At 33.2% G+C, this 72,089-nt stretch overlaps 2 protein-coding genes across 3 annotated transcripts; both read left to right on the forward strand.

Annotated features, from left to right (window-relative positions):
• Nucleotides 1–10,950: 10,950 nt before the first annotated feature.
• LOC114325390 (protein 60A) lies at nt 10,951–39,074 on the forward strand. Its single transcript, XM_050654401.1, has 6 exons — nt 10,951–11,584; nt 17,173–17,359; nt 24,244–24,398; nt 28,068–28,241; nt 28,420–28,499; nt 38,671–39,074. The coding sequence occupies exons 1-6, from the start codon at nt 11,215–11,217 to the stop codon at nt 38,929–38,931; spliced, it is 1,227 nt and encodes a 408-aa protein (XP_050510358.1). The 5' UTR covers nt 10,951–11,214; the 3' UTR covers nt 38,932–39,074.
• Nucleotides 39,075–51,927: 12,853 nt separating this feature from the next.
• On the forward strand, nt 51,928–62,929 carry LOC114325389 (protein max). Of its 2 annotated transcripts, none has more exons than XM_028273452.2 (6): nt 51,928–52,156; nt 52,239–52,307; nt 54,741–54,851; nt 56,027–56,150; nt 56,260–56,417; nt 62,580–62,929. In XM_028273452.2, exons 1-5 carry the CDS (start codon nt 52,115–52,117, stop codon nt 56,412–56,414), a joined length of 501 nt encoding a protein of 166 aa, XP_028129253.1. In that variant the 5' UTR covers nt 51,928–52,114; the 3' UTR covers nt 56,415–56,417; nt 62,580–62,929. The 2 variants fall into 2 exon arrangements, with proteins under 2 accessions (XP_028129253.1, XP_028129254.1); XM_028273453.2 differs by having other exon boundaries at nt 54,741–54,848.
• Nucleotides 62,930–72,089: the final 9,160 nt, after the last annotated feature.

The following is a 72,089-nucleotide window of genomic DNA, read 5'->3' on the forward strand; positions in this document are numbered from 1 at the left end:
TTTTGGTAATATTTGCTATATAAGGCTAGCATATTTTGTAGCTTACTAAGCAGCTTTTACAAATGTGTTTATGCATTTATCTTGTTAGCACTACAGGAAGTTGAACATGCGATACAAACTCGACCAGAAGGTATACTGAAAGAATTACTATAACACAGCCCACATGTGTTACTGTACTGTAATGTAAAGGACATATTAACAACATTTACAAAACGGGATAGAAAGCATTGTTTAAACTAGGTCTTAAGATAAGTGTCTTAAAATTCACTCTCAAGACAGTCAAAATAATTAAAAATTAAATTGAGAAAGAGATGACAGATATAGAAGAACAAAACGTGCAGACAGATCCTGTAAGGAAAGCTCTAAACCAGGTTATTGAGAAAAGATTATCCCACAACCTTTCAACTCGTACAGTCTTTATAGATCTGAGACAGGCATACAATAGTGTACCACTTTCAATGCTCTGGTAGCAATGGAAAATAAGGAATAAAGAATAAAGGCAGTACAATAGCTTTACGAAAATTTGAGTGATCATTAAAACTGGAAACAAATTACCTAGAGAAATTCCTATTAGTAACGGTTAAACCATAAGGCTGTTACATAGCATCTACACTCTTCAAATTGAAAATATATCTGAATCAGGCGCTCTCATCAGTGTGGAGATGATAGTGATGCAATATGGGCATTCCAAACAAAGACGAGAGATTGTATATGATATACTTGACTGATGAGGAAGTCATTCTAGCTGAAGACGGAGTGATGTGAACTGTACTTACTTATTCCTCTTCACTCCATGCGGAGCATAGGGCGTCAACTGTCTGCTTCCATTCTGTCCTATCCTTTGCACTAATCTTTATTTCTGCCCAGGTTTTCCCAATAGCATTAATTTCTTTGTCCACACTTCTTTTCCACGTTTCTACGGGTCTACCTGGTCTTCTCTTGCCATGTGGTGTGTATTTTAGGGCTTATCTCGCTATGTCTGTATCAGGTCTTCTTAGTGTGATCTTCTTAGTGATGTGAACTGTACGCTTTGAAAATTCCAATGCGTCTCGGAACTTCTGCTATGCAACTGTCACCGTTAAGCCGGCCACTCACGGTACTGCAATGTCGTTCAATTTTGTCGAATTCTACTAATTGACAAAAATTTTTACCGTTTGTGACCGTGCATCCAACAAAATCGCACAATTTGACCACAGAGAAACTGCTACAGTACCTACTGCAGGACGATTTTGTCGAACGACACCGCAGTATCCTGAGTGGCCGGCTTTAGTTTAGTTATACTATAGATCAAGGGCGGATCCAGGACCGATTTTCGGGAGGGGCCATAAACTTATTTTGGGGAGAAGTACCAGATGTACGGGGGGTAATTTTTAAAAATTAGGATTACAATGGTGAGTTTTAAGTCACTTCTCACACACTTTGAGAAGTGCCTTAAAACTCACCATTCCTGCCATAGTACCGATTCCTACACATTTCTTCGGATCCAAGTGCAGTTCTTTCAACAAGTTTAATACTATTTTTTTCAATGCTTCTCCTGCCAGGCCTTGTTATTTCCCTCTTTCTTGATTTTCACTAATTGGATATTGGATGAAGATGCTGTGGATAGGTGCTATTTAAGAGTCTTATCTCCTGATGCGATTTTAAACCTGAACACTGTGGTGCTAAGGCAAAACTCGATATGCCAACAAACGTGATTTTGCAGCAGATAAGTTTAAAAGTTCGCGATGTTGTAATAGTGGACATATCGGAAACAATTTTATTATCTACTGGTTACATGGATGCGTTTAGCCATGTAGGGTTTAGTCATCATATTCTTCATCACTCAATGTACATATTAGCATTAAAAACGAAAAATCGATCATTTTTGACATATCGGGTTTTGCCTTAGTACCACAGCAATTCTCCTCATTCCTAGGTCCAGCAACTTCGTCCAGAAGCATAAGGAAATCATCACGATGGTCTCTTAGAGGAATATTTTGTCGACCTAAGAACACTATAGACCCTACTTTATTTTTTGTTTCTGTTTAGACCTCTGAGAGTCTATCTGGTTAATAACTGACTTTTGAGGGTTGCGATAACTTTTTAGAAAATCCAGCTCAACCTGAACGCACTCCTTGTGGTATGATGTTTTTTCATGGGTTTATATGACTCCGTCTTTGCCCATGAGTTTGGCGAAAGATGTTAAAAGGTTTCGTGACAAGGCTTTGGGTTGTCATCCCGTTATTGTGACCATATTTTTATCACAAAAATGAAACGCAATATTTGTAAAACAATTCCTTTTGACTGTGCGAAAATACCAACCAACTCCTTTGTTCTAAGTGCTAGTGACCCAAGTAACGCTTCTTTTTTATTCTTTGTGTGTATAGAATATGGAAATTTATACGATTTTGATGGCTGTCAAGATCGTTCTAACAATTGGCACTCTGTAAAATTATCAACATTTTGATTTATAGAAAACCCAAAAGTCATTCTTGAAGCTTCTCCGTTATTTCTTTTTTTTCAATTCTAGTCCAGAAAACGTATTTATCCCCTGTTTTGTACATATATGTGTTTGAAATTAAAAAATTTGAACTGCAAATATTTAAATTTATATTATTCTAAATTCTCGGAGGGGGCCATGGCCCCCTCCCTGGATCCGCCCTTGCTATAGATCCGAGATAGTTGAAGCTGTCTGCTATCTGGTATTCCTGCAAATGGACACCTACTTTGATATAAATCAAAAGATTTAATGCAACACATGATCCAAATCAGCAATGTCAATGAAAAGGGCATAAAAATACATTCTATGAATTTTATATAAAAATAAAAATAATAATTTTATTGCTTTCATTTCAATAAACGAAAAAAATTCCAATCTCTTGTTTATATTTTGAAATCCATCTTGTTTCTAATGAGTGAACGATCTTGGTGTAAACATCATCTTATTTATAGCTTTAGTTTTCTCCTGTTTGAATTATTGTGGTGATAGATTAATAGGCGCATGGAATCAATAATCAATCTCTTACGTGATTCAACGTAAATTTATGAACTGAAATTGTATTAAAAATTAAAGTAGATCGATTGAAAATAATCTAAGAAAATTTCTCCTCGCAATTCTTTTGAGACTATGCAACAGCATTATTTTGGGATATAGTCCTGTCGCCAGGGGGGTACAACGGATTCCTTAATTCAGATGGAATTACTTAAGTTTTTTTTATGTATTTTGACCCGTAGAACACGAATTTTTTGGGTAACAGTTGATCCGGATCTCGATAAGATTGTTATAAACAAAGAACTTGAGGAATCACAGAACAGCGATTTTTCGCAAAAAAAACATTTTTCTGTATTTTTTGGGTCATTCTAAGCAAAAAATGTTTTTACAATTTGTTTTCGTAGGTTGCATAGTTTTCGACATAAACACGGTTGAACTTTCAATAAATCGAAAATTTGCAATTTTTGAACCCGAATAACTTTTGATTAAAAAATAAAATAGCAATTCTGCTTACCGCATTTGACAGTTCAAGTCAAATTCTGTCGGTTTTGATTATTTTCATTGCTAAAAATTAATTTTTTTATTTTTAAACAAAGCTTTAAACACATAGTGCTTGAATGATGTTTTCAATGCATTTTTTCATTTAAAATCGAACGAGTAGGCGCTCATATGTGTTTATAGCTTTGTTTAACAATAAACAAATTAATTTTTAGCAATGCAAATAATCAAAGCCGATAGAATTTGACTTGAACTTTCAAACGTAACAAGCAGAATTGCCATTTTATTTTTTAATCAAAAGTTATTCGGGTTCAAAAATTGCAATTTTTTGAAAGTTCAACCGCGTTTATCTCGAAAATTATGCATCCTACGAAAAAAATATTTTTTGCTTAGAATCACCCAAATATACAAAAAGATGTTTTGTTTTGCGAGAAATCGCTGTTATGTAATTCCTCAAGTTCTTTGTCTATAACAATCTTATCGACATCCGGATCAACTGTTACCCAAAAAATTCGTGTTCTACGGGTCAAAATACATAAAAAAAAAACTTGGGCAAGTCCATCTGAATTAAGGAGGCCGTTGTACCCCCCTGGCGACAGGACTAATATAATTGCAAAAAAATGTAAAAATATAGATAGCTTATTAATGACCTTCAGAAAAACAAAAAAATAAAAAATGAATACTAGTATCAGTATCTACATATATTATTCAGGAGAAAGCGACCCAGAACATCAATATCAAACGGCTATATTATTTTATTATTATCGGCTATAACAGATTTCATCCCTGTAAATGATGTAGCTATATATATACACTTGGAAATCACCTCCATATATAAGACAGAATTTGTTAGGAATCAAATTGACTTTATTTTGCTCGATAACAACTTTAAGAAGTACCTACGTATAGTCGAAACGAAAATCGGTCAGGATGCGCACAAAGCAGCGGTATCAATGTTTGGCATAGGAAATTCGATACGTTTAAGAAATTCCAGAAAGCGCTTAAAGATAAGATATTTTAACATCCCATTAACCTCACAAATCGATAATTTTGTTACTTACCGTAAATATTTTATATTAGTACGTACAGTTAAAATAATTACACGATAACTATTACGCAAGAGAAATTAAATGTTTTTCACCATAGGCGTAACTAGGGGAGGTTTTTGGGGGTTATACCCCCCCCCCCATTGGGATGTACAGCTGGTTCCAAAAAAACTGATACGACTCTTAAAGCGTATTTTGTAGAAAATTGAGCAGTGTACTTTCTTCTTCTTTTTGTTTTTGGTCTCGCTGCAAGGCAATTACCAGCACGATTTATAGGCGATCTTGATGTATTCTGGCTCTAAGCCATATCAAAATCGCTGACTCTGTTCTTGTAAAAAGCTTTTGATGAGGTGTGATATAGGTAATGAATATGGGTTTAATTATATTTAATTTATTATATTTTGAAGGATAAATACTTATTATTTACATACTGTCACTGTCACTGCCAAATCTTAAAATTTGTCAGATAACTTCAACCTCAAAAAATGGCTGTTTGTTTGTTTATTTTATTATTTGTCTGTCATAATAAATATAATGTCAGACCAATCATACACTACTCAAAATGATCAAATCTTACTCGTATCAGTTTTTTTAGGAACCAGCTGTACTTTGAGCTCTATACGCTTAACACCATACCCCTCAAAGACCTTCCAGTAGTTGTAACCCCCCTTAGGATCATCCTGGTTACGCCTATGTTTTTCACCAAAACGAAACGAATCGAATTCAAAATTATTTTGCACATCATATTGGAAACATTATATTTGGTTAAAACATCTCCTTTTTGTTGGTAAAAAAATAGATTAATTTGTCTGGACTAAATTGCTATTCTATTGATATCCTGAAGACCTGGTATTCACACAATGTTGCCATAGGTACTGAATTTTGTTATAACGGTTTAAATTTTCTAGTCGATTTGCGAGGATCTACTTTGGACATTCATAGCGACCACAATCCAGTTATAATCGATGTTAGACTAATAATATTTCTGAAACTGGAAAGTAAAAAAATGACACGAAAAATAGGTATTCCACAAGCTCACAACTGAACAATCCCGAAAGGAAAAAGAAATAAGTATCAATGCTGAGAAATAAATAGAAACGATAGCCAACTTTATACAGGACTGCTCTAAAAACGAAAATAACAAATATACAAGAAGAAGACATCGGGTTCACGAAAAGCTATAGAAAACAAGAATGTATAACACAAGAGATTATGGACGTAAGACGAAAATATAAAACAAAACCAATAGAATACAAATGAATCAATAATGTCATTGGAAAAAAGTGCAGAGAAGCTAAAGAAAACTGAATGTCAACAAAATGCCTAGAAATTTAACAACTTCAGGAAAGATACGACTCCTTTAAAGCCGCGTCCCACCATCAAATAATTTGATCAGTTTGAGCAAACTCCGGAAGTACGTCAAAGTGACGTCACAATTGCAGTTTTTTTTAAATTCTAAAAATCTGTGCTCTCACTATCAGTCTAGTTTGATCAAATTTTTTGTATTGAGTTGTCTAACTTGTTTGTACTTTATTTAAAATTAAAATTTTTCATTATTATCCCCAATGAACACTCAGGATGTGACGTCACTAACTGTCACTTTTAGTTTGCTCAAACCAGTTTGATCAAATTATTTGATGGTGGGACGCGGCCTTTAATGTCCATGAAAAAGTGAAAGAAATGACAGGTAGACAGAAAGAGACAAGAAACGATATTAAGAAATATAGTAATGACGAAATAATTATTGGTAAAGACAAACTGGAAATATGGAAGAAATTATTCACGCAGTAAAAGCTCAGAAAAGCGGAAAAACCATACCGGCCCGGACAATATAAATGTCGAAATAGTTAAATTAATTGCAGACAACAAAAGTTAAAGCCGATAACAGCGCTATTCACTAAAATATAATATGAATATATAGTACCAGAGTGGCTACAATTAACATTCGTAACATTACCAAAAACCTAATTCCTCACAATGCGATGACTATCGAATATTAAGCTTGATGTCTCATGTCTCATAACTTAAAAGTTTCCTCAGATTCATCCATTAACTAATTTACAAGAAGTGTTAGTTTGAGATGAGTGAGGCTATCAATTCGGATTTTGAAACGGATTGTGAACACGAGCAGCTCTTTTGCCTTAATGTGTTAACATAACGATGCAGATACATGAATGTAGATGTATATGCAACATTTATTGATTATCGAAAAGCATTTGACTGCGTTAACCATCAAAAGATGAACAAAATTCTGAGAACAACTGGAATTGACGAACAAGACTTGCGAATTATCTCGGAAATAGATTGGCATCGCTATTATAAACTGTAGGTACCTATTCAGAATCTACACCTATTCTATATATATATATATATATATATATATATATATATATATATATAGGGTGAGGCAGATAACTGGCCTATTAGAAATATCTCGAGAACTAAAGGCAACAGAATCATGAAAATTGGAATAAAGGGGTTTTATAGGATGATCTATTAAATGAAAATATATTCATCTCTTTGCAACTTCCGGTATTATAACTTCGTTTTTTTAAATGGGGCACCCTGTATTGGGACCGTGCAAGTTCGGCAAAGCGACCTCTATTTCTACGCTCTGTACTTTTATTCGCACTTTTAATTATATTGGCCAATTATATTAGTCCTGGTTGCTGGATAATTGTCAAGGCCATAGTCCAAAAAAATAATAAGAAGAAAAAATAAGATGCAGGTTATGTTATGCAAACGTAAACAATTGTATGTAGTAAATAAAATTAGTTATTAAAATGCAGTACTGCAAGCAAAATACAATTAATTAAATTTACCTTTATATAATAATTGCATATCATATCAATATTGTGGAGTAATGTATAATTTTTCTGCTTCAATGACAGAAGGTATGAAATATACGTCAATTTGACAATTTCAATTGACAATTTGAATTATTTAAGATAGTTGCAATATTTCTCCGCGACTCGCGCACGGTCGTTTCTCGTTTCCCTTCCAAGTACTTGCACACTGCGAATATTTTTATATTTTTGGATTCTCTTCGATGTCTTCTTTCTTAAAATATGAGGTTTTGTAATATTTTACAGGGTATTTGAAAAGGTAATTACGTTTTTTTTTATTAATTTCGTAGCAATATTCACACCCTGTAGAATTATAGTAGTTTGACATCTAAACCTCTACTTACGTTCAAATGATTTTTAATATACTCTACTATTGTTATGGTAGGGGAGCAAAGTATGCTAAATGTGCAGTCACTCGAGCGTTATGGGGACCTATTGGGTTGTGAAGAGTAGGTCCTAAAACCAAAAAAAGTTAAGTAAAATTTTCCATTTTAGTGGGCGCTTGCCATTTTTTAATTTAATTTTCCTTTTCCAATAATCGTTTTTTCCGATTATAACGCCATCTATCCATAATTCGAAAAAATGTTTCGAATAAAAGTTACTTATTTTTACGTAAGGAATCCAAATCTGCAATAAAAAATGGGGGCTTCTATTTAAGATTTTAAAGTAACCCCCCACCCCACCTCCTTGGGGAGTCGTGTTTGGGGCCATTCGATAGATTTTTTAAAAGTATCGAATAAGTGTATTTTACAGTTTTTCGATCTGATGTTCATTTCGCAAAATATCGCGGGATTCGTATTTAAAATATTAAATTTACCCCCCACCCGTCTCGGTGGGAAGTCGTGTTTGGTATCATTCGATAGATTTTTAAAATATATTGAGCACATATTTTTTAGTTTTTCGATCTGTCATTTATTTCGCGACATTTTCGCTTATTTCTTGTGAAACTTTGGGACTCACCCATTTCCTCACCCTCTGCTCAAATCGTCAGATTTTTGAAATATACACTCTTTTGCATGTACTTAACTTACCTTATCTTAATCTGACAATTTCGAGTATTTTTAAGGGTAGATTTTTTTTTTCGGGCCCCCCTTAACGAACTCCCCTGTGTTAAGAGCCAATATATGGTAGAGGTTCATCTGCAGGGTACCAGGTTTCTCCCATATGCTAATCTGACGCGCTCGAGTAACTGCAAAAATCCCCGCTTGGGCTCCCCTACCATTAAGAATCATTAGTATAGCTAAATTTTTAATTTTAGTATACAGGGTTGATCGAAACTCGGAATGAGTATTTTCTGAGTTTTCTTAAATAGAACACCCTGTATTTTTGTATTGTAGTGAAATGATATTTTATAGAACTTTTTTATTTCTTAAGCATTCCCTATACATAACTGCTCTAATTTGTGGGTTATTGGTGATTCAAGCTAAACATTAATTGCACCAAAAAATACGTAAAATTGTATTAGGTTGGCCGTGAAAATACTCAATCCCAAATAATTTTTCAGAAATAAATACATATTAATCCAGAGTGGTCCTTAAAATTACCAATAATGGTTTAGCTATCAAAATACCTACGTAGTTAAGATTGTTGGTGCGATTAACAACTAAGCAAAAATTAAAGCAGTTAGGTATAGGGAATGCTTAAGAAATAAAAAAGTACCATAAAATATTATTTCATTACAATACTAAAATACAGGGTGTTCCATTTAAGAAAACTCAGAAAATACTCACTCCGAGTTTCGACCAACCCTGTATACTAAAATTAAAAATTTAGCTATACTAATGATTCTTAACAATAGTAGAGTATATTAAAAATCATTTGATCGTAAGTAGAGTTTTAGATGTCAAACTACTACAATTCTACAGGGTGTTAATTTTGCTACGAAATTAATAAAAAAATGTAATTATCTTTTAAAATACCCTGTATAATAATACAAAACTTCATATTTTAAGAAAGGAGACATCGAAGAGAATCCAAAATGTAAAAAGATACAGGGTGTCTCATTAAAAAAAACGAAGTTATAAGCAACTTTCGGTATAACCGGAAGTTGCAAAGAGATGAAAATATTTTCATTTAATAGATCATCCTTCAAAACCCCTTTATTCCAATTTTCATGATTCTGTTGCCTTTAGTTCTCGAGATATTTCTAATAGGCCCTTTATTTGCCTCACCCTGTATATCTATTTATTTATATTTATCTATGGATGATACCCTACCAAACCGTACTAACAGCAAGCAACGTACAAGAACAACAGAATATAATAAAACGTTTCCAAGATTAAACTTCTAGTACAGTGGCGGATCCAAGGGGGGGTGTCACGGGGGTGATGCCCCCCTAGCCGAAAATAAATATCAATTCAATAATCCTAAAAAAAAGAAAAAACGAGATCCGTCAAACAAAAAAAAAATTAGGCACAATCAAAAAATAATTGAAAACCCACTTATCCTAGGGGTAGTAAGACTAAGTGACCTTGCATCAGAGAAAAGTAATTAAATCATCCTCAAGGTCCATGACTCCCCCCCAAAAAATTCTGGATCCGCCACTTATTAAAGGTACCAACAAACGTACCTACTTGTACATTTTTGTTTGCCAAGGAACAAATCATAAAAAACTCAAACAAAAACCACTTCTATGTAATTGGTATATTTATTAAAAATTTTAAAAATCCCAATGGATTGAAAAAATGTGTCCAATTCAGAACGTTTTCGGACCTATCAGTCCATTATCAGTGAATTCGAATACTTGCTAAATAGCCCCAGAACTCAGAACCAAACAATGGTCGAAATTATAATTCAATCTACATTATGTTGTAGTGAAATTGAACAGGCTAAACGCCGATGTTAAAAGATATAACCTCCGAGAACATGGTGAAACTCTACCAGGAAACTTAATCAACCATCTTAGGCCAACGTTGACTACCAATGGTTTTCAACGTTGGGCTAAGATGGTTGATTAAGTTTCCTGGTAGAGTTTACCATGTTCCCGGAGGTTATATCTTTTAACATCGGCGTTTAGCCTGTTCAATTTCACTACAACATAATGTAGATTGAATTATAATTTCAACTATTGTTGGGTTCTGGGGCTATTTAGCAAGTATTCGAATTCACTGATGATGGACTGATAGGTCCGAAAACGTTCTGAATTGGACACATTTTTTCAATCCATTGGGATTTTTAAATTTTTTAATAAATATACCTACCAATTACATAGAAGCGGTTTTTACTTCATGTTTGAGTTTTTTAACTAGAATAGTATACAGCCAACCTAAGGAACTACCCTTTTTAGAACAAATAATAGAACAGGTAACTTCCATAAAATACTTAAGAGCAAATAATATCAACAGCCAGTGTAACCAAACAAATGAAATTCTATCAAGAATCGAACAAACGAGGAAAACACTCATGAACATGAAAACATTTGAAAAACACAAAATGATATAGGTAATAACAAATAGTCTAAAAATAGAATAAATTAGTACGCTTAGCTTAATAAAGTCATTTCTATGATTCACACGAAACGGAATACTTAGAATTCTTGCATAAATTTAATTCATTACACAGAGATATTCAGATACAATAATCGGTGGAGTCGAGTGCAGCAGATACGTCCCTGCATTTATCTTAACAACCTGTTTATATACCTGCCCACATCTTTTTCTTGGCTTAAAAGTACGCTTTAGAAATTTTGTACCGATTTGTGGTTTGTGGAATGTCTGTTGCAGTATGTGCACTCAAGAAATTTAGTGAGTTAAATCGTGTTTAGTGCCTTGCATCGCGAATAATTAGTGTTTGTTTACATTATTTTCTTATCAAAATCGCGTGGGCTGTGAGTAAACAAAACAACTTCGACAACATGCAGTCTGTCTTGGCTTGTTTACTGTTTTTTACGTTTTGGAGTTTCTCATCATGCTCGCGGTCTGGGATTTATATCGATAATGGTTTTGATCAAACGGCTATAGAGAGGACGATGACCAGAGATGAAAAAAGGGAAATGGAATTGGAGATTTTGAGTCTCTTGGGCTTGCCTAAGAGACCAAGGACAATAAGTAAGAATCCGCTGAAGAGGTCAGCTCCGAGGTTCTTGTTGGATATTTACAAGACGTTGATGGATGCGGACAACGAAGATGATCAAAGGGCCAAGAGGAGTGTTGATGTTTATTTGAGTGGCGAAGAACAAAACCAAATTGATGAGAGCGATATCATTATGACTTTTGAAAGTGCAAGTAGGTAGTACTCTTTAACTCTTTGAATATACACAGAATATTATTTGTAATATTTATTATAGGTCTTTTTCGACCATAACTTTGCAATTTAAACATGATACTATAAATAACTTTATTTATAGTAAATATCATGCAATTTAAAGTGGAAGAATACTTATGCATAATACAGTATTTTTGACAGGTCCTTTGTCCAACAATACCAGAGGTTCCCAAACTTTTTTCTCTCTCCTAGATTAGGTTGACCAAATACCAATTAATCATAAACTTGAAAAAACGGGACAGATCCAAGGAGGGTTTGGGGGCGTTACCCTCCAGCTAAAGGGGGGCCTGAGGGGCCACCATCGAGATGTAATCATTGAAACATGCTCTTTTTAGTTAATCCTACAAGACAAGGTTGCAGAAAGGGTATCCACTCCCATCTTGTTCCTTTCCTCAGTCGATTGAATGTTCATAAGGGAAAATATTCTTTCAGTATTACCAAATACTATTGACTGTAATACATCCAACTCCCACAGAAATCTGGAAGCACGTTGCTGCTAGTGCGCTAGCGCCACTGTCGGCTTGAAGTGAAACTACGTTTTGAAAATGTAAAATTTGACGTAAACATTCAAATTTAATTTTATAAATTTTTGAATAACGAGCTAATTTTGCTAAATTAAATTAAAATAAAAATAGTTCAAACACTTATTCAAAAACAATAATAAAGCAATTTTATAAATGTAAGGTTAGATTGCTCTGGTTATCACCGCACACCACTAGATGGCGCTATATTGTTTGCTTCCTCAAATGTAATGGGAAATGTCAAGAGTTTTATGTATGTATGGGACCATTTAAGTATTACATAACGCAGGTTGGGGGTAGGGGTCAAAAATCTTCAAAAATTGCGTTATGCAATTCGCTCCGAGCGTTAACAAAGTGTCAAAGCAAAATCGACCGACCTGCTCATGGTGGCGGTTTTTTGAAATTTTATAAGGACGCTTTGTGTATGTTTAAATGAGACATTTAAAAAAATGTCGTGTCACGCTAGTGATATTATGTATTAATATAAACAGAAAATAAAAACGCACTATAAATTCTTCACTTTCCAATATTGATTATCAGTTTGATTTTGTATGCATAACCTCACTATCGCAGTTTATGTCAATAAATATTTATTAACGAAAAAGAAAATATTTTGTTGCACTATAAATTACAGTATAAATTAATAACTAATGAATTCTAACAATTGTATTCGGTTATTATCACTACAAAATAAAATATTCAAGTTTAACAAAATAATCCCATAAGACTCAATGTTAAAACGTCCTTACAAAATCTGACAGCGTATCACGTGACTGTACGTAGAGGGGAGACGCACGGAGCCAATAGTTAAACACCCATTAGAGTGTGTTAAATATGGGGGGGGGGGGTCAAAAATCGCGTTACATAATACTTGAACGCTCCCTATTACAGTCGATAGTATTTGGAATTACCATTATGGGCAGGGATCTGGGTAAATCTATGTCTACGAATCAATCTTGTCTTGTATCATGATTACATTGTCAGGGCTTTCTAAGATGGGTACCAAGTGGACTCAATTTATACTGATTTCTCGAAGGCCTTTGACACAGTGATCCATTCTTTACTCATCTTTAAATGAAGATGTATTGGTTTTCCTGAATGGTTTCTTTCATGGTTGAGTAGTTATCTTGATGAAAGAGTTCAGTTTGTTTTTATAAAGGGTTCACTTTCGATTCCTATCTTGGTCAGTTCAGGGGTCCCACAAGGCTCACATGTGGGTCCTCTTCTCTTTAACTTGTTTATTAATCATATTTCTGAGGTAATAAAAGTTTGTCAGTTTTTGCTATTTGCCGATGACCTTAAGCTATACAGTAGAACTCCAATTATCCGGATTAATTGGGACCTGACCGGATCCGGATAATCAAAAATCTGGATAATTGGATTTTTCTCGAAAAAGGCCTTTCCCGGTAAAGAAACGTAATTACAGCAAAACACAATGGAGAACATATACGGTATTTATTATGAAAAACAATACAGTATACACAACAATCTGTAAATGACAAAGTTTACATTACGTAATATTGACACACAATACTGAATCACAGTAAAATGAATTATTTTTTTACAAACTTGATTTTTTCTATTTCTCAATCTGATCCGGATAATTGGCGATCCGGATAATTGGAGTCAGGATAATTGGAGTTCTACTGTATTTCAAAGTTTAAAATCTGTCTGATTGTATAAGGATCCAGGAAGACTTGACTTCTCTATACAATTGGTCTCTTTCCAATTGTCTCCAGTTAAATAAAGATAAGTGTTTTGTTATATCCCTTAGTAAATCTAAAAATAATGTGTTTGACTATCACATTAATACAAGCGTTCTATCAAGAGTGACTGAAATAAAAGATTTGGGGGTGTTAATTTCCTTGTCATTTATCCCACACATTAACAATTTGTCAAATAAAGCATACCGTAATCTAGGTTTTATCACAAGAAACTCTCGAGATCTTTCCGTACCTACATATAGAATGTTATATCTTCTTTCGTCCGTAGCATCCTGTCTTATGCTTCTATAGTATGGTCACCATACTATTTTAACCATATTTATGCCCTTGAAAAAATTCAAAATAAGTTTCTCCGGATTTGTGCTTATAGATTAAACTTAAAGAACATGTCTTCCGTGGAATTAAGGTCAAGATGAGAATCGAAGATGAGTGACCTTTACCTTGGAGTCTTCATTTCATTTGATTTTAATTGTCAGAGATTTTCATTTTAATAATATTTTCAGGAAATTTAATTTACTTAAATTATAATCATTTGTTTAACAATATTTATTAATTATTTAATACTTAGTTTAGTATTTGTGTTATGGTTAGCATACTTTATTTTTGTTATTTGTAAAAATGGGGGCATCCCGTAATAAATAAATAAATAAATAGATATATCTTCAAAAATTCAAAGTGCTGTTCTGGCTTGGTATGCATTTTAAAAAAACAAACTTATTTTTTGTGACACTGAGGTGGTTTTTTTATCTTTATTGAACCATTCTTTAATTTACTTATAAAATCCATTAATGGTGCCAGTTCATCAAATACCAAAGTTTCATTTTATATCAATGCTTTTTTAATTGAAGTATCAAAATAGTTTGTTCAATTGTTATAAACTGGGGATATCCTTTAAAAGCATCCATTTAAATTTTGAAAAAAAAGACAACAGTACCTACATTCCATGTTTCAAGATACTGTCCGCAGTTTTCATGCAGGGTTGGCAAAAACCAAGGTTTTTCGAAAAAATCAAAAAAACCAGGTTCTTTGGTTTAAACCAGGTTTATTTGGTTTAAACTAGTATAGTATAGTTGATCCAAAAGATGGCATAACCCAGACATCCAAAGTGAAAGTTATCCTCCACCACCAAATTGTTCTGTATGGTCCACACAATGTCCAGAAAAAAGTCACACCATTTTGAGCGTCGGGTTTGTGGGGGGAGAGGGGGGAGAAATCGGTAATTTCGTAGTTTTTTAAGTTTTTCGCCAATATTTCTAAAACTATGCGGTTTAGTATGAACAACCCTCTATACAAAATTGTTCTACATTAAATTTGAAATAAAAAAGGTCCTATGCATAATCTTTCTAAAATGAATGGTTCCAAAGTTACGGAGGTAGTATAGTATAACTGGTCCAAAAAAAGGCCTAACCCAAACATCCAAAGTAAAAGTTTTCCTCCAACACCAAAATGTTCTATATGGTCCACATATTGTTCAGTAAAAAGTTACACCATTTTGAGCGTTCGGTTTGGGAGGGAGATGAGAGAGAAGCCGGTAAATTAGTAGTTTTTTTAAGTTTTTCATCAATATTTCTAAAACTATGCTTTAGCGTAAACAATTTTATATACAAAAATGTTCTACATGAAATTTAAAACAAAAAATGTTGTATACATAATTGTTCTAAATCAACGGTTCCAGAGTTACGGAGGGTGAAAAGTCAAGGTTTTCGATACTTTTTATATTTTTTGGGCAATATTTATGATATAACTATACCAGACATCCAAAGTGAAAGTTATCCTCCAACACCAAATTGTTCTATATGGTCCACATAATGTTTAGAAAAAAGTCACACCATTTTGAGCGTCGGGTTTGGGGGGGAGAGGGGGGAGAAATCGGTAAATATAAAAAGTATCGAAAACCTCCACTTTGCACCCTACGTAACTCTGGAACCGTTGATTTTACAACAATTATGTATAGAACCTTTTTTGTTTTAAATTTTATGTAGAATATTTTTCTATAGAACATTCCTTACGCTAGAGCATAGTTTTAGAAATATTGACGAAAAACTTAAAAAAACTACTAATATACCGACTTCTCCCCAATCTCCCCCCCAAACCGGACGCTCAAAATGGTGTAACTTTTTACTGAACAATATGTGAACCATATAGAACAATTTGGTGTTAAAGGAAAACTTTTACTTTGGATGTCTGGGTTAGGCCTTTTTTTGGACCAATTGTACTATACTACCTCCGTAACTTTGGAACCATTCATTTTAGAAGGGTTATGCATAGGGCCTTTTTTATTTCAAATTTAATGTAGAACAATTTTGTGTAGAAGGTTGTTCATGCTAAACCGATTGACGAAAAACGTAAAAAACTACGAATTTGCAAATTTCTCCCCTCTCTCCCCCCCAAACCCGACGCTCAAAATGGTGTGACTTTTTTCTGAACATTATGTGGACCATATAGAACAATTTGATGTTGGAGGATAACTTTCACTTTGGATGTCTGGGTTTGGGTCTAACTATACCATACTAAACCAGGTTTTTACACATTTATCAATTAAATTTAGATCAAAATAGAATAATTGTTACATGAACAAACCTAAATGTTTGTTTCTGTCCAGTATCTGAGTCTTGGTGGTCAGTTCTATGAGCATTTTTGTTTTTACTGTGGTAGGTCGCTAGCTTCACCCTCGAACCCTCCTCCTTTATCCGGGCTTGGGACCAGCAACCCGCTGCTGAGCTACTCAGTCCACCCAATAGCGGGCAACCAAGAGGATACTGAGAACATCAGAAATGAGAATGTTGAGGTCAATAACTGGGAAAACACTGACAGACAGAATACCGAACGACAGAATAAGAGATCTCTGTAACATACAAGATATAGTACGGTGGGGAAGACAGAGACAACGAGAGGGGAATCAGCATGTGACGAGATTGGACAGCGAGAGAATAGCCCTTATAGCCAGGGATTCAAAGTCAACAGGCAAGAGACCAATAGGAAGGCCCTTTAAAAGGTGGTGAGATAGCTGGCAGTCAACATCACAGCTACGAATACACGCTCATAATCGGTTAAGAACACGCCAAGAGGCCTAATATAAGAAGAAGACAAATCTAAACAAAAATTAAATTGGCCAATATAATTAAAAGTGCTAAAAATGTTGCCAAGCTATGAAACCAGGTGTTGCTCTTCTGAACTTGCATGGTCCCAATAGATTATTTTGCAATAGGGTTACGATTGTTTCACTGAAAACAGTTTAAGTGTATGAATTCCTATAAATAAGTAGTTTTTCATCTTTTATAAAATTGTACATCCTTCTTGCAGATGACCATGTGCCGAATGTAAGACATGAACGAGGTAAAAGACTTTGGTTCAATGCCAGTGATGTGCCAGTAGCAGAAGATGTTGTTGGGGCTGAATTAAGAATATACAAAGGTAATGGAAAGGATATGAAAAATGTAGATGCAGTTTATACTATAACAGTGTATCAACTTATAAAGACAGATGAAGGGTAAGTAATCTTTTTTCATTCTGTAGTCATAGGTGTGGCCAGTTATTTTTTAGTGTGGGTTTAGCGAGCTGAGGGGCTACTTCCATCCCTATGACTTCAAAAAATTCTCTAGGCTCTCCTAATCGACCTGATTTCAATTTTTCAAAGTATGTTTGAGAGTCTTTCTTTATATGAAAAATAAAAATGGTGCTTATTTTGAGCCCAGCATAATTTTGCAAATTTTGCAATTTTTCTTGTGGAATATTAGAGATATTTAATTTTACCACAATGAAAATTGTTCTTTTTGAAAAAATGAACAAAATGGCGTTTGGTAATGTTTGATCCGATTTTTAAAACCGGAGTTATTTCGTGAAAAACAAAAAAAATGAAGAAAAAATTTAATGAAACACAATTATGTATTGCAAAATAGGCATTTGATGGGGATTTTCCAAGTATAACAGCTTTCATACATGCGATTCATTTTCAAAACTCCCTCATTTTAAAGGCAATTGTTTCAGACTTAAAAAAGCTTTGCAAAATTACTTTATCTTTATTAATACTTTATAGGTACATACTTTAAAGTTATGACAATAATTAAACATTAAAAGTTTCACTAAAAGTTGCGAATTAATTTGTTTATAAGAGATTTAAGCCAACTTAAGCCACAAACTTTAAAAATCTGGCTAATGCATGGAAGTTATAGAACAACTCAAAACGAACATTTTAAACTTTGGTAAATGTTTCTATGTTAATTTTTGACCAAGATATGGAGTTTTTAATACCGCTCTCGTGAGGCGTACGGTCAGCTCACAACGAATGCGGGCGCGCGTAAATCAATTTTCAATATCTTAAGCTTTGGCCACACAGGCGATTTTTTACGGTGCGATAATTTACGGCGCCCATTGGTTTGACTACCTCCTCCACCAATTTTAGATGAAATGATTTCATTTGCGCCCATTGGTTTGACTACCTCCTCCACCAATTTTAGATGAAATCATTTCATCTAAAATTGGTGGAGGAGGTAGTCAAACCAATGGGCGCCGTTATTAATTGGCCGTGTGGCCAAAGCTTTAGCGCAAAATTAACATAGACACGTTTACCAAAGCCAAAGAATACATATCTCCCAACCCAAGAACCGACACAAACGGATTATCTATGAACTAAATTTTTATGCGCATGTGTCAGATCGGCCATTTCTCAATTTGTATGAATAGCAAATAATTTTGGTGACATTTGTCTTGTACAGGATCGGCGTTTGTTTTCACAGTTGTTTGTTTGGCTTGGCTTGGCGTTAGTATTTTGTTTTTGTATCAGTTTGTAGCTCATAATATTTTGTATAGACTTATTTTCTATATATATTTTCTTATATAGCCTACAACTATTAATTGTTATTTTCCAACATTTATACAATTTAATTCTTTTTGAGATATCTTGATTATGTGAATTCATTATTTTAAGCTTTTTCATGAACTATAAACTATCGTATAAAAAATTAATTTTGTATTTATTGGGATTTCACAAAGAATTTGAATCTAAAATATCATACAAATTCTCTAACCTTTCTTTGACCTCTACTGTACCAAATGCATCTGCAGGAAGAGCACATAGTCATATTTTATATGTGTTCATTCCACAAGCCACGTGCTGTGTTTAAAAAGTTGAGAATCCAATACTCACAAAAACTTCCATAAAGTACTTTTATCAGCAAACCTAAATTAAATTTAATAAACTATGTTTCATTAAATTGTTTCTGTAGTTTGTATAAAACAATAACTTAGGTCAAATATATAAAACAATTTATGACTGACTACTTGAAATTCAGGATTTTCAGGAGTAACATTATATAATTTAGCTAATTCAAAAAGTTTGATCCAATATCACTTGAAATTGTTTCAACATACAAGTTAATGCTTGATAATTGACAATACACTCTTCATAACAGGTTTACATTCTCTTGATTATACTTGCGTTCCAACAAAAAAAGCTAAAGGCTGCTTTCATATGGAATATAAGCTTCTGACCATAATGATCAAAACGTTTCCATATATATATTAATTAATATATTAATTAAATAATTACTTTTTCTCTTTTCTCGATTGCTTATTAGTTTTTATTGTATACTATATATATTTTTTCAGTTATTACATCTTTATATTTATAGAAATAAAATAGTACAATACTTATTGGTTTTTTATTTATTTACCCCGATATTCGACTTTAAAGGATGTACTGGCTGGTTTTGGCTGGAATGTACGGAATGTTTTGGCTGGTTTCCAAGACAATAAAAATTGAAAATATTGACATTCGATTTTAACATACAGTTTCTTGTTGTTGATCACGAACATTTGTCATCCAAAAAGAATTGGATTCAAATAACGAATATAATGAATTAGGAGATACCTCGACAAACAAGTAATTGGTCCTAGGTTTTCACCCAAAGTAATCGAAAGTAGAACTGGAAGTCGATATTGGAACTCTTCGTGTAACTTTGCGTCGATTGATCTACGATTTTACTAATTTTGTCATCTTGTTTTACATTCATATCATATTTTGAGTGACTTTAAAGCAGTACCTACGGTTGTAACTCTAAAACCGAAGTCCGATGTCAAATTTCTCATCTTTAATACCATCCATGGGTTATAAGCTTTCATTCGACACCTCATTTGTCATTCTATCTGTATTAGTAACTGAGGAGTTGTATTCGCGGTCGGACGGACAGACAGTCATGAAACCAGAAGTATATATTTGTTCTCTTCTTGCGAATGCGCGTCGAATAATATATCACTTGTGCTATTGCGGTGACTTTAAAAGAGTACTTCCGGTCGCATTTCTAAAACCGGAAGTCCTAGGTCAAATTTCCCACCTTTAGTACCATCCATGTATTATGAGCTTTCATTCGACACCTCATTTGTGATACTACCTGGTATAGTGACGGAGGAGTTACATTTCCGGTCGGACGGACAGACAGTCTAGGTCAAATGTCTCACCTTGAGTACCATCCATGGATTATAAGCTTTCATTTGACACCTCATTTGTCATTCTACCTGGTATAGTGACTGAAGGAGTTATATTCGCGGTCGGACGGACAGACAGCCTATTAGGTCACACCAAGTCGTTCAAATTCTCACCAACTTGTTCACACTTTTTCAAAATTGGTGAAGACAACAAATTATATTTTGTATCGTTGTATCAATATAAGCCAAAAAGAATAATTAGTGAATGTCACGCCACTATAATATATTTTATTATTGGTCTTTCAATGCTCAGGATAAAAAAAGGTATTTTATCCATGGTTTTAATCAATATAATTCTCACCATTACTTTGTGTTGTATTTGCAACCTTTTGTAAATCAAAAATAATTCCACCATATTAAGAATGTCAACAAAAGCCGGCCCTGCATGCAACCTTTCTCTCAGTGCAACTAAAATTTTATTGATACACGCCAGAAATGTGCGAGAATTTTCTCAGTGTACTCGCGTGTACACTTGCCAACTCGATACTAAAATTAAGTACATGCTAACAACAAAAGAATCGCCGTCCGTGTCGGTTCTTGTGAGAGATATGTATTCTTTGCCAAAGCTTAAAATGTTCGTTTTGAATTGTTCTATAACTTCCATTAACCAAATTGCCAACGTTTACTGCTCAATTTTGTTTAAAACTCTTATAAACAAACTAATTCGCAATTTTTTAGTGAAATTTTTAATGCTTAATTGTTATAACTTTCTTATTGATAAAGATAAAATAATTTCAAAGTTTTTTTAAGTTAAAACAATTAGCTCTAAAATGAAGGGGTTTTGAAAGTTAATCGCATGTATGAATGCTGAGTTACTCGGAAAAGCCCCATCGAATATGCATAGTTTGCAACTGTTTTTTACGAAATTTGTTATAACTCCGCTTCTAATAATCGCGCGGAATAAAGTTTACAGCAACAAAATATCTGATGGGTTTTCAAGCCTTCGAAAAATCGAATCTACGCACCAAAAAAACTTAAAAAAAAACGTCAAGGTACCGAGAGGACATACAAATGCATACTCAATAGCCCCTGGCTGCTAGACTATATGCCTCTATAGACCAGGGCACATCTGTAAAAATATTAGTACATTTGGATGTTGAGAGGTGACTCATATTTTTTTGCAGCAATTGCTTGAAAATAACTCATATAATAATATTTGAGTTATCCTCCCACTCAAAAAAGTCCGGAACATTGTTTAAATAATCAAAATGTCAAAAAATGAAGGAAAAATTCGATTATTTTCTTCGTTTTTTGATTATAACTTTAAAACTATTAATTTCCGAGAAAAGTTGCACTGACATAAAAGTTGCGTAATCAAATTTCCTACAATAATATAAGATTAGTTAAACATTTTAAAAATTGTTACCCTTGTTGCAAAATAGCAATAACTGCGAAAAAACCACAAAAAAACAAGTATTCGCATTTTACGTATTCAACCATTTATGCTAAACTTAGGACCTTCATATTTCACAGAGAAAAACTTTATGATATAATAAAACAATACTGTAAATTTCATTAAGATCGGTTTAATAGATTTTGCAAAATAAATTTTGAAATCCAGCTTTAGCAAAAAAAAATTCATTTTTTTAAAATGTTGCAGAACTGGAAATCAAGCAGACAGCAAGTTGAATTTTTTTACATAGAAGAATAATGTACCTTTCATTAGCAGTTTGCAAAATTAAAATCGGTTAACTACCACGGCGTCGGGAATTTTTTTATATAAACATTAATTTTTGGTTCTACGCGCAGGACAGCGGATACGTTTGCTCTGATTGGGCATTCATTTCGATATAAATAAATAAATTTTTTTATTGCAACATAAAAACACAGGTACTCTGTCCTTTGAAGTTACACTTTTTTTAGCAAAAACTTTCTTTGTTCATATATTTTAACTTAAAGAATAAAAGTTTATTATTTTTAAACATATGCAATTGTTTAAACAATATTTCATAAACAATAATCAAATTAATTTGATTTTTGAGGAATTAAAATATTAAAATACAGCAAAATATAGAGTAAGAAAATAATATATTAGATAATGATTGGAAGAAATTTTGGTGGAAATCAACTCGTGTGAATCGAACACCGCTGTTCTGCGTGTAGCACCAAAAATTAATGGTTATTTAAAAAAATTCCTGACTCCGGCGCCGTTGTAGTTAACCGATTTTAATTTTCCAAATTGCAAAATAAAAGTACGTGGTTTTTAAATATGTAAAAAAATCAACTTGCTATCTGCTTTATTTTCAGTTCTGCACATATTTTGAAAAAATGAATTTCTTTGCGCAAACTGGATTGCAAAATCTATTGAACTGATCTTGATGAAATTTACAGTATTGTTTTATTATGTCATAAAGTTTTTTTGCGTAAAATATTAAGGTCCCAAGTGCAGCATAAATGGTCGAAAAACGTAAAAGGCGAATATGTACTTGTTTTTTTTTTGTTTTTTTCGCAATTATTGCTATTTTGCAACGAGGTGACAATTTTTAAAATTTTTAACCAATTCTCTATTGTAGGAAATTTAATTACGAAACTTTTATGTCAGTGCAACTTTTATAATCAAAAAACGTAGAAAAAAAATCGAATTTTCCTTCATTTTTTGAGTGCGTGTGTGTGTGTGAAAAAATGGCTTGGATGCGGGTCCGTTAGCCACAGATTTTTATTTTATTTTTACCTCAATTTATTAGTTTTGTTATATTCCCACCTATCTGACTCAAATGACTATATTTGTTTCTTTCAAGTAGTTTATGAGTAATTTAAATATTTCCATTTTATGACAACTTAGTAGATATTCTATACTAATTGGAAAATGAACTTGTGTTTGTCGTAAATTGTAATACAATTGATTTATATATCTCTCGTTAATTTTGCATTCAAAGAAAATATGGTTCAAATCTCTAATCGAAAAATTATCACAAAAACAGACTGATGAATTAACTATTCCTAATTTGTGCAGATGTGCCTCATATTTTCCGTGTCGAGTTTTTAATCTGACGATAGTAGAAATATCTTGCTTTGGCAGGTTATACTTAAATATGTATTCAGGTGGCGGAGCTTCATTTTTTGACATTTTGATTATTTAAACAATGTTCCGGACTCCGGACCTTTTTAAGTGGGAGGATAACTCAATTATTCCAAGCAATTATACAAAATATATTCAAAATTCCAAGCAATTTCTGCAAAAGAATACGAGTCACCTCTCAACGTCCATCTCAAAACAGATGCGCCTTGGACTAGTAGTTTAGGAAAAATATTTTTCCACCTACCTCTACCGAAAGTATACTTTTCCGGACCTGATTGTAGGGAGCAAAGTTGTATTTTTCCTCACTAGGGAGGAAAAGTAAAAGTGACGTCATGGAATTTCATTCATGAAATATAACTTATAGACGCCCTGTACAATCTCTATTTTCTATTACGTAAGTAGCTATACATTTTAACGTTTATTTATAAAACACCCTGTATTTTGCAGAATGGTAAAACACAAGTAAATTGTTATTTTGATTTAACAATGTTTACATTAATAATTTGACTTAAATTTGACAGTTGACAGTTATATTGTACCTACTTGTTAGTTTTAGTTTTAATAAATTTTGTTGGTTAGTTACATAAATAAATTAAGTAAAAATGAAAAAATGACTTGTTATTTGAGGAAGGTGGAAAAACCATATGTATAACATGGGAGTAAAGTGCCTTTTCCTCCCTTGAATGATTACTGCCCTCCGCTACGCGTCGAGCAGTAAACTTCATTCTCGGGAGGAAAAGTAGCACTTTCCTCCCTTGTTATACGAATAGCTATTAATTCCAGTATACATTTTGATAATACATTTTCAAATACACGGCATTAATAAATTTGTTTTAAAGTCGCTTTAATAATTGTGTGTTTTTAATTTTCAGAGACAAAGAATTAGAGTACATATCAGCCACCAACGTCACTGCCGGATTTACAGGATGGATTAGCTTGAACTTAACGAGATGTCTCGCCACGTGGGTGGCATTTCCGAATCTCAACAAAGGCCTTTACCTATCCGTGCATCCAGTCAGCAGGCCAGGTAAAATTACTCGTTTATTTCCAAGAAACAGTTACTTAATTTATAGATCTTTCTTAGAACACCAAATTTATTTTTATTTAATTTAATTTAGATCCAAATGTTTATTATTATACAGTCAAACTTCGCAAGAAAACACTTTTTTGACTAATAATCCTATCATATTTTCATTAAATACACTGACCGGCACAAAATTCCGCCACCCAAAATTTTGAATTAAGTTTGACAATTTATAACTTTATTATTTGTGCTCCGATTTTCAAGATTCTTGCACCAGTTTGTAGGTACATGTATTGATATCGTTTGGTATTATTCCGGTAACAAAAAATTTTTGCTTGCATGGTATTATACAGGGGTGAATGGAAGCGTTGTATTTTCTCCTTACTTAAAAAAATTCTGTGGAAAAATTCAATAAGTGATTTTGTTTCATAGTCGTGTCATATTATCCCGGAGGTATCACTAATATTTTGTTTTTTAAATTATTCGAATATCTCTTTTCTTGTAAGAGCTGTACCATTTTTTGTAAATAAAAACACTGATTGACTCCTAAAATAGAGGTTGGATTGATAAGATTAGAATGGCCTGCATGCAGCCCAGATCTCAATCCTATTGAGCATTTATGGGATGAATTAAAAAAAGCTATTCGGCGTCATCCTAGACCTCCAGAAAATTTGGTACAGTTATGACCCTGGTAGAGGAATATCGGGCTATTACCCAGGCAAGGATTACATATATTTTTCGATGCCAAAGCCAAACAGATTGCGAGCAGTCGTTGCTGCAAGACTTATACATACCCGCTCTTGAGTTTTTTTTTGTTTTGTTGTTAATTTTGTTTTGTTTTGTTAATTTTAGTGCGTTAGATACTTTTAATTAAAAAAACCCTTCAAAACAGTGTTTTTATTCACAGCTCTTACAAAAAAGGAGATATTCAGATAATTAAAAAAACAAAGCCTTAGTGATACCTCTAGGAAAATACAACAGGAGTATGAGACAAAATGAGCCCTCCAATTTTTCCACAGAATTTTTTAAAGTTAGGAGAGAATACAACGCTTCCATTCACCCCCGTATAATGCCATCTAAGCAAAAAAATTTATTACCCGATATAATACCAAACGATGTAAATATATAGCACCCTCAGTGCAAGACTGCAGTAAGTCAAAAGAAGTAAGTTTCGAGATAAAGACGATTTTGTTTATTTTCGTGCTAATATCGGTGAAACGAGACACAAATTTTAAGAAAAATTAACATTTAATTATGATTTTGCATGCTTTTCAGCCTATATTACATTAACCAAAAATAGAAATTTAAATAAAATAATATTAACACAAAAAAATTAGGAATTTCAAAGTTACAACACTTTTGCACGGAAAAAATTGTTAATCACTACACATTTAGTATTAGAATTTCAGTTACAACAGTTTTGCACGGAGAAAATTGTAAAAAGCGTAGACACATTTACTTTTACAGTAAAACCTGTATTACCGGCCACCTGCCAACAACGGCCACCTGTACTAACGGCCAGTTTAAAAATTACCCAAACCAATTATATACAGTATAACCTGTGTTAACGGCCACCTGTCAAAACCGGCCACCTGAACTAGCCGGACAGCTTCAAAGTTCCCCAAACCAAAATTTTTGGACTACAAAACCTGGTATTAGCGGCCACCTTTTAATATCGTCCAATAGTTCTGTCATTTTTAGTGACCGTTATTGACAGGTTTTACTGTATATCTAGACTACCTAAAAAAACTGGCATTACCGGCCACCTTTCTATATCGGCCAATAGTTCTTTCATTTTTAGTGGCCGTTGCTGATAGGTATTCTTCTCGTACATCATCTTGTGCCAAAATATTTTTATAAAAACTATGGTGGGCTTCTGGTATCATACCCGAATTCTTTGGCAAGTTTTCTGAGAATAGATATTTTTGACCTCTCAGTATTGTCAATACACAAGTTTTAAGATAACTGTTTTTCCTTTTAAAATCTTATGGAAAATAAATATAATACAGTAAAACCTGTGTTAACGGCCACCTGTCAAAACCGGCCACCTGAACTAGCCGGCCAGCTTCAAAGTTCCCCAAACCAAAATTTTTGGACTACAAAACCTGGTATTATCGGCCACCTTTTTATATCGGCCAATAGTTCTGTCATTTTTAGTGACCGTTATTGACAGGTTTTACTGTATTACACAAAGGACATAAAATTTACATGAATAGATTGGTCTCGAAAATCTTTGTTTATTGTCTCAGCCGTTAATGGATTACGTAGATGCTCTGTATATTAAAATTATATACCACAGATATAGATATTAAAATAACAAATATCTTACTTTTTTCATTGTTTGTTATCGAATCCGTTGCAATGTTCCGTGCAAAACTGTTGTAACTCTGTTACATTAGAGTTACAACAGTTTTGCACGGAACTTATGTTCAAAAACGCAAAATAGTTAAACTGTTGTTGTTGTAATATTTAGCCCATTAAGCATTTGAAAGTTATTAAAGTTTTACAGGGGATAGATATGCATGTTTACAGTCGAATTCCATGATTACTTCATTTTCATAAAATTTTGAGTTACTGCAGTCTTGCACTGAGGGTGCGATATGTACCTACAAACTGGTGCAAGAATCTTGAAAATCGGAGCACAAATAATAAAGTTATAAATTGTCAAACTTAATCAAAAATTTTGGGTGGCGGAATTTTGTGCCGGTGAGTGTATTTATTGAAATTATAATTTTAAAAATTAAAATAAAATAACTAAAATTAATAAAATAAAAATTTAAACTTAAAATAAATTTAAGTAAATAAATGTTTGAAATAATTATTTTCTTTCTAACATTTTAACTTTCTAACTTTTTCTAATAATTTTTTCAAGTAATCTTTAGACTATTTCTAATAGCGCTATCCCTCTATAGTTTTCGCATTCCGTTTTGTTTTATAGATAGAACAAATAAGAGCGCTATTTTATTATTTCGGCATTGCCTCCGTTTCCCAAATTGCTAAAATCAAGTAGAATATTCTTTTTGTCGGTCTTTCGACGCCTTCCTTAAAAATTTCAACTGGGATACCACTTTCTCCCGCCTTCTTGTTATTTTTTTTCTCCTATTATTTCCTTGACTTCATTCAAAGTTGGTTCTTCTCACATCCCTTCTTCACCTTCTTGCCAATTCTCATTTCCTTCCAGATCCTTTTGTTGGTCTGTATTCAACAGATATTCCAAGTATTCTGCCCATTTGTTTAATTTTTGTTTTTTCTTCATTCTTTGTTTCTGTAATACTTTGTATTATACTTTTTAGTTGCTCTGGATTTCTCAACTACTTGATAGAAATTTTTTACCTCTTTTTTAATATAGTCTTCTGTGTCTTTTTCTAGCTGTTTTCTCTTCTTCTTTCTGCAAATTCTTTTAACTTCTCTTCTTCTAGCCACAGTTTTCGATCATATTTTGAGTATTTTCTATGCCTCTTACATATTTTTGTAGTTTTACCCTATTTCGTCTTGCTAAAGACTTCATACATTCTTCATTGAACCAGTCTTGACGTCTCTTTATATGCACCGTTCCTATACACTTTTCCACTGCTTCTGACATGGCTGTCTGCATGGTCTGCCATTCTTATTCTATTTCCTGTTTGATTGGATTGTCCAGCCTTCATTTTATTATAATATTAATATTTTTAGGCCATGAAGTCAGACCAGAAGACATTGGAGTAGTGACGGTAAAAGCTGAAGATGAACAACAACCATTTATGGTAGCTTTTCTTAGAGCAGCTAACAATATCAAGCCGAGAGTAACAAGAGAGACTAGAACCAAAAAGGACACATTCAATAGTGTTATGACTGGATATTCAAAAGGTAAATTCTATGATTTTGTTCACTAGCACTCAAGTATATAGTCGTAACATAAATACAGAAGAAATTAAAAAAAATTGAGTCACAGACCACGGCATATAGGGCCATAAACTAATGTTTTTAATTACATTATTCTTACAAATACTATTACAAATTAATTGAATATTTTTTGCCTTTTTAGTTAAAAATGAAAGACAAGATCTACGAAGAAGTTGTCGCATTGAAACATTGTACATCAATTTCAAGGACCTATCTTGGACCGTAAGTTTTTTGTTTTCTGTAGACTTTTCACCACATATTTCCTATATTTCTCTATATTTTCTGTTTTTTCATGTTTTGCTCGAAAGAGCGTAGGCGCAAATATTTACGGCTATGTTACGGCGGTGTAGTAACATTCTCACTGGTAAGGATATGTAAACATTAGTTGATAATTATATTGTCACCATTACTTGCTAACTTACATCAAAACTTACTAGCTTTGAACAAACCGTCAATCTTTAGTATTCTTCTAGATTATGTTAAGTCGTGTAAATTTTTTTTTTTTAGTTTTTTTTTTGTTTTTTGTTTTGTTTTTTTTTGTCACTACGATAGGATGTCAACCCGGTTCACCCCGCGGAGGTTTAAATCCTCTTAGTGATTTTTTCTTTAATATTTTTTTTTAATTATTAATTTTTTTATTTATTTTTTTTGTTTCATGTTTTTTTTTTTAATTTTTTTTTAATTTTTTTTTATTTTTTTTTAAATTTTTTTTTCTTTTTATTTTTTTTATATTTTTTTAAACATATTTTACAAATATTTATAACTAATTACAATAATATTTTACTATCCATAAATTTTACTATCCATAAATTACTACAATAATATTTTTATTATAAAATAAAATACAAAAAAGAATGCATTTATTTTAATATTAGGATTAATATTTTTATTTGTAAAATGTATACACTATGTGTTCTTGATAAACATTAAGTAATATAATATTTATATTTATTAACATAGTATGTACATTAGCTGTAATGAGTAGGTAAATAAGAAGTAAAAAATTGTAATAATATTATAATAACCAAGTTTCACTAATTGGCAATATCTTTAATACATTTACTTTTGATTGAGACTGGCTGAATGACCATAGTCCAAGCCAAAAAAGAAAAAAAAAAAGTCGTGTAAATTGAAACTTTACCCCTCCGAAACCGGTAAAGACTCTTCCTGCACTCTCCGATTTAACGAGAGTATTATGCAGCTGCTGTATTTTCGTGTTGCAAAGAAATTGAAAATGTTTATACATTTTAATTCATTTACTCTTTTGTTGAGTACTAAGGAATCTTCCTTGTTGGAACTTTTACCACGCTGAGCAGATGGGATGTGAATTATTTAAAATTATCTCATCTTAATTTCCTCGGCATCCTGTTTGATTTATAAATTATGAAAATCTCAGGAGGTGTAACCAAAGAAAGTATTCCACCTGTTGTCAATCTGGTGGTATGAGAACGACATTTATTGTCGTTTTCTGTGCTACTTCGATTGATAACTTACTTTGTTTTTCGGTAGATGGCTCTAGTTCATCCGTGACATTTCTTTCTTTGCAATTCGGAAAGGCTTAAAGTATGATACGTGGAGAAATCGGAGAGAAGAGGATATGGGATAACTACTGATGAAAGGGAAAAGACCTCCGAAACCGGTATAGACTCTTCCTGCACTCTCCGATTTAACCAGAGTATTATAGTGTAGGAAACAAAGGTTGAACCTTGCAAAATGGACATAAGTCCGGTTTTATTTTTTTTTTCTGGTATATCAAGGGGTGCTTATTATAAGACTAACTTTTTCTGAAAAAATTTCGCCCCGGAACCCCCTTTTTCACCCCTTTCAAGGGGGTAATTTGTGGTTTTTGCGGAACGTAGCCCTTCCTGTACCTTTTACAAAAAATTTTTTTTACAGAAATATAAAAAGGACTATATTTTCTACGATTTATTTCCGACAGCATATATCTATCATCCACCGTTTAGCGGGGGTGGCGCCCCAAAGTTGACAAGTTTTTAAAAAAGATGTTTTTAAAAAAATTATATTTTTCCCTAACTGTAAAGGAAATTACGAAGAAATCCTGCGACAATTATTCATAAATAAGTGACTGATTTTTTGGTATAGGTTGTACTCAAGGGTAATTGCCCTATTTTTAATTACAGGGTGTTACATTTTAAAAAACCCCATTTTATACCATCTGAACCATTTATGCTAGAGTAAAAAGACTTTCAGCGATTACCCATGTACTGATGCTATTTACAAATTTGTATAATGCACCCCCATTTTTCCCCGGAACCATAAAAAAAAAGAAGAATTAATAAATAAAGTGATTTTCTTGGAATCCTTCACACACAATGCCCTTTATTAATATGCTTCATATATCATTTTGTGCACGTTGTTATTACCCATGTATGGACACCAAAAACGATTTCCTAGTGCAACCCCTGTAGCCAAAAAAAAATAAATAAAATGGGGGGTTGAAATTTTTTTTTGTTTTTTGCTTTTTGATCCATATGGGCATATGCTTCATCAATAGTACTTTTCAAAAATATATATGGTTATTGCAACATCCCTGCGGAAACCACCCCTATCCTTGAAAATATACTGCAGAAACTACCCCTATCCCTTGGCTAGCATGTTTTTACGATTTTCTCATTACCTATGCATCCTTTTTAAACAAAACTTATACAAGGTTAAAGACAACTATTTACTCTAAAAATTAGGTCCTATTCATGTTTTTCGTATAAGCAACCGTTACGGCACAGTGGCGCCGTAAACTTCATATATGCTTTGGCGGGCTCCAGTTTTTGTTTTTTTTTTCGTCATCTGTTCGTTTTATTAATAAAATACTTATGTAAAATAAAACAACATAGTGTAACCTACAAATTATGACCTATGCACATTTTACATTCTTTGCGCCCCAAAGCCACAGTGGTGGCCCAAAATCAATTTTTGCATATTTTCGCCACCTACACGCATTTTATTGCATTAATGCTACCTTAATAGCACAATATTCACCCTTAAGTGGTCGTTAAGCAGTGGCGGATCCAGGGGGTGATGAGGGCGATCACCCCCCTCCCCCTCTCAAACCAAGTGATATTATATTTAAAGATTATAAAAATATTCATTTATTTTTATAGAAATACTTATTTATATTATTATTTTTATAAGAATGGCGTACTTTTTATGCTTTAGCGACAGTGGCGGATCCAGCATCGTTAAGAGAGGGGTCCCAATTGGCTAAATCTCTATAAAAATATATGAATATTTTTATAATCTTTAAATATAGTATCACTTGGTTTGAGAGCGAGGGTGATCGCCCCCATTACCCCTCCCTGGATCCGCCACTGCTCAGCGACCACCTAAGGGTGAATATTGTGCTACTAAGGTAGCATTAATGCAATAAAATGCGTGTAGGTGGCGAAAATATGCAAAAATACATTTTGGGCCACCACTGTGGCTTTGGGGCGCAAATAATGTAAAATGTGCATAGGTCATAATTTGTAGGTTACACTGTGTTGTTTTATTTTACATAAGTACTTTATCAATAAAACTAATAGATGACGAAAAAATAAACAAAAACTGGAGCCCGCCAAAGCATATATGAGGTTTACGGCGCCACTGTGCCGTAACGGTTGCTTATACGAAAAAAATGAATAGGACCTAATTTTTAGAGTCTTTAACCTTGTATAAGTTTTGTTTAAAAAGAATGCATAGGTAATGAGAAAATCGTAAAAACATGCTCGCCAAGGGATAGGGGTAGTTTCTGCAGTATATTTTCAAGGATAGGGGTGGTTTCCGCAGGGATGTTGCAATAACCATATATATTTTTGAAAAGTACTATTGATGAAGCATATGCCCATATAAATCAAAAAGCAAAAAACAAAAAAAAATTTCAACCCCCCATCTTATTTATTTATTTTTTGGCTACAGGGGCACTAGGAAATCGCTTTTGGTGTCCATACATGGGTAATAATAACGTGCACAAAATTATATATGAAGCATATTAATAAAGGGCATTGTGTGTGAAGGATTCCAAGAAAATCACTTTATTTATTAATTCTTCTTTTTTTGGGGTGGTTCCCGGGAAAATGGGGGTGCATTATACAAATTTGTAAATAGCACCAGCACATGGGTAATCGTTGAAAGTATTTTTACTCTAGCATAAACGGTTCAGATGGTATAAAAAGGGGTTTTTTTAAAATGTAACATCCTGTAATTAAAAATAGGGTAATGACCCTTAAGTGAAGCCTATACCAAAAAATCAGTCACATAATCGCCGCAGTATTTCTTTGTAATTTTATTTACAGTTAGGGCAAAATATAATTTTTTTAAAAACATCTTTTTTAAAAACTTGTCAACTTTGGGGCGCCACCCCCGCTAAACGGTGGAAGATAGATATGCTGTCGGCAAATAAATCGTAGAAAATATAGTCCTCTTTATATATCTATGAAAATAAATTTTTGTAAAAGGTACAGGAAGGGCTACGTTCCGCAAAAACCACAAATTACCCCCTTTAAAGGGGTGAAAAGAAGGGTTCCGGGGCGAAATTTTTTCAGAAAAAGTTAGTCTTATAATAAGCACCCCTTGATATACCAGAAAAAAAATAAAACCGGACTTGTGTCCATTTTGCAAGGTTCAACCTTTGTTTCCTACACTATTATGCTTCTGCTGCATTTTCGTGTTGCAAAGAAATTGAAAATGTTTATACATTTTTGAAACTTTAGATTATAAAATTAGTCGTGTAAATTAATGATACCCCGTATTGTCCCTACTTAGTCTGTGGTTAGTCACCCTGAACGATCTGGGTGCGAAAAGTTTTTTTTCCCTTACCTACCCTGGATTGTTTTTGTAATGGTTTTGGAGATGGATTCGTAATGGTCTTGGTGTATGGTGACGCGTCGATTTCAAGAAGTGTTGCTGGCTAAATGGGCGCAGTTCCCAAATGCCATAAAAGAAGAAAAACAAGATTTCATTGCTATTTCATTCTGTTTTTGAATGCTCTTGGATAACCGTTGTATGTACGTACGTATGTCGCCACCGCCCAGCAAAAACTACTGGACCGATTTTGATGAAATTCGGTATGAGTAAGTTTAAGAGAATTTTATCGAGAAACTAAGCTTTTAAAAAAAACCTCTCAAAGGGGGGCCGAAATAAGGGGGTTATTTAGGGCCCATTTTTGCAAATTTTGACCGAAATTAATGAAATTCAGCTCAAAAGTAAGCTCATCGATAGGTAAATAAAAATACGGAATTTGACATTTCCAAATTAAAAATGGCGGCCAACATGGCCGACCGCCCACCCGACACATTTCCCTACCTATCTAAAAATTGTTTAAGATAAGTTTAATTTGAAAAATTCATTATATAGCGTAACGATGGGGCTATAAGAGGGATGTTATCGTTTTTCAGAAAAAGTTACGGGTTGCCTATATTTAAGGGGTCAAAATTTGACAAATTTGAACTAGATTTTCTCAAAAATGGCTCCAAGGAATTTTTTTATTTTTTGATATATTTTTGATATCCTATCGGTAAATTGAATGACATTAGTCAAATTTTTTAACTCCCCATAGGAGGGGAATTATGAATTTTTTATAAAAAAATATTCGAGTGCCCGTAACTTCCTTCTTAATAGAAACTAAAATTTGAAATTTTGCAGACATATATGGTACTTTATTATCTATTATCACAATAAATTTTACCAAAAATATGGCTTCCGGTTGAACCGGAAATGAATAAAAAATGTTAATTTTTTTAGATACATATTTTTACATATTTTGAAAGAATGCAAAATTACCCTTCCAATGACATAAAATTCATTGCTGTAGCTCAAAAACTCGAAAAGTTACGATAAATAGAAATTTTGCTATAATCTTATGTGTGCCCTCACACGATGATATATGATCTCACGCGATCATAGCAGAGCATTATTGTAGGGCAGTCAATGAGGGTATTTGGCTCCGAATTCCATCCTACTACATTGATGTACTTGATATTTTCACAGTAAGTAGGGAATAGCTCAAGAAACAAAATCTACCCTATATACTATGGCGCTTTTATCTTGGGGCGGTTCCCACTTCTTCAAGGGGGTGGAAAATTTGTTGGTCAAAATAAGCACGGAAGTGGCTAAAGAACCTATTTCTAAGCAAAAACTGGTCTATACTTTTTTTTGAGAACTCAATGCTTTTTGAGTTATGTGTAGTTGAAAATTGGCCATTTTCATTGAAAAATGACACCTTTTCGGACGGATTTTTTGTGAATACCTTAAAAACTATGCATCGAACTAAGAACACTATATAAAACATTTTTTAGATTATAAATAATAAAGAGATTCGTTCCTTCGTAAATGTTCTATTTATAATACAAAAAGAGATATGGTAGGTGAAAATAGTTTGTTTTTTGGTGCATGCTCAAATTGGTGTATTCAACTTGTAATAACAGAGGAACGGTAGGTTTTAGATGTATAATGCTACCAACACCTTTTGTAGTGTTTAAAAAGGCCTTTAAAACGAGCACCGTTAAATGTCGGTTACATACAAACTAAGCGAGATATGGTGCAAAAAAAATATAAATATGACTAATGTAATTTAAGGAAAAATGAAAAGTATATACATTTAACTGTCCATCCACCATAATTTAAATGCATTGTTTTTCTTTTGCAATACCTTTTAATATAGTGTTATTTCTACTTTCAAAAAGTTGAACGGGTTTAAAATGAATGGTTTTTGTAAAAAATGTGATCAAATTATAGAATGCATTTTTAAATTTTCTTAAAAATCTTCCTTTTTCTCCATGTAATTCGAAAATAAAAATATTTCACCCCTGAGAAGTGGTCGGAACCACCCCTATGATAAAAGCGCCATAGTATATAGGATAGACTTTGAATTAGGAGATTGGGCTATTCCCAAAATTTCATTAAAATCCATGCAGTAGGATAGAATTCGGAGGTAATATCTTGTTCTTAATCTCGCGCATTGACTGGCGTAATCGAAATAGAATGAAATGCAAATATTGTAAACTATTAATTTCTCAGAAAAATGAACTAATTTGAAATGAAAGTATGACCATAATATTCTATTGATGTATGCAATCTATACATCTATAGTGTGTCCCCGAAATATGGCATCGAAAATTTTCTCAAATGCAGGAATTAATGATGCGTATAACCAAAAAATCCTTTCAAGTACAGAAGGTGTTTCTAAAATATCAAAATAACGAGTAACTTTGTTATTTTTATAGAATGCCAGTATCTAGTACCATAACGATAATAGATCGGTACGATAAAGTTCTCGGGCGACCCTTCCATCTAGCGTTTTTTTTTTCACTATGTATGCAGTAATTACAATAATTTATATACTATACAATAAAAACGGGAATAATCGAGAGAAAAGAGAAAAAGTGATAAAGTGATTTTAATAATATATTGTTACTATGGAATGCTTAGATACATTTTGAACATAATTTAACAACGAAATCTTGGATCACAGGATATACCCTGGTGTATTCTGCGTTTGGATGTGCCATACATAAAACAATAAATAACTTTTTATTAATTTCACGTCTTAAATCGATTATATTATTTAACAAATACACTATCAATATTATTTAATACTACTCAAAATATTTATCTGTACGGCCCTGAATGACCTAACGAAAGGTGTGTTTATTTCTGGTCTCAACAAAATGGCAAATTTTGTGCAGAAAAAGTAATAGTTTATTTATAAATAGTTCAGTGACAAGTTTATTAGATACCAGTAAGTGCATCCATCGTATTATTTTTGTTTAACATAACGTGGTAAACCAGTTTTGGCTAATTCTTATTTAATAACATGGATAAGGTACGATATAAGCTACAATTTATTCCAGTTTTGTTACTGGTTTAATTACATGCTTAATTATTGGTCAGGTCCGTATTAGTTTTGAACACATGTCTCGTATTAAATTTAAAAACGGAACCTAACATTCAGAGTCTCTCTGACTCGCAACATGTACAACAACCGCAGACAAATACCAATAAAACCTATTCATTAGCAACTTCTTCTTCTTTTCCGTCGAAACTGCAAGCGATTGTGTTCAGCGCCTTAGAAAATACGAAGCTGCAAGATTACTTAATTCCGTTGGGCAATCTAATTCAACCAAAAAACATTATCTTTTCGTCTCGATTGTCGAACAATCGGATATGTATGTACCTTTCAAGCAAACAACTGGTGAACGAATTTATGCAAAAGCACGGACAAATAAAAATCGAGAATAATATTGTACAAGCTAGAAGACTGATTTCTCCAGCCGAACGTATTGTTTTGTCAAACGTATGTCCCAGTATACCACACAGTTTGCTAACTGATTATTTACAAAAAATAGGACTTAATCTTCTCTCCCCAGTCACCTTCCTAAAAATCAATTCTAATCTTCCTGAATACAATCATATTTTGAGCTTCAGAAGACAAATTTACGTTAGTCCTCACAATATCTCCTTACCCGACTCATTCCTTTTAGACTTCGATAATACAACATATCGAATTTTCTTAGAAACTATGGCCTGTTATACCTGCAAAAAGGCTGGACACATCGCCACAAACTGTCCCGATAAAATGGAATCACTAGCAAATTCAAATAACAGTCAACCGATCTCTTCTACCTTACCCGAAACTATGCCTCAACCTACAGCTACAATTCTATCTCACGAACAAATTCCTATCGAAGAAAGCTCAGCAAATAATCTAAACAATCCTAATATAGAAGAAAGTCAAGAAGATAGCACCATGGACACCTCCATAGCCATTAATGTCGACCTTCAGTCAAAACGTAGTATCAGCGAGGTTCTCACTTCTCCAGAAACAAGTCATACAGAAAAACCCTTTACTGTACCTACATCTAAACCTAAAGCCAAGAAGATTAAAAGCGACGAGGAGCATGGAACATCGAAATCATCAAAAAATATAACCTTGAACCTGTCAAAAATTTTATCCAAAATCGTTCGACCCCTTTTGTCCTCAATTATGACCAACTGAACCTTCTTATTAGCAATATTACTGGCGCGAAAAATCCTATTGATACCATTATTCAAGATTTTACTCCCGACCTAATGCAATTACACCATATGTTAACTGAAGTTTCTACACAATTGAAAAACAGATCATTCAAACGCTTTATCAACACTCTCAACAAGAAAATCCTACGACACTTGGGTAACGAGCTCTCTGAATCCGAGGGCGAGTCATCTCAGGTTAGCCAGTAAACTTACATTTTCATATAATAAAATTCACTAAGCTACTGGAGTAGAATATAGATAAATTTTTCCATCGACTACCAACCTTTCAAACACTTATTTCTGAATTTTCTATTGCGGTTTTATCTGCTAAGCTCTATGCAGTGCTCAAAGCTATCATGCATATGAATTCTAATGGCATTTCTGATTCAGTTAACTTAGTGATTCATTAAGCGCTCTTCAAACCCTTAAACAGATCTATCCGCAATATCCTATTGAGAAACACATAAATTCGAACTGATGCAGGCTCAAGAAAACGCTAGACGAACCAGATTTTTATAGATACCATTCCACATTGGCATTACAGGCAACGAAAAATCCAACCAGTGCGCGAGTGAAATTGCCGTATGTGCTAATATAGAAAAGATGAGTGCCGAAATACCGCGAGTGATATAAAAGCTTACATTAAGAATCGTGTTTTGTTCAAGTGGACATACCTAATGTATAAGTAATTTATTGGGCACTAATTACTCAATGGACAATATTGTAACATTTCTGAAATCCATACGAATATTTTATAGAATTTACCTTTGTATTCTGTAGCCGCCGCTAATCACCATTAAGGTGGATGCGGCTATACTTTCTAAATAAAAAAAAAAAAATATTTATCTGAAGACGTGTTAAATATTTAGTAGTCTTGTTTGTCACTGTCTTGTTACCACATTCTGTTCGACTGAGTGCATTGTATGACAAAGATATCGAATGTTCGATTTGTAAAATATCACCACGGTCATGGTGTCCATTTTTTTAGAATCCTGTAAAAACTAATAAATATATTTGAAAAATTTAAACGCAGAATGAAAGATTACATCATTACAGAGGGTAGAAAGTCCCTTAGAATAAATAAAAAGTTTCTTTTGAATGAGATATTTGAAATTAACAATCACACTCAATTTTCTCTTATTTTTCACCCCTGTAACTTATTAAAATAAACAATATAGAAACTTTCGGGGACTTTCTACCCTCGGTAATGATGTAATCTTTCATTCTTCGTTGAAAATCAATGCATTTAAATAACATTGGAACGAAATTTTGCGCTTACGCTCTAAAAATTATCTCTTCTGTGGAATGTAATTGTTGTGTAAATGTTTTATTTTTAATCATTCTAGTAAATGCCACTATTTCTATTATTAATTAACGTTTTCAGGACTGGATAATAGCCCCAGATGGCTATCCCGCCTTTTACTGTGCTGGAGAATGCAATTTCCCTCTAAATGCTCACATGAATGCCACCAACCACGCAATCGTCCAGACATTAGTCCATCTGATGAACCCTTTGAGATTTCCGAAACCGTGCTGCGCACCAACGAGGTTAAATCCAATATCGGTTTTATACTACTTGGATGATCACAATGTTATACTCAAGAAGTACAAAAAGATGGTGGTAAAGAGCTGTGGTTGCCATTAAATGATTTTTTTTCTCGAAATTATTGTACATATTTGTATATTTGTTTTATATATAACATACAGCATGCTTAGTTTAAGAAAATAAGGTAACAAACAAGTGCCAAATATTGTATCGACATTTTTTAAATACATGTATTATCAACTTTTATTGTCTTCCTAATCCTATTCTATAGCGGGGAAATTCCGAAAGAATGGCTAATATCTGTTGCCATGTAACCATGTCTTAAAAGTCGTCTTGCGAATGATACATGAAAGTGTCTACAAAAAACTAGACAATAGAATAACAAAACCAACTGGGATTTAGAAAAGGCCTTGTAGTCCAGAGAAATAAGGTTTTTGTCGGGACACTTGAGCAGCCAGGTTGCAAATGGGTTTTTTTGGGTACTATATACCTAATACATTATAAATACAAAAATGCCCGTCACAGTTCGGACGAGAAACTTAGTTATTAACAAATAAGGGTCAAAAATGGCAGTTTTTTCGTTTAAATCGCTACAGGTAAAAATAGGGTTATTAAATATCTTATTTATAATATTCTTCTTTTTGTAGATGAGCTAAGGTTTAAAATGGCACTTTTTGAATTTTGGTCCGGTCCTTTTTTGTTTCGGAATGTGCAAAATAAGACTTTCATATTGCACGAAAAGTTGAGTCAAACATTCCATATAATGCACAAAAAATTTTAAGACGATTCGTCAATTAGTTTAAATTTTATTCAATTTACTTATCGCAAAGAGCTTTTTTTCGCAATGTTATTGATCAGAAAATAATAATGACATAGCAATTCTGTGGAAACCACATGCAAGAATAATGGTTATATTTTTAAAGTATGCATTGAAAAAAATCATTAAAAAGTCGTTTTTATCACTCCGAAAAAAGTTTAGTAAAATAGAGTCATTTTTGGCTTCTAAACAATTTGAATAACTTTGTTAATATTGACTGTAGAGTAAATCTACTTTAGGATTTCAAAAGCTGGTATTTTTATACGAATTTTCAGAAAAAAACTTTTTGCCTAGCTTAATAATTAGGTTCAAAGTTAGCCACTCTTATTATTTAATTCGCAGTTACTTCTATATACATCAAATTCTCCTGTAACAGTGTTAGTTACCATACTACTCCGAAACGGCTTCACCGATTGTTATGAAATTTTACACGTTTATCCTGTAGGACGTTGAAGAGGTTTTAATCTATTTTTTATACCCATAAGTTGTAAAGGGGGTTGCCTCCTGACATTTTTTTTTATTTTTTTTGACAAAATTATCTACCTTAATTTTATATGATGTAGAATTAAAAAATACATACAACCTTTAATTTTCACTCTTCTATCACCAACCCCTATTTGTTAATAGCCATCTATATATTTGCATCTATAAAATTCTCCTGTCACAGTGTTAGTTTCCATACTCCTTCGAGACCGCTTGACCGATTTTTATGAAATTATATATGTATATTCGGTAGGTCTTAGAATCGGTCGTAATATATTTTTTATATCCCTGAGTGATAAGGGGTTGTGTGTACATAACGTACTCTATAAGACTACGAGTACATACAAATTAAAAAAAAAGAATGTGTGTGTACTTTGTACGCACGTAAGAAGTTATACTTCTATTATATGATTATAAACGAAATAAATATACTTTTTATTTATATTTTATTTAAATATTTAACTAATTTATACTTACTACTTCTCAAACATTTTTATTAAAACAGTGCCAAAAATTAAAATAATAAAAGAATAAAACACACACAAACACATTAAAAATGCCACAAATGATTTCTGAACATTAATTATCGGAAAATTTTTTAACTAAATACGTATTTTCTGAAAATAAAATTATATAATAAATATACTTACAATCATAAAATGTATAAAAAAAATAAAAAAAATAAAAGTTTCTATTGGGATTCGAACCAACTTACCAGCGTGGCTGGTATTGGCGTTGTATTGGGGTTCACTGGCATTAAACGCTTCGCCACGGAGACAGTGTGTCATTATGTGCGAAGATCGACTAACTAAACGGATTAAACTTTTGACATTTTTGAATTATGTAAATCAAATTATTTTGATTTTGAATTGAAATGATTTAGAATTGAAAAAATACAACAAAACATAGAGTAAGAAAACAATATATTAGGTGAATATTGATAGAAATTTTGATGGTAATCCAATTATGTAAATAAAAGTATTACATACTATGTATTTTGGTAGGTTCAAATAGGTAGGTACCTATGATACATTTACAATTATTACGTACCTGTTGCTTTAAAAACTTTTTAAAAATCACTACAATTATAAACTTTTTTGTTTCTGTCCTCACAACAATAAAACTAATACAGTATTTCTCATGATCATTTTTCAGTGCGTAACAAATGATAGGAAAAAGGGTAAGTCCGTGATAATACACATTTATGACATTTATTCTTACATGACATTTTAGTTAAATCTGACAGTTGTCACATTTTATTTTCAATTTGGAATAAAAACAAATCAAAAGTGTTTCTTGCATTTATAAAATGGTATTTTCTTTGATTTGTATAGTCTTATAAATTATACAGATTATATTTGTAATATTATTATCTAATTAAAAAAAATTATTTTTTTATTATGGCGCCATCTGTCGACAACTAGAATAACTAGAATAAATGTTATAAAAATGTCACCGACGAAATGTAATCACCGACGTGCCTTTTTTTCTGTCACATACAATTTTATGCGTTAGAAAGAAATCGAAAAACTGTGACGCACTGAAAGATGATCATGAGAAATACTGTATATTATACGTTTGTTTACCTTCATATTGAACAATTATTTATTATTGACAGATCATTTCAACACCCAATCAGAGCTCGTATAACGACTAATAAATTTCGCAATCACTTGCATCGTGCAAAGTGGCTATGTTCAAATATCATAACAAAATTTGATCAACTATTTTTAAAACACTTACCAGTGTAAGATTCTTTAGCTTTGAATAAGCGAGATCGTAGATCGTCCCGGTTGATTGTTATTATCCACAGTTCTCTACGCCTTCGAGCTAATAGGTTTTTTATCAGTAATTTTGCGGCACTCATACTAGTCACATTTTGATGGGCTTTCACATTGGCATGCAACAATCATCTCTTCTATGTTAATAAGTCCAAAAATATAATATGAAAACTATTTAAAAAGGCAGTACAACCATTAACTAACTTTTTGTTTGTTGTTTCTCTTCCTACAAATTTTAAAACGCAACAACCACACATAACCAAACCACAGTCCCACAGCTGTGCCACAGCTGTCATATTGGATAATTTTTGTCATGTCATTTGAACATCCAATCAGAACAAAGTTGTAATGCGACTGCGCCGGGATCAAAGGTTTTAAACCTATTAAAATTCACCCTCATATCGCGCGTAAAGAAGTATAACTTCAAAAAATATGATCAAAATCCATCAACAAGTCCCATCGATATTAATCGCAGCATATGTTTGCAGAATCAGTTTCATTTTTTGAGTGCACGTATTTTAGAAATTCCCCTCCACCAACCACGAATTAATTCCGTTCGGACGCCATTTTTAAAGCTTTATTAACCACTCTGTTGAGGTTCAAAGTTTACTCAAACTTTTACACATAACCTATATATCTTCAACTTCAAAATGGCTCTAGTTAGGTTGCTTAATTGTTATAAACAAAGTAGCCGTCAATTAAATAAAAAATTCGTATAAAAATACCAGTTTTTCAAATTCCATTGTAGTTTTAGACTACAGTCAATATTAACAAAGTTATTCAGATTGTTTATAAGCCAAAAATGACTCTATTTTAGTAACATGTTTTCTGAGTGACAAAAATGACTTTTTAATGATTTTTTTTAAATGCGTTGAAAATATGACTATTCTTCTTTCATGTTGTTTTCAGAGAATTTCTGTATCATTATTATTTTCTGAACAATAACATTGCGAAAAAAAGCTCTTTGGGATAAACAAATTGAATAAAATTTAAACTAATTGACGCATCGTCTTAAAAATTTTTGTGCATTGTATGAACTGTTTGACTCAACTTTTCATGCAACATGAAAGTCCTAAATTCATTTTCATTTTTATTTTCGAAATTTTAGTCTTATTTTGCATAATTCGAAGCAACAAATAATCAGACCAAAATTCAAAAAACGCTATTTTAAACCTTGGATCATCTACTAAAAGAAAAATATTACAAATAAGACATATTTAATTACCCTATTTTTACCCGTAGCGATTTAAACGAAAAAACTCTCATTTTTGACCCTTATTTGTTAATATCTAAATTTCTCGTCCAAACTGTGACGGGCATTTTTGTATATATAATGTATTAGGTATATAGTACCCAAAAAACCCATTTGCAACCTGGCTGCTAAAGTGTCCCGAACATGGTATATTTTTGCCTTATTTCCCTGGTGTATTGGCACTAGAGTGACATTAGTTACTATGCAAACACTCATGGAACGGTGACTTGAGGAAGCCTTCGACAAAATACAACAAAAAAGGTGATGTGAGTTTTTATTGAATCTTACCCCAACAGTGGCGAAAAGGGTTTAATTATTACCTTTTGCCTAATTGGACATAGGTGCATATTTTAGGACCACACGCATATGTCCCAAAGCTTCGATATTAACAAACTAGTGAACTTTTAGGGCAACTGTTCTCAGATTTGTTTGGTCCGGTTTTATAGTTACTAATAAACGCGATATGAAGGATTGTGCAAACGAGAAATAAAAGTGTTAAGCGAACAAAACATTTATTAACAACAACGAGTTTAACAAATGCACAGAATTAAATAATTGTCTTGGTAGCGAAAGAGAGAGTCTTTATTATACACATTAGGTACAGTCTTAAAATTTAGCTTGCGAGGTAATTATTTCGAGCGGGAGAACAACAGAGCAACACAACAACTAGTCGCCTTGGACCCTCAGAAGGGACTGCTGTTCTAAAAACTGCATAATATCTTAATTTACACTTTTCTGTCTGAAAAAGGGCGTCTCACATGTTTTTCTTAGGCCGCTATTATATTAGGCAACTGGTGACGCCACCAAGTTGCTCCACTAGTGACTCATGACGTCACGGGGCATTTAAGTAAATGAGACCTATTAGACTACGGCAACTGGTTGCGCCACCAGAAATTGTTGTCGATCTGGTGGCCGAACCAGTCCACCAGCCGGGTAACCGGGTCTGGTGGCGCCACCAAGCCGGGGCATTATGTTATATGGACCCTATTAGACTGAGCAACTGGTGTCGGCCACCACTAGTTCATTTGTATTGTAATCGAGTGCTTCGTATTTCTTTTCTATTAACTTCTATATTTTCTATTAACAAGCGTATATTTTTCTAAAACCTTTTTTGTTGATTTATAAATATGCTATATTAAAAAGTTCTTCTCGCAGATTTAGCCGTTAATTGTTTATTCATTGTTTAAACAATAAAAGCTCTGTTAGCTTTTAGAAATATCGGTGAATTCATCACTTTACCTTGATCAAAAATGTTTCTATTTTGTTTTTAATTATGCTGAATCCGAATGTGACGTTAATTGGAAAATTTAAAAAAATTGAGCTTTTATTAGGTACAGTATGTCTGCGTAACTTGGAACCATATGGGAAACTTTTTTCTTATCAATTTTACGAAAAAAAATATTCTTTATAAAGTGCTCTGCATAGTCTATGTTATACGAGGTATGTCAAAAAAATTGTATGTAAAGTACCTTTAGATTTCACAACATCGAAAATTGTTATTATGAAAAGTCGTTAAGAATTAAAGAAACTATGTTTTGGGACGCATTAATTTTATTACATCATTCTAATTGAAAAAAAAAATGCAATTTTTTTTTAAATTACGGATACCCAACATCATTTTATTACAAATATCTATAAGTATTTTATTATTAATTTTACGAAAAAAGTTATTTTTTACAAAAAGCTTTATATGGTCTAAAATCTAAGATGCAATCATAATATATAAACTTTTATCAATTCTATACGAGGTATGTTAAAAAATATGAATTTCGTCCAAGAGTAAAGTACCTTTAGAGTTCACAATATTTCAATTAGAAGAATGTAATTGCATATTCAAACATAGCTTTTAATTCCGAACAACTTTTTATAAAACATTTTTCGATATTGTTTAATATAAGGATACTTTACTCTTGAGCGAAATTCATCTTTTTTGACATACCTCGTATAAAATTCACAAAATTTGAATCTTTTACTCTTGAGCGAAATTCATCTTTTTTGACATACCTCGTATAAAATTCACAAAATTTGAATCTGATGGTTGCATCTTATATTTTATACTATTAAGAGCATTTTATGAAAAATAACTTTTTTTCGTAAAATTGATAACAAACAAGTTTCCAATTGCATTTGATTATTTTTCCAATTCCAATTCATTTTATTATTTTTGCTGGTGGCTATTCTCGGCCACCAGTTGCCCGTGCTCACAATTTGGTGGGCCCACTAGTTGCGCCACCAGTTACCTAGACTAATAGAGCCCTTAGTTCGCAAGGCTAGATGCCTGTTACAACGCAGATGTTAATAGAAAACACATGTCTATTTTATCAAACTAACACAACGCTAACACTCAAGTTTTCAGAGAATTAATTCTTTCAAACACAATACAGATTTAAAAGCGATATTTGTACATAACTGCGAACCAATTTAACTGTTGTTTTCACAACAAAAGGCTTGCAAACATCTTACGGGACACATTAAATAGATGATCAGTATGTGAGAATCATTACAAATGTATACTGATATCAGAAAGCCACAATAAGAGTCATCATCATCATCAAGAAGCCAATCGCGTCCACTGCTGGACATGGGCCTCCCTCAGTTCTTTCCAGTGGTCTCTACACTGAGCCGCTTGTAGCCAATTTCCCGCTACTCTTTTTATATCGTCGGTCCATCTAGTTGGTGGTCGCAGAGTTAAAGTCTCTGCTCCATAAGTTTGTACATGCAAAGCACATTGGTGTAAATAGTTTAGTCGCAACATAGGGGGTCCCGTGGGCACTTTTAGGTCGCCGCGATTTGATGGTGGTATTATAGGTTTTTTTGGGTCGCTGAATCCAATCGGAAGTGGTCTGGAAGCCCAAATGTGGTGCGTTTAATTGTTATTAACAAATTATGGTAAAATTAGGTGTTTTTCAGAAATTATTAGAAGCCCTGTAAATAAATTGATAGTGTTATTAAGGTCTTTTCTGGTGTATTTTTGGTTACTGAATCGAATGCGACTAGTCGCGATTACTCAAAATATGTTCCTATTTTGTTAATAACAAAATAATTGTTTATTCGCCGAAAAGCTCGAAATGCGGTATCTACAGTAAGTTTGTAGTCTTTTCATAGTAGTTTTATAGGCTAAATCGATTTCCACTAGTCGTGATAGCTTAAACCACGTTCCGACTTTGTTATTAATAAATAATTATTGCAAAAATAACGGTTTATAGTAGGGTAGGTGGGGGCAAAAGTACGCACGGGGCAAAGGTACGCACTTACATTTTTCAGTAACTTCTTATATGTTGGCGACAACATCTTGTGGCATATGTTTGTACTACTCAGTAGCATTGGATGAGAAACTTTGGCGCAATCAGGGCGAACTCAACAACAAAAATGAGATAAAAATTATTTTTGTACCTTTTGATCTAATTTTTCTTAAAAATTGATTGATTCTAATTCTTAATCTTTCAAATTCAGATTATTATTGGTTAGGCATGTTGAAAGCTTATTGTTAGAAGTCTTCTTCTACATGACAGTTTGAAGTTCATATGTGCATAGTTTCATATTGAGGTTAGATATATTATTGGTTGCCGGATGGGGCAAAAGTATTCACACAAATGGGGCAAAGGTACGCACTGCGAACGTTGAAATGGGGCAAACGTTCGCAGTGCGTACCTTTGCCCCCAGTGAGGTAGACTTGGCAAATGCATGTTTCAAGTCAATCTTCACAGTGAATATCAAGTTGAGCTTGATATTCTATCAGCTAATTTTGTCTCAATTGCAAAATGTCTCAAATCCCCAAAAGTACGCATCTGTACATGCGTACTTTTGCCCCATTGGGTGGGGCAAAGGTACGCATTTACATTTTTTTTTTCAAAAATTTATCAACACTACAAAAATAATATTGAAGAATTTCCAATTGCCTAATATGATTACAAAATGTATCAATTTCACTTTCATCTGTACTCTGTGCCAATTCAAGCATTAGGAGATTCACTAGAGATGAAAATTTAGAAAATGCGTACCTTTGCCCCCACCTACCCTATGTTTACTCACGGTTTTTGCTCTAAATTTAAAAAAACCACTTGGATTGACATGAAATTTGGCATACACGTAGCTAATATGTCAAACAAACCAAGTGATGTTGTGCCGATGTCTGCTTTTACCCTGGGGGTGATTTTCACCCCTTTTTGGGGGTGACAAAAGAAACCTTTAAAATAAGTCCGGAAGTGGATAAATTGATTAATTCTAAGCAACTTTTGTTCTATACAGTTTTTTCAGTAAGTCAATACTTTTCGAGTTATGTATTTGGTTTTTTTGTTGAAAAATAAACATTTCACTCGCAAATAACTCGAAAAGTATTGACTTTGTGAAAAACTCTATAGAACAAAAGTTGCTTAGAATTAACCAGTTTATCCAATTTCGGACTTATTTTAAAGGTTTATTTTTTCACCCTCGAAACGGGGTGAAACTCACCCTCAGGGTAAAAGCACACATGGGCACAATATCACTTGTTTTGTTTGATATGTTAGCTACGTGCATGCCAAATATCATGTCATTCCAAGTAGTTTTTTAAAATTTAGAGCAAAAACCGTGAGTTAACATAATATAAACCGTTATTTTTGCAATAATTTATTAATAGCAAAGTCGGAACGTGGTTTAAGCTATTACGACTAGTGGCAATCGATTTAGCGTATAAAAATACTATGAAAAAGATTACAAACTTGCTGTATATAACGCATTTCGAGCTTTTCGGCGAATAAACAATTATTTTGTTATTAACAAAATAAGAACACATTTTGAGTAATCGCGACTAGTCGCATTCGATTCAGCGACCAAAAATACACCAGAGAAGACCTTAACACTATCAATTTATTTACAGGGCTTCTAATAATTCCTGAAAAACACCTAATTTTACCATAATTTGTTAATAACAATTAAACGCACCACATTTGGGCTTCCAGACCACTTCCATTGGATTCAGCGACCGAAAAAACCTATAATACCACCATCAAATCGCGGCGAGCTAAAAGTGCCCACGGGACCCCCTACTATGTTGCGACTTAGACTAAAACCTTTCACTTGAGATACATAAGAATTGAACTTTTTAGACTATTCTAAAAGGTTAAATAATACGAGCAGACCATCAAAAATCTCAAGAGATACCTATAAGAAGAGTAGAAGGATGTGTACTATCCCCTGTACTTTTTAAAATCTTTTTATATACTTGGCTTGGTTGGTGTCACTGACTCCGCAAATTTTGTAGTCCATTTTAAAAATAGTTCTAGGCTACCTAGACACCTGAAATTTTCAGGATAGCTTAGAACTAGCTAACAATGCAATATTTAACAGCTATTATACAGGGTGATTAATTATTAGTGGGGTGAAGCTCCGTAGATCCGTTATAGTAATAGATAGCGATAATACTTAATAACAAAAATTGTAGCGAACTTTGAGCTTCACATTACAAAATTAGCTAGAATGTTACAGGGTGTTCGATAAAATAGTGGCAGACCAAACTTATGTTTTTTTTAAATAGAACACCCTGTATTTTATTTTATATTCAAAATCCTCATAACTTTTCGATTACAAAAATATAAAGGTTTGGTATGTTATACGGAGTATTTATAAAGTTATAACCAATTTTATATGAAAATCGTAACAAGTTTAACTACCTGTATAAATAAAAGCAAGCACAAGGTCAATGGTTTATTGACGTCATATTTTTTTATTTATTGTCCAAATTTTCGTAAATGTTTGTTTTGCTAATTTTGTTTATATTGAATACAGGGTGAGACAAAACGCAATTACATTATTTGTTGATCGCGATTCATGGAAAAAATACAAATGGAAAGCACGGGGATTGCGCAGACTTACGGCATGCGCAACTTTACAACTTTTTATCAAATAGAAATGAGCAATCAAGTTATTTATTTTCTAAACTGTTTTTTTTTACTAGCAGTTGATCGCTGCACGCTTGCAGTTTCTGTGGTAGATCCCAAGCAGTTTAAGTCTGAGCACCACTGATCTACGGTAAAGGAAAAACTTTAGAGAAAGTACACAAAAACAATTACTTAGGATGATGTGAGCTAAATTAAGAATGGGACTTCAATCTTTTTTTTTTATTAACTCCTTGAGAGATCTGCAATCTGCCTATTAGGCAATAAGCGTTTTTTGTGACAATGAAGCTGATGACATGTAGAGTATTATTCCAATGAATAATCTCTTTTAAATATATCTAAACCTACGTTAAACATTGTTGGTATGATCCTACAATAAATTGCCTTAAAAAACTAAACTAAAGTCTGTGTGATATAGATAGATCGGATGGCAGTAGACGTTTTAGCCTACGGATTTCTTTGGCATCGTGCACGTTTAGTTGGGCCGCTAACCGATTCGGGTGCACTGACGCTTTTTCACTATAGTTGACACTAAAACGATATATGGCATCTTTGATGGATTCCAAAGGGACATCATGCTGAATGATTTCGTTACTGACGTAGTAGGGAGCATCAACAATAGTTCGTAGTACTTTATTTTGGAACCTCTGCAAGATGGATATGTTGGAGTTGCTAGCAGTTCCCCACAGCTGGATGCCGTAGGTTTTAAACACAGGTTTTAAGATTGTTTTGTATAATAATATTTTATTGTCTATGGAGAGTTTTGATCTGCGACCGATGAGTCAATACATGTTTCTTAATTTGAGGCCAAGTTGCTTGCTCTTAGTGAATATGTGTTTTGTCCAAATCAGTCATCGATCCAGGTGCATTCCGAAGTATTTGGCGCTATCAAGATTGTGGAAGTTGACAATACATAAATTGAACAGGTGGGCAACGTTTCTCTGCGGACAGTAAACGTCACATGTGTTGATTTCAATCCATTTGCTTTAATACGGCATCTTTTTAGCCAGTTTTGGACCTTGTTTAGACTAGTTTGCAGGTTCCTAGAGGCTGATATGTTGGGTTAGTGTGGGACGCCAAAATGGCTGTATCATCGGCAAATGTCGCAACAGTGGTAAGTCGTGTTGATGGTACGTCTGCAGTATACAATAAGTAGAAAATCGGTCCAAGTACGCTACATTGTGAAACTCCTGAATTTATTGGATGCAGCTCTGTATATTCACCTCCATGTTTTATTTGCAAGTGCCTATCTGTCAGGTATGATTTTAGAAGTTGAAAGTGGGGATGGGACAATAGCTTCTTTAGTTTAACTTGCAATCCTTGATGCCACACCTTGTCGAAAGCCTGAGATATATCGAGGAAAGCTGCTGAACAATATCTTTTACTATTCAGGTCCTTATTGATTTGATTTACCACTCTATGAACTTGTTCTATTGTCCCGTGTTTATTGCGGAATCCGAATTGGTGATCTGGAATTATCTTCTTTTCATCTATTATAGTTTTTAGCCTTTTAACATATATAGCTTCTCAAAAACCTTGGAAAGAATTTACAGTAGACTTATCGCTCTGTTTCAACTCTTCTGTTTCCTTCCCGGGCTTGGCTATCATAACTATCTGGGCAACGTTCCAACCTCAATCTTGAAATAAAACGACGCATATTGAGATAACCAGAAGCGTTTTCAATAAGATAAAAGCAGTATTATTCAATATCAACTGGGAATAGAAATTAGAACTAGAGTATTGAGATGCTTTGTATTCTCTGCCCTTTTATATGGAGTTAAAACCTGGACAAATACGGACGCAACTAAAAAAAGACTTGCCAGCTTTGAGATGTGGTGTTATCCAAAGACAACACGGAAACATTAAGAAATGTGAAAAAGAAATATTCAACACTATGAAGGAAAGAGAAATGCTCTACTATTTGGTCACGTTCTAAGAAATAAAAAATATGAGTTGATGGAATTGGTTATACAAAGAAAGGTCCTGAAGGAAAAAGGGGACCATGGGAGATGATGCACGTTCTGGTTGAAAAATTTAATGCAGTAGATTGGAAAAACAACTAGAACTGCTGAAGACAGAGTAAAATGGTTCGTGATGATCGCCGTTTAGATTTCAAATAGAACCAGTTTCAAATTTACACTTACATTTAAGTACTATGTCAAATATCGACTATGTGAACTAAATAAATACATATTTTTTTTTGTTTTGATTCTGGCCTTGGTTCAGAACCTTTAACCACGTAACTACATATAAAATTATTATTCGTTCATAAGTATAAAATTGCCCAGTATACACTTAAAAATAAAGAATAATAAAAAATAAAGCTTACAAATAACAATGCCTACTTACTATGTTAATAAATACAACTATATTAATTTTTGTTTTTTGTTTTTTTTTGTTTTTTTTTTGTTTTTTTTTTCACTACGGTAAGAACTACATCCGATTCATCCTCGCGGAGATTTAGAACCTCTTAGTGATTTATTTATTTATTTTTTTTTTACATATTATTTTAACATAAAATTGTTATTTATGCCCCTCATCACGTTCATTCATGATAAGCTAAAACAATACAATGAATATTCATCCATAGATAAGGTATATATAACTTATTCATCCATAATCTATACCACCCAAAATTCACTACTGCTAAAAGTCTGTCTATTATAAAATGAAAAGTTTTAATCCAGTTGTTGATACGTTGATTATTTAAATTATTAACATTTGAAAATAAACAATATTATTAATAACAAATTAGCGTATTTTATCAACAAAATAATATTTACTGATTTACAAATTTCCGCTTATGATTTATCGGGTATATTCGTTTATTCGTTTCTAACGTCACACCGGTCAGGAATAAACTGCAGTCACGTGGCAGCACTGTTTATCAAATGTCAGTTGCCTCATGCTTGTTGCTGTCACAAGTTCTATTGTCACGCAGATTGCATGGACGAAAAACTTTAGATTTTTGTGAAAGTGTTTTCGACTTTACTTATACAAATTAAAGATCGGTAACTATTTCTACCGTCGTATAATCGTATTTGCAGTCCAATTTCTAATTTCCCCAATTGTTATGATGAGTGATGATGATAGGGACATAGATGTGGAGAGTGATGTAAGTTATCTTTCCTAACAATAACATATCCTGGATCAATACATTCATTTTTATTTTAAATTTCGAAACTTTTTTTATTTAGGAAGGTGATGACTCGGATTCGCGTCAAGCAACAAGCAGGCAAAATGCAGGAGGCCAGTATTATTCACAGGTATGAGTCTTTTTGAACAAAGGTGTTGTTTTTTGCAGTGCATTATTTCCTTATATAAGCTATAAGTAAATCTATATTGTGTACAAGGTACAATAGCACAAATTTTGTCATTTAGGTTTAGAAGATGTATAGAAGGAATATACTAAGACTTAAAATATAAATATTATAAATGTAACAAGACTAGAGACTGTTATGTTAAAACTTATGTTTCGACCAAAATATTCATTATGATACTAAACAATTCTGGAATTTCATTAACTCATTTAGAAAAGACTATGGTATTCCCAGTAATTTGTTCTTAGTGTAGAAACATAGTGGAGCATTGTACCTCGCTGAAGAAACATTTTAATGCATTTAAATAGCAATGTACATAACGGACCATGGCACATTTTGAAGAACAAAATAATTTGTTTTTCAGGATACAATGTGTGTAGCAATGTGCCTGCCCAGGTGCGATGCTCTATTTTGTTTCTACACTTAAGACGATAAGTGCTGTGATACTGGATCTGGAATAGCTAAACTTTTTGCATCTCATTCTTCTTCTGTTTACACTAATGAATACTTCAATATTGGTAACCTTTCTGATTCTCATCATATAGCTGCTGTTAACATTCCTGTCTATAATATAATTCTTCCAGAGTTATTCAAAGTTTGAAGGATAATTTGAGCTACGACCCTGGTAAAATCTCTTCTCATTTTCTCATAAGATGTGTATATACTTTAACAACGCTGTATTTAGAGATTTTTATAAACATTGAGTGCATTCTGAGGCATATATGTCCTGTAGTGAACCTTTCCCACAGTGCATTACTGCTTAGCCAACTGTTATTGTAATATGACAATATGAGATATATTTGTATCGTAATGCAGCCAAGGTGTTAGTAAACTCTTGGTTAAAAACTACTATCCTACCAGCAAGCTAAATGTGATTCCCAGGTTGTTTGAGCTACTTGTGACAAAATTTCTTTCTTGGCATTGTAAGAATAGTATCATTGATAAGTAGAATGATTTTGTCACTGATAGGTCCACTGTAACTAATCTCTTGTTGTTCCAAAATGATACAATTAATTCAGTAGAGAGCCAGCTTTGCAATACATCAGTAAAAAAAGTAAATATGATAAAGGACTTGGGAGTTTTCTTTGATTCACAGGTATATTTTAATCATCATTATAATTCAATTACCATAAAGCTCTTCAAATGTTTGGTTTTGTTTTACTTAATTCAAGGGGTCTATTCATTAATTCGAGAAATATAGTATACAATGCATTGGTTAGCTCAACTCTACAGTGTGCCTTTAATGTATGGTCTACATCTTCCAGTCCAGATCCATGTTAATGCCATTGAAAAAATTCAGCATGAATTTCTACAGTTTAAAACATACAAATTGAACAGACCTTTACATACTTAATCTTATGAAGATATCCTGAAAATCACAGGATTTTGTGGTCGACACTCCAATCAGAGTAGCCGGTATTATCAAAGGAGGCCGGCACACTCCAATCTGAGTATTCGGCAGTCAACCTGTTAAATGATTTATATATTCCATATTTTTGTTTTCAGTGTATTCATTTTGAGTTCGTTTTCTTCTATATAGGCAGTACTGTCGTTTTTCTTCATCAGTGCCTTTTATTCTGCCCCGAAATTGTCATTCCATCTTTTCCTTGGGCGTTCTATACATCTTTTGTTTGACAGTGACTTATCCCTGGCTATTCTTACATCTTTGATTCAGACATTCTGCTTGTTTTGATTCCACTCTTCTTTTCTGTTCTTTAGCCAGGTATTTATATTGTATACCCCACATATGCATCTGATTTACTCACTTCTTACCCTGTCCTGCAGTCCATTTCCAGCAGTCTTTCTTAAGATCTTTATTTCGTTGGTCTCCACATAGGCGTAACCAGGATGATCCTAACGGGGGGGTTACAACTACTGGAAAGGGGGGAGTTACAACTACTGGAAGTCTCTGAGGGGTATGGTGTTAAGCGTATAGAGCTCAAAGTCCATCCCAATGGGGGGTTTATAACCCCCAAAACCCCCCTGGTTACGCCTATGGGTCTCCAGATGTCTTTGTGTTTTGCTTGTGTCTGGTCTTGTTTCGGCCGTGTAAGTCATAACTGGCCTAATAACTGACATATATTCGGGCCTTTGTTTCCACTCTTAAGTGTTTGTTTATCCAAATTGTGTCATTAAGGCATCCGTCTGTTCTACTGGCTTTAATTATTTAGTCTTTTACCTCTTCTTTGATATTGTTGTTGTCTGATAGATTAATTCCCAGGTATTTGATTCATTTTGTGATATAGGTATTTATATGCTGTTCCTGTTTATTATTTCGATTATTGTTTGACATAGTTAGTTTAGTATTCTTTATATTTATATCTGAAATTGAACTGTAAAAAGTAGTTCTCCTGTTAATAAATAAATATTTGTATTTAGGCAGAAAAGAGAGCCCACCATAATGCTTTAGAGAGAAAGCGTCGAGATCATATAAAAGACAGTTTTAGTAGTTTAAGAGATTCTGTACCTGCATTGAACGGAGAAAAGGTGGTAAGTCATTCCAGGAAAAGTTGGTGTAAGCATTTCATTGATTACCGTATATAAGACAATACAATACAGACAGTGATGCAAAATGATTTTTTGCATATCATTGTAGTTACACCCGAAAAATAAATTTAAAACCATAATAATTTCCAAAAATGTATCACAAATTCCTTCAAATGGAATTTGCGATGCAATGACATAAATATGGGAACTTGCACAATTATTATGTTTATTTCGAAAATGGATGAGTTTAGCGAGATGAATAGTATATCTTTTTTAAGTGAAAATATTAAGAGAATAAAATTTTAATTTAAAAATTATGTAGAGTGGTGTAAAAAAAATTGAATGTATTAAATGAGTGCTGGAAGACATATGTGGCACCCTCTGGGTAATACATCATTCTTTTGGTGGCAAATTTAGATTTCTCGTCCCAAAAAACCCCCTTTTATCAAATTTCGTATTTTTATCCCATGCCTGTCAAGGAGATATTCAAGAATGAATAAAATAAAACTTTTAAGTTTGACACCCTGTATTTTGGTTATTATCAACTTTCGTAAGTTAGCTTAAATCAACCTATTTTAATCCCAGGAATCTAAGAATAAGCTATGGCCCATTTGTTACCAAACATATATTTGTTTTGTTCAATCTTATAAAAATACAAAAAATGAAGTTTTCAGTAGTAATTTCACAAGAGTTCTAAAATTATTGAATTTTTCCTGAGTGACACTTTGACAGTTTTAATTTTATTATTATGTCATTATGTCAAAGTGCCACGAGGGCAAAAATTCTATATTAATTTTAGAGATCGAGTGCAATTTGTTGCGATTATTTCATGAATAAAACTGTTCAAAACCAAAATTTTATTGTAATTTATTTATGTAAGTACAATTAAACAACCAGTTGTTATAAATATTTGACGGTTGAAAGTCATCACTTTTATAATTTTTAAAACATTAATTGTCATTAATGTCACTGAATGTATTTTTTCATAGCAACGAAGGGCATCTGACGTAATATACTTGACGACGGGAAATTATCAAAAATTATCGATTTAATTTAGATTTCTGTAGCTTTCTATTGGTCAGAATCTCCTATGAATGAAATAATCAAAAAAATGCTTGCACCTGTTTCCTGTTTGTAGATTCCGCAGATTGTCGTGCAATTCGATGATTCTGTTTTAGGCTAGCCGAGCTCAAATATTAAAAAAGGCTGCAGAGTATATTCTTTTTATGAGGAAAAAGAATAGTTCACATCAACAGGACATTGAAGATCTAAAGAGGCAAAACAATTTGTTAGAGGCTCAAAGTAAGGCTCATACTTTCATTATTTCGGAATATATTGATCTTAGAAATTATAAACTAATTTTTTTTATAAATATGTTTTTGAGTTTTGCAATAACCTTTTTGGTTTTCAGTACGCACCTTAGAAAAGGCGAAAACAACAGGGGATATTAAAGATGATGTATTTATTGAAACAGAGTCAGATACCTCAGATTTTGAAGGTTCTATTCAGCAAAGGAGGCCCAAGAAGATGAAAGTTGTATCATACCATTCAATTAATAAGGAATGACAAGTAAGGTTTAATTTTTACAAAATATAGTCTCTTTAAATTTATAAAAGTATCATTCTCATAAGGAGATTTTATTCATCAACATCATCACTGGCCCCATAAGAACCTTTTTGGGTCTTGGCCTATTCCAGGATTCTTTTCCATTCTGATCTGTTTTGTCACTTTTTTCTTCAATTTTCTATTTTAAGGTTGTCATATAATTTTCTATTTGTTTGATGTATCCCAGCTTCAGTCTCTTCCACTTGTTCTCAATACTGTTTATTCATGAATTGTATAAAAGGAATTTTGATCAATATTTTTTTTTAATTTCATATTCATTCCTTTTCAGGCAAGTTTCTGATATTCTCAGGCAGAACATTAAAACATTTTATTGCCCAATCCCTGGTCCATTTTGTTCTTTTCAAGCAAGTTGCTAATATTCTCAGGCAGAACATTAAAACATTTTATTGCCCAATCTACAGTCCATTTTGACACGGTCCAGGTCCATTATGTCCTTTCCAGGCAAGTTTCTGATATTTTCAGACAGAACATTAAAACATTTTATTGCCCAATCCCCGGTCCATTTTGACACTTTTTCAAACATGAATACACTGCGTGTCATAGAAAACGGGCACCCTAAAAAATGGGTCATTTTTGATGTCGCGTATCTCCTAAACCTGTTGTCCGATTTAAGTGATTTTTTGAATATGTTATAGCCTTATTCTTTGTCAATATCCCTGTAATAATATTTTTCCTAAACATGTAAATTTTCATTGTATACCGGGTGTACGAATTAAACTGTGTTTTTTCTCAAAGTTCGCAACATCCTGTGGAATATTCTAGCATTTATCAAATACTGAAATTAAAACCCAACTATAACCTCAGGTTCTCTTAACATTCTGTTTTTTGATTCATTTGCTTATGGTGGATAATACAAAAGTTATGTACTTTAACAACTAGGCATGCTCTTTATCAGTACAGGGTGTTTCTAAAGAAGTACGACACACTTTAAGGGGTAATTCTGAATGAAAAAATAATGACCGTTTGCTTTATAAACATATGTCCGCAAATGCTTCGTTTCCGAGATACGGGATGTTGAGTATTTTCTTACAAACTGACGATTTATTTATTGCTTTAAAACCGGTTGAGATCATAATGCAAATAAAATTTGGTGGGTTTTAAGACGTAGTTATTGCACATTTTTTGACATACAATTAAAAATTTTATCTTAACCATTGGCGTGCATACGGGTAATATGAACGGTCATATTACCCGTATGCGCGCCAATGGTGAATATAAAATTTTTAATTGAATGATAAAAAATGCTCAATAACTATCTCTTACAACCTACCAAATTTCATTTGCATGTCTCAACCGGTTTTAGAGCAATAAATAAATCGTCAGTTTGTAAGAAAAAATTCAACATCCCGTATCTCGTAAACGAAGCATTTCCGGACATATGTTTATAAAGCAAACGTTCATTATTTTTTCATGAAGAATTACCCCTTAAAGTTTGTTGCACTTATTTAGAAACACCCTGAACTGATGAAGAACATGGCTAGTTGTTAAAGTATCTAACTTTTGTATTATCCAACAAGCGAATGAATAAAAAAATAGAATATGAAGAAAACCTGAGGCTATAGTTGGGTTCTAATTTCAGTATTTTATAAATGCTAGAATATTCCATAAGGTGTTGCGAACTTTGAGAAAAAAACTCAGGTGGATTCGTACACCAGGTATGCAATGAAAATGTACCTGTTTAGCAAAAATATTATTACAAGGATATTGACAAAGAATAAGGCTATAACATTTAAAAAATCACTTAAATCAGACAACAGGTTTAGGAGATACGCGACATCAAAAATTACCCGTTTTTTATGACGCGCAGTGTATGTTGGTATCATATTCTGCTTGTGCCTAATATCGTAACTAGGCTGATATTCGTGAAATCTATAAAGATTAATATTCCTCTTCATGAATCAAAGGTTTTCTAGAATGTACTGAGCTGGCCCGGCACAGTAAGAATTCCTAGTCTCAGTCTTTAATAAGTCTGGTGCAAGCCTCCCTAAATCCCAAACCAGCAAGAACCCTCAATGCCTTTCTCTGCAGATAAAATACACTGTAAGTATGTTTGAATACAGTATGAAAGATTTGAGTGGAATATGGAGTGATACAAAGTGCATATAGTCTTCAGTGAGACACATTTTGAAAAGTTTCTACATGAAGAGACTTTTATTTAGTTTTTGCTTGCTGATTATTTAATAGTATCTCAGGCAGGTCGGCTCAGCCTGATAAAAAATGAGTACCTTGGGCAAAACCAGGGGTAATAATAGGCGGTTGAAGCATAGTACTGGCCCTGTTACCTTCCTTGTATACCGTAGGCCTTAGAGATAGCAGACTACGCTACTATAATCCCAAAGCCACATTGGCGGTATAAAACAGGAGACTATTATTATTATTATTTAATAATATGTGGAGAACTCGTACACCTTAGGGTAAAACGAGTAACTGATTATATATATAATAATATGTGGGCCCACTGTAATTTTAGGGTGAAAAGAACTCTTACAAACCCAATCTCGCTGACTCTGTCGTTCATATCTCTCATTGTGAAAATCACTTGTTTAGTTTTATTGTTGTTCAGAACCAATCTATTCGCAGCAAACCATTGCTGCGAAAGAACCAACCAACATTATCGTTGCAGCATGACAGCGTTCTGCAGAAAAGATCCGTGTGGGTTGGTTCCTTTATGCAACTTCACTTAATAGCCCAGTAAATGAACGGGAAATACGGCGATACCGTGTAATTTTTAGGGGCAACTCCGAATTGCATGAAAATTTGGATATAGGTTCTACTTACCCTCCACTTCAAAGTTGAAATTGTGCAGTTGGTTGCTTTCACTTGGGGGGTGACGAGTCACCCCCTTCTCGGGGGTGAAAAAACATACATTCAAGATAAGACCGGAAATAGATAAATTGACTGATTTTAAGCAACTTTTGTTATATAGAGTTTTTTATGTAGGTCAATACTTTTCGAGTTATTTTCGATTGAAAATGTTTATCTATCGACAAAAAAACTACGTTTTCGGACGGTTTTTCGCAAATAACTCAAAAAGTAAATACTTGATCGAAAAAAATATCCTTAGCAAAAGTGTAGCTTATAAAAAACTGAAAAAAAATGTGTATCAGTAAAGTCTATCAATCGAGTAAAAACAAAGTTGTAGCTCATGAAAAATACGTTCTTGTGCATCTAATTCCAAATCGAATATTTCAAGGTGAAATCACCGAAAACGAAGCACTTTTCGGAAAAAACCCATTTAAACTTTTTTAAAGTGTTTATAAAAAGCTTTATTAAAATTGTTCATAAAAGTTTCTCGCATTAAAAATAAGCGAGTTACGCTCAAAATAAAGTTGGCCCTCTTTTTTTTTGTAAAAAAATCATGCAAATCTCCCCGTGTTTAGCTCCTCAAATGAAATTAATCGCTACCGCTTTATAAACAATTTACTTACTTATCTATTTTTTATATGATCTGTCAGTCTCACCGGCTTAAAGTGCTTATTTTTGAAAGGGTTATAGTTAAAAAAGCTTGAACGGGTCACTAATCACGAGTGTATGCAAAAGTTATTTTGAAAAAAGGAAATTTTTCAAACATTTTTAGAAAATTTGTTTTACTATAAAACCAATTTTTTTCAAAAATAAGCACTTCAAGCCAATCAAACTTACAGATCATATAAACAATATACATATAGTTAAAATAAATGGTAAATCGGCAACGATTAATTTTATTTAGGGTGCTAAATAGAGGGAGGTTTTCACAATTTTTTTACCAAAAAAGGGGCCAACTTTTTTTTCAGTGTAACTCGTTTATTTTTGGTGCTAGAAACTTTTGTTAAAAACAAATGTACATCTTTTTTTAGGTACTTTAAAAAATGTTAATAAGCTTTTCCCGAAAAGTGCTTAATTTTTCGGTGATTTCGCGTTGACGTATTCGATTTGGAATTAGACGAATAAGAAAGTATTTTTCATGAGCTACAACTTTGCTTTTTCTCAATTTATATACTTTACTGATACACCATTTTTTTTTGTTTTTTTATAAGCTACACTTTTGCTTAGAATATTTTTTTTGATAAAATATTTACTTTTTAGTTAGTTATTTGCTAAAAACGGTCTGAAAACGTAGTTTTTTTTGTCGAAAAATCAACATTTTCAATTGCGAATAACGCGAAAAGTATTGACTTACGTAAAAAACTTTATAGAACTAAAGTTGCTTATACTCGGTCAATTTATCAATTTCCGTACTTATTTTAAACACGCGATTTTCACCCCCTGAGAAAGGGTGACTGTCACCCCCCAAGTAAAAGCAACCAACGGGGCAAATTCAACTTTGAAGTGGAGGGTAAGTAGAACCTAAATCCAAATTTTCATGCAATTCGGAGTTGCCCCTGAAAATTACACTCCAAAACGGTCATAAGTTATTTTGCAGAAGGGAACCAAGCTACAAAAGTGGATTTTTTTAAAACAACTGTTTTCTTGAAATCACGGGTCTTACAGAACAAATTATTAAATCCCAGAAATTTCATATTAACAATTTTTTAGATTATACGCCTGATTATGTAACTCAATAATGGAAAATAAATGATTGTTAGCTTTGAATTCACTTAAGTTGTTTTGCAGAAGAGAACCAAGCCACAAAAGTGGATTTTTTGTTTAAAACAACCGTTTTCTTAAATCAAACAGTATGTGTGAAATCAAATCTAATGCATATTATATTGACGATTTTAATGTTAAATCATGATTATTTTTAATAGAGAATTTTAAATTTTATCGTGAAGTTTTTGGCTAATATCTCAGTTTTAACAAAGTGTGATTTGGATCCTTTTTGCAGAATCCTGTCCAGGCCACCATAGTGTTATTTGCAAAGAGTGTATACTTAAGCCGAATTTATGTTACGACAGGGACGTGGACGACACAGCTGTCTTACAGGACACGTTAAAGAATCGTCTGATATGAACAGCATTGGCTAGTTTATCATACAACGGAACGGTTCGATACCAGGGACATGCGCTTTCTATTGGAAGATCGTTAATATAAATCAAAAATAAAATAGGGCCCACTAGTGAACCTTGGGGTACTCCAATATTTAACATACTCTATGCCGATAACACAATGGTTCTACACTCACCGGCAGAGAAAACGGGCACCCCAAAAAATGGGTCATTTTTAATGTCTTGTATTTCCTAAACCTGATGTCCGATTTAAGTAATTTTTTTAATATGTTATAGCCTTATTCTTTATCAATATCGCTGTAATAATATTGTTGCTAGACAGGTACATTGTCATTGTATACAGGGTGTACGAATCAAACTGTGTTTTTTTCTCAAACTTTGGAACACCCTGTGGAATGTTCTAGCTTTTATAAAATACTAAAATTAAAACCCAACTATAGCCACAGATTTTCTTAACATTCTGTTTTTTATTCATTCGCTTATGTTGTTATACCCGTATGCACGCCAATGGTGAATATAAAATTCTTAATTGTATGCCAAAAAATGCGCAATAACTACCTCTTAAAATCTACCAAATTTCATTTGCATATCACAAACCGTTTTAGAGAAATAAATAAATCGTCAGTTTGTAAGAACAATTTCAACACCTCCTATCTCGGAAACGAAGCATTTGCGGGCATACGTTTATAAAGCAAACTGTCATTATTTTATCATGCAGAATTACCCCTTAAAGTTTGCCGTACTTATTTAAAAACACCCTGTATTAACGAAAAACAGGGGTAGTTGTTAAAGTGCTTAACTTTTTTATTATCCAACATAAGTGAATGAATCAAAAAACAGAATGTTAAGAAAACCTGAGGCTATAGTTTGGTTATAATTTCAGTATTTTATAAAAGCTAGAACATTCCACAGGGTGTTCCAAAGTTTGAGAAAAAAACACAGTTTGATTCGTACACCCTGTATACAATGACAATGTACCTGTCTAGCAACAATATTATTACAGCGATATTGATAAAGAATAAGGCTATAACATATTAAAAAAATTACTTAAATCGGACATCAGGTTTAGAAAATACAAGACATTAAAAATGACCCATTTTTTTGGGGTGCCCGTTTTCTCTGCCGGTGAGTGTATATTTATTTTACTGTGCAAGTCTTTAATCATTTGTATTTGTTGCAGATGAACCATCAAGAGTTGCAATAATTTCTGGAAATGAAGTTGTCACAAATAAGATTGTCAAAGGAAATATCACTCTTTAGAAATGTTGAGCCGAATCAACATATTGGCTGTCATCTATTTAAGTGTTATTTAATTTTAATAACTAGATTTTTTATACTTTACAATGTTCGTCAGAACCTCTAACATGGTTATATACATATAATTATATTGTTTTGGTAAATGTGTCTCTAGTTTTATCACAAACTATCATTAAGACTTAGCTTATAGTGAACATTTTTTAAATAAAAAATGAGACTGGATTTGTCAGTTGTAAAAATGAATGTGTATAATAAATTTATTTCTTAACAATACGTTATTTCTTTTTATCAGCATCTTTTGCCCAATTTCACTTTTTACATTTTACAACCAGTATTTTGGATGGTTCTGAAAACTCTCTTGATACCCCTGCGTCATTCCTTGATCTTATTAAAGCTTTTTATTAGGTCAATCGTAGTATTCTTAAAAAACTGCATGCTTATAACTTTCATCCTATGTCTATTCAATTAGTTGAGTCTTATCTATCAGATAGATTTCAGTACAGTTGCAGGTAAAGTTTGTTTAGAGGTAAATGGTTGACTTCAATTAGTACCGACTATAAACATCCTGGGTTAACCGATAATAGTATAAAAGGCCCGGTTTCCGGTAAAATTTAAATATGTTCCCTGGTAAAATTTGTCAATATTCATTTCTTAATGTTGATTTATTTGCGTACAATCCAAACTCATTATAATTTCATTAATGCAGATAAGGGTAGATAAAGGCAAAGCAATATATTTTACATCCGTTTTTTGTTTTTGTCGTCGTAATTATTGTAAATTTTGTGGATCCTTTGCTTTATTATAGGAGTATCGTCTCGAAAAATGAGTATCGAAACGAGTATCGAAAAATGAAAGCTTACCCATGCGTCATCGATGATATGCATGCGAATCAAATCAAAAATATCTAGTCAAAACAACGTCTAAACTAAGTTTTTTTTCCTCTGATTCTGGCCTTGGTTTAGAACCTTTAGCCACGTAATTGTATAACTTATCACTAACTCGGGTGTAATGTGTGTTGAGTAAGTGTCTTGTTACTTTGCAAAGTCGACGTCATTGTCTTTGCAAAGAGACGCCAATTGTATCCGAACGTCTGCGGTCCCTCCGGTGAGTACCGATCCCACTCTAAACTAAGTTAATACTGTAAAAAAACGGATGTGACTACTACCCCACCGTACGATTTTTCGCTACGTAAATGTGTCAAACATTTTTTGTGATGTTATTCTTTTTCTGATAATACCTATATATTTATTGGTAATAAATGTTACTTTTACTACCGTAATTAATTATTCGATATAGATTAATAATACAAAAATAATGAGTAAGCAAATATAGTATTATTAATTTCTCCATGTTAAAGTTGCCGGACGTAAATAGTAACAGGAATTTAAAAAATGTCGTTTGTCAGCTGCATTAATGCCCGGTTGCACCAACAGATCTTAATCTTAAGTCGAGAATATCATAAGAATTAATATAATATAACTATAATATATTACAATAAGAATACCATAATATAATAATAGATATAATTGATAATAAGGTAAGAATCTAAAATTATGGTGCAACGTAAGTGATACTCAAGGAGGCCCTATTTATAAGTAGAGCTTAGCTAAGCTCGAGCTTAAGATCTGTTGGTGCAACCAGGCATTAGTGACTTAAATGAAAGTAAACTTAATGAATTCAGATCATTTTGGTATCCAGATCATTTTCCAGACATTATCTGCAAATAAATGTACATTCGTAAAAATATACTAATCTGTAATTTTATACACGATATTTACATGATTGAAAAGTCAGAGTAATATGTATACATTTGGCAAACTCATAGATAGAAGTTAACCATATTGACAGATGATTACTTACACATTTTATTGACTTATTTTAATTAAATAAATACTTACCAAACCAAAAATACAATATAATATCAAAATAGCTTTTAAAAGAACTGAGTTTATTCAAGTAAATACGACTGATTATTAAAATTTATAAACTCTTCCGAACCTAACCCAGTTTCACTGTCAAAGTGACAGAAATTGAATCTTTCAGGTTATAGTTGACCAACTCGAATAGTAGTTTATACAATTATTATCTCTACTGATGTTGAATGTTTTTCTAAGAATGACATTAGAAGTACAGAAATAGTCAAATGTGAGTTTAAATTTTCTACTAAATTAATATAACTACGTTGAACAATTGTATCACCGTCTCACTCTGTCAATTATAAATATGTAACTGCGTATGTCTTGGATAACGTTTTTGCTTTGTAGACAACACTTAATAATCTATCTCTCTCGTTTGTTATTTACAGAAAAACGCAGCAAATCCAAAAATATGTGCTTGATATGATCTTTCATGGGTATTCTTTCATTTTTCCGACTGTAGTCAGTGTTAATTGTAAAAGACCAACTCTGTCTACCTCGTTTGCTTATCGCTCCGGACCAATCTTAACAATGGGCCAAGTCAGATAAATTTAATAATATTTACGACCGCACTAATTGAAGTCAACCATTTTCTGTTCGGCCACACCACTAGGAATAACAATTTTTAATTTTCTTGTTTTTGTAAAGAATATTTTAATTTTTTTTTTCAATATTATAATTAATTATTAGTGAAAGAATTTATTATTTCCATTGTTTCTAATTATTTATTAGTTTTTGGGACACACTGTATATACGAGTAGGCTAATACATAATTCAGTGAGTATTCATTTTTATCTTTTTTTTTAAGTAAAAACCTTTTTGTATATAATTACCTACCTACTCGTATCACTTTTAAAAACAAAGACATTCGCCAACCAACTCTCTTGGTAAGTAGTCACTTACAACTCCGAAAAGTGTATAGAAAATAAATATAATCCTCGCGAGTGATTTCTACAACTCAACAATAGCAGTACAAAGAATAGCAGGCCTGCTCAAGATTGTTCACCGAGAATTGACAAGGTAGGAAATCTTTCCATTGCAATTTACTTTAAGGTCCGTTTTTTTTACTGTTATTTTTTATTTTAAATTCACCCTATGCTAAAAACAGTCCACTCATAAAGCTCACTGAGTTAGTAGTCTCCTACAACAAGATTTACAAACTTTACTTAAAATAGCTTAACACTAGAAGCACCAACATTTCTGCTTTGCGAGGTGATGCTGCAGATATATTAAGATCAATTCCTAAGGGTCAAGAAAATTGTTACCAGACCTTGTTCACTCGTCTAGAAAAACGCTATGGAGATGCCCATCTACAACAAGTATACAAAGCACAACTGCGAAGTAGAAGTCAACGAGCAAGTGAGAATCTGCAAGAATTTGAAGCAGATGTGGCTCGTGTGGTGCGGTTGGCTTATCCAGAGGTGCCAGACAGCGTTTTAGAAGAAATTGCAGTAGATACCTTCGTCAATGGGCTGAAAGATAATGAACTACAGAAAGCTTTACGACTAGCAAGACCGAAAGTTTTAGATGAAGCACTTGCTATTGCCTTGGAACACGAAGCAGCTAGCCAAGCTTCACGAAACAATCGAGTAATAACCGTGGAAAAAGGCGATAAGAGAAAAGATGAACGTTTGGTGGAAATGGTACGGAGGGTGATTCGTGACACGATGCCGAAGAGACGCATGAAGAGGGCTGGAAGAGTTGGTTCAAATACAGATGCTTCCTCGATACGGCCATGCAGTGAAAGTTGTAATCACCGGCTTAAAGTAGATGAACAGCTTTGCCCTGTGAGACGAACTACCGTCGTTAATGAGCAATGGCAGCCACAACAGTTACAAGAAGCCCAAGAAGACGATCCATGTATAAAAAGAGTATTGGATTGGATGCGTCGAGGTGAGAGACCTAGTTGGCAAAACATTAGTGCATGTAGTCCGGAAGTCAAGGCCTACTGGAGCCAATGGAATTGCCTGATACTAAAAGATGATCTTCTGTACAGAACCTTTGAGAACGATGATGGTACAGAATCTAAGCCTCAGTTGATTGTACCTAAAAGTAAAGTGTCAGAAGTATTTCGTCAGTTGCATGACGGTACATCAGGTGGATATTTTTCTGGGAAGTTTTTACTTATTTTATGTATAAAATGCATCGAAAACATTTGTTATTAGGTAATTAATTTGAGTATACTGTTTGCAAGTGCGTGCTCAATATGTATTTTGATTTTTCATTGTGATCTTTCTCTTTTCTGCTGTTATCACGTCTCGTCGATATTTGACTGAGCAATAACTATTGGATTGGAGTGGTTACAGAATTTATCAGATAATGAATATGAAGTAGAGTTATGTGATGAAAATATATCCAATAATGAAGAAGACGAGTATATGCCTGATAAAGTTGATCAAGGACATTCATCGGGTAGCGATTCTGAAGATGAAGTTGAGATTGAGGATATGCTCAGTACTTCTGCTTCAACTTCAAATGCTGACTCCAATACCTCTTTAGGAATTATTATCTCTATAGGATGGTAGTTACTTTGCAATAGCGCTAGTACATCAGATTCGCAACTATATTATTGTAGCAAAACAATGAGTCACCAGCCGCAAGGCGTAAGCCGAGAAAAGTCTATATCGAAGCACGCTATACCGTGCTATACGTACGTATAGCGTGCTTCGATATAGACTTTTCTCGGCTTACGCCTTGCGGCTGGTGACTCATTGTTTTGCTACAATAATATAGTTGCGAATCTGATGTACTAGCGCTATTGCAAAGTAACTACCATCCTATAGAGATAATAATTCCTAAAGAGGTATTGGAGTCAGCATTTGAAGTTGAAGCAGAAGTACTGAGCATATCCTCAATCTCAACTTCATCATTCTAAATATGTACTAACTCGATATGTTACTGATTTACTAATTGTGGTATTTTCTTTCTATTGACTTTTTCTTTAATATGGTTTCATTTAGCATAATTAGAGCCGCTTCTTTGATTTTCCTCTTTTTACTATCTGCTTCTTTTAGGACTATACTTGAATCTCTCCACTGAACTCTATGTTCATTATCCCATGCGTGTTGACATATTTGAGATCCATCAAATTCTCTATTTTTTATATAAGACTGATGTTCATTTAATCTAATGTCTAATGGTCTTGACGTTTCACCTATATAAAATTGTTCGCATTCACAAGGTATTTTATAAATACAATTCTTTGTTCTTTCTTGTTCACTGTTAGGTTTAGTTTTAGATAGAATAGATCTCAATGTGTTTGTTGTTTTGAATGTTGTTGATATGTTGAATTTATTTCCTATTGTTTTAAGTTTCTCGGATAGTCCTTTTACATATGATATTGATATTTTCCTCGTATTATTTCTTGTGAATGTTGTAGGATCCCGTTCTAAGTTGTTCTGTTCCATTCGATCCAATCTTGACAATTCCTTATTTATAAACGATATGGGATAATCATTTTTTAATAAAACAGATGTTAACAATTGTTTTTCTTCTAAAAATGAATTTTCGTTAGAACAAGTAATTTTGGCTCTATCATATAAGGATTTAATGATTCCCTTTTTAACGTTGATGTTATGATTTGATTTGTAATTGAGATATCTGTTGGTGTGTGTTGGTTTTCTATACACTTGAGTCTCATATCCAGTATCCTTCTTTGAGACCAAAACATCGAGGAAAGGTAGGGTGTTATTATATTCCTTTTCCATTGTAAACTTTATTGTCTCTTCAATAAAAGGAGGAAGTCAATAGAAAGAAAATACCACAATTAGTAAATCAGTAACATATCGAGTTAGTACATATTTAGTATTTTAGTATTATTTAAAATTTAAAATATCAATTCAGAATTTGGTATTAGTTTTGAGAGTAAACTAAATGTAAACCCAAATACTTACGATGTCGGGATAGTATCACGAGGTTTTTTCCTGATTTTCCCTCGTGATTTACTATGGAATCTCTAACGCGAGAATTTCAGTGCCACCGTTGCATTTGGTTGTCTTTTTAAAGACAGATCACATGCTATGATTTTTTGTGGCGGATATTCTTGAGTTGGGATTGATTTCATGTAATCGAATGAACTATCTTTTAGTAAAGTCGTCCCAGGAACGCAACTCATCAATATTGGCAATATCATTTTAAAGTCGTCTACTTTAAAATGTATAATACGTGTCTGAATTGCCGATATAAATGAGTCAGATTAAATAAATTATTAGAAGAATTTTTTACTAAGCAACAACATTTTTGTTTATTTAGTATTATTTTGTATTTTGACAACGACACCCGACTTGGGCGTCGAAACGTTAATAAAATCATTTTTAGGTAAAATTGTGGCTTATTTCCCATTTGAATATACTTGATTATAAAAATGCCACAAGAAAATAGCTTCAGAACAACATTGTGGGTATTATAGCGACCGTAAATTTTTAATTAACAATTTAATTGTTGCTAAACTGTTCATTCAATTTCCATCGGCTTCTGGAATTATAATCTATACGAAAAGAGCTTTAATTATGCTAAGTTATTTAATTATTGATAAACAATTACTTATCTAAAATTTTAGTTGAAAATTAAAGATTTTGTTGGAAGAACCCGTTTTTTTTTTTCGGGGAAAATTTTCGTCGAAGTAAATCGAGAAAAACACGTCTCTATGCAAAATTTAATTACGGTGAATTTTTATTTGGGTCTTTTTGGTGTAAAGTTAAAATCTTTGGAGTTATAGAGCAAAAATTGAAAAAACACGGTTTTCGGGCGCCATTTTGTTTATAAAAAAAGTAGCACACTATCTGCGGACTTTGCATACCTATGATATACAATCATAAGATTCAATTCCAGCAATAAAATTGCTGGTAAATAATTTTTCCCAAAAATGGCCTATTCACCGATAATCTGCCCAGACTAATACCCATCTCATTTTAATATATACTGTACTCGAATGTTTTCATGTATTTTGGTTCAACTGATATAAGGACATAGAAAGTGGAAGGAAAGAAAAAAAAATCTTTCTTACTTTAAAAAAAAATTTTTTACTTTAAAAAAAATTTTTTAGATGTAAAATCAGATTCATTCACAAATATTGTGTAGCAGATTAATAATTATAGATTTTTCCTTCTTCCTAAAGTGCCGTCTCCTCAATGGAGGTTGGCTACTACAATTGCAAACTCTTCTCTGTCTTCAGCTGTTCTTATTAGCTGTTCAAAATTTAGCCCTGTCCATTGTCGGATATTTCTGAGCCACGATAGTCTTTTAACTTTTTTAACGATGTTTTAGGTGAAATTATTCAAAGAATGGTTTATACACTGGACCACTGAACAAAAACAAAACTTTCTTGCTCAAATATCTGACATAGATTCAGTTTTTGCCGAGAAACTAAATGAAGAAATACAAAATGGTGTAGTTGTTCACGAACCACACCAAGAATTAAACGGAGAGGATATTTTGGAAGACTAATAAAATTATTAAATTTTTATTTTTACATACATCTCGAATATAATCATTATTCGTAATGCAGCAGCGTTAGATCCTGTAGTGAAAGATGAACTACCGAGAGACGAAACGTCGCATAATATGAGATTCAAATTACCACCATTCGATGGAAAGTCCTCTTGGTCCATATATCTTAGACAATTTGAAGCTATTGCGACCGCCAATCATTGGACCGAACAGGAAAAGGCTGTTTCCTTGACTGCTGCTTTGCGAGGTGATGCTGCAGATATATTAAGATCAATTCCTAAGGGTCAAGAAAATTGTTACCAGACCTTGTTCACTCGTCTAGAAAAACGCTATGGAGATGCCCATCTACAACAAGTATACAAAGCACAACTGCGAAGTAGAAGTCAACGAGCAAGTGAGAATCTGCAAGAATTTGAAGCAGATGTGGCTCGTGTGGTGCGGTTGGCTTATCCAGAGGTGCCAGACAGCGTTTTAGAAGAAATTGCAGTAGATACCTTCGTCAATGGGCTGAAAGATAATGAACTACAGAAAGCTTTACGACTAGCAAGACCGAAAGTTTTAGATGAAGCACTTGCTATTGCCTTGGAACACGAAGCAGCTAGCCAAGCTTCACGAAACAATCGAGTAATAACCGTGGAAAAAGGCGATAAGAGAAAAGATGAACGTTTGGTGGAAATGGTACGGAGGGTGATTCGTGACACGATGCCGAAGAGACGCATGAAGAGGGCTGGAAGAGTTGGTTCAAATACAGATGCTTCCTCGATACGGCCATGCAGTGAAAGTTGTAATCACCGGCTTAAAGTAGATGAACAGCTTTGCCCTGTGAGACGAACTACCGTCGTTAATGAGCAATGGCAGCCACAACAGTTACAAGAAGCCCAAGAAGACGATCCATGTATAAAAAGAGTATTGGATTGGATGCGTCGAGGTGAGAGACCTAGTTGGCAAAACATTAGTGCATGTAGTCCGGAAGTCAAGGCCTACTGGAGCCAATGGAATTGCCTGATACTAAAAGATGATCTTCTGTACAGAACCTTTGAGAACGATGATGGTACAGAATCTAAGCCTCAGTTGATTGTACCTAAAAGTAAAGTGTCAGAAGTATTTCGTCAGTTGCATGACGGTACATCAGGTGGACACTTTGGTATTACGAAGACTCTGCAAAAGGTTCGAGAACGGTTCTATTGGGTGAACTGTAAAGATGATGTAAGAAGATGGTGCCAGAAATGTGAACTGTGTGCATCCGGTAATGGTCCAGTTGGTAAAAAGAGAGCACCCATGAGACAGTACAATGTTGGCAGTCCTATGGAAAGAGTAGCAATCGACATTGCAGGTCCATTTCCAGAAACTGATGCTGGAAATAAATACATCCTGGTAGCCATGGATTATTTTACGAAATGGACCGAGGCCTATGCATTACCAAATCAAGAAGCTGCTACCGTTGCAGAGGTACTTGTTAAAGAATTCTTCAGCCGATTTGGTGTTCCCTTGGAGATCCACTCCGACCAAGGGCGAAACTTTGAGTCAGCTCTTTTCCAAAACGTTTGTAAATTGATTGGTGTCAATAAGACCAGAACAACACCCCTGCATCCTCAATCAGATGGGATGGTCGAGAGGATGAACCGAACGATGGGTAAACACTTGTCCAAAGTTGTATCTGAACATCAGCGAGATTGGGACCAACACATTCATTTATTCCTGATGGCCTACCGCTCGGCCGTAAATGAAACTACAGGTCAAACACCAACCTGCCTGATGTTGGGTCGTGAAGTTCGGTTGCCCTGCGACCTAGAGTTTGGCTGCGGACCTTCCGAGGAACATGTTGCAGGCGAAGACTACGTTGACCGCCTGAAATTACGAATGAACAACATTCATGAACTTGCCCGACAACACATCCAGATAGCCAGTGACAGAATGAAAGATCAATATGATTCTCGATGCAAGAATGAAAGCTTCGAAGTAGGTGATCTTGTCTGGCTTTATAATCCGCAACGTCGTCGAGGCTTATGTCCTAAACTGCAAAGACAATGGGAAGGTCCATATGAAGTTAAGAAGAAAATAAATGACGT

This window comes from Diabrotica virgifera, chromosome 6 (assembly GCF_917563875.1).
Source record: "Diabrotica virgifera virgifera chromosome 6, PGI_DIABVI_V3a".
In the NCBI taxonomy this organism is placed as follows: domain Eukaryota; kingdom Metazoa; phylum Arthropoda; class Insecta; order Coleoptera; family Chrysomelidae; genus Diabrotica; species Diabrotica virgifera.

Coding starts and splice junctions, on each gene's coding strand:
- LOC114325390 (XM_050654401.1), top strand. CDS start 11,215: ATGCAGTCTGTCTTGGCTTGTTTACTGTTTTTTACGTTTTGGAGTTTC. Junction 24,399..28,067: donor GCATCCAGTCAGCAGGCCAG/GTAAAATTACTC, acceptor TAATATTTTTAG/GCCATGAAGTCAGACCAGAA. Junction 28,242..28,419: donor TATGACTGGATATTCAAAAG/GTAAATTCTATG, acceptor TTGCCTTTTTAG/TTAAAAATGAAAGACAAGAT.
- LOC114325389 (XM_028273452.2), top strand. CDS start 52,115: ATGATGAGTGATGATGATAGGGACATAGATGTGGAGAGTGAT. Junction 52,308..54,740: donor GAGGCCAGTATTATTCACAG/GTATGAGTCTTT, acceptor ATTTGTATTTAG/GCAGAAAAGAGAGCCCACCA. Junction 56,151..56,259: donor CAATTTGTTAGAGGCTCAAA/GTAAGGCTCATA, acceptor TTTGGTTTTCAG/TACGCACCTTAGAAAAGGCG.